The sequence below is a fragment of the Triticum aestivum genome, chromosome 7B (assembly GCF_018294505.1).
Source record: "Triticum aestivum cultivar Chinese Spring chromosome 7B, IWGSC CS RefSeq v2.1, whole genome shotgun sequence".
Taxonomy (NCBI): domain Eukaryota; kingdom Viridiplantae; phylum Streptophyta; class Magnoliopsida; order Poales; family Poaceae; genus Triticum; species Triticum aestivum.
The window spans coordinates 431,888,702-431,960,790 of NC_057813.1; positions in this window are offsets into that span (position 1 = coordinate 431,888,702).

Below are 72,089 nucleotides of genomic sequence, written 5' to 3' on the forward strand. Positions count from 1 at the left end.
GTGCATCGTTCAAAATGCTTCTGTAGCTCAGGATCCATGCAAGTTAACATGAGGCACTGGATTGAATCATAGTCATCATTATGAGCAGCGTAAGTAGTGATACGTCTCCATCGTATCTACTTTTCCAAACACTTCTGCTCTTGTTTTTCACCTAATTTGCATGATTTGAATGGAACTAACCTGGGTTGATGTTATTTTTAGCAGAATTGCTGTGGTGTTATTTTTGTGCAGAAATAAAGTTCTCGGATTAAGCTGAAACTTTACAATGAATTATCCAGAATATATAAAAAATACTAGCAAAGAGAAATACCAAAGGGCCCCCTAGGGCGCCACAAGCCCAGGGGACGCGCCACCCCCAGGGCACGCCTGGAGAGCTTCTGGGCCCCTGGCAGCTCCCGCAACCCTAACTCCAACTCCATAAGTACCTATTCTTCCAGAAAACATCAGAGAGAAGGAATCATCGCGTTTTATGATACGGAGCCACCACCTCATGTTCTTCATCAGGAGGGCTAATCCAGAGTTTGTTCTAGGCTCCAGAAAGGGGGATTTGATGTCGTCATCATCATCAACCATCCTCCATCACCAATTTCATGATGCTCACCATCGAGAGTGAGTAATTCCTCCATAGGATTGCTGGACGGTGATGGGCTGGATGAGATTTATCATGTAATCGAGTTGGTTTTGTTAGGGCTTGATCCCTAGTATCCACTATGTTCTGAGATTGATATTGCTATGACTTCGCCATGCTTAATGCTTGTCACTAGGGCCTGAGTGCCATGATTTCAGATCTGAACCCTTTATGTTTTCACGAACATATTTGCATTCTTGATCCTTTCTTGCAAGTTTTATGCACCTATTACGTGTTATGATCCGCATACCCCAAGGTGACAATAATTGGGATTCTTTCCGGTGATTACCGTAGTTTGAGGAGTTCATGTATTCACTAAGTGCTAATGTTTTGTTCCAGTTCTCTATTATAAGGAGGCCTTAATATCCCTTAGTTTCCTTATGGACCCCGCTGCCAGGGGAGGGTAGGACAAAAGATGTCATGCAAGTTCTTATTATAAGCATGTATGACTATATACGGAATACATGCCTACATTACATTGATGAATTGGATCTAGTTTTGTATCGCTCTAGGTTACAACCGTTACATGATGAATGTTATCCAACATAATTATCCATCACCGATCCAATGCCTATGATCTTCGCATATTGATTCTTGCTAAGTTAATTTTGTTGTTGCTGCTATCGCCATTACTATAAAACTGCTATTGTTGCTATCGTTACCACTACTATCAAACTATCATACTACTGTGCTACTAATCACTCTGCTGCAGACATTTAGTTCTCCATGTGTGGTTGAATTGACAACTCAACTGCTAATACTTACAAATATTCTTTGTCTCCCCTTGTGTTGAATCAATAAATTTGGCTTGAATACTCTACCGTCAAAAACTGTGGCAATCCCCTATACTTGTGGGTTATCAAGACCCTTTTTTAGGCGCCGTTGCCGGGGAGCATAGCTTTATTTGCCGAGTCACTTGGGATTTATATCTATCGATCAGTATGAAGAACCTGAAAGAAGATAGAACCTAGATTGTTCCCACTAATACGAGGGGAGGTAAGGAGCTACCATCTAGCTCTGCATTTGATTCACCTTCTGTTTTGAGTAGGCTTGCGACACCATCGCCTACTATTAATTCTGATATGTCGTAAGTAATTGATGATGCTACTTCTGCTATGAATGATCCTATCGATGATGCTAATAATCTGCTTAATGAAACCATGCCACTAGGTGAATTCTTGATCAACAACTTGCTAAAGCTAAAGAAATTGAGAATGAATAGATGTAATTGTTGAAACTGATGAAATTTATAATACACCCATTAGACATAGCCCTCTTAGAATTGAATGGCCTAATATACCTGAGGATTATGTGGCCGGTTAGGAGATAACTAGGGAGTTTCTTGCTTGCAATGGTAGAGAAGATGTTAAGAAGTTACTGGGTAAGGTGAAAGAAAAGTCTTTGAATGCCAGAATGAAATATGATCCTAAGTTTGCTAATTTTCGGTCTTTATTACTGGTAAGGATTATGAATTCTCTGTCGATCCTGGGTTAATTAGTTTGGTTGAATCTGATACTTCTCATGGTTATGAAACTGAAATTGTCGTGGCACATCTCACTAATAAAATGATATAGCCACCCTATTTTCTCATGAGTAAAGGATCCGCTACTACTATATTCTAAAGTTGTTTCCTTTCTCGTTAAAGGGTGGTGCTAAGATATGGTTTAATACTCTTGCTCCTAGTTGTGTGTGTAGTCCCCAGGACATGATATATTACTTCTCCTGCTCATAAGAAACAAGCCGCCATACAGGAAATATTTAACTTTGTGCTAATTGAAGAAGAGAATTGATGTCTACTACAGAACTTGTTCTTGTAGACTCATGGATGATACCAATTTTCCCTCAAGTGGATGACCTATGGTTTATCGATTCATGGGAGGCGTGGGGTGACACTACTAGGGAAAACCCTAGCAGTAGCGCCGGTTTTAGGTATAGCAGTCACTACAAAAAAATACACTTCCGTGATGGTACATGTTTGTCACAGTAGGTCACATTTTCTGTCATGCATGTACATCCATGATGATTTTATGACAGAATCAAGATAGTCATACCTGTGTTGTCGTAGAAGTGTTCCATGACATTACCAAAATTATCATCATGGAAGTGTCCACTTCCATGAAGATAAATCGCGCGTCATAGAAGTGCTTTTGTCAAGGGTGACTGACACGTGCCATCCACTGTAACGGCTCGTTGTTAAGCTATCGGGTCCGGTTTTGGATCTGATAACCCGTTAACAACCTCGACCAATGGGGATTTTCCACATGTAAAATAATCATTGGCTGGAGGAAATACGTGTCGGCTCACCGTTGGGACAGATGTCATCCACTCATTGGACCGAAGGCGCCTATGATACATCGATACGTAGCACGGGCCAACAGAGGCCCATTCCTGTGAAAAGGTCGGCCCGTTTGACTTGGTCAAAAGGTGGCGGGCCGGCCCAAGGAAAGCATGTTAATGGCATGTTCGCATATAGCCCATTTACAGCCCGCTAACCTAGGGCCCGTTACGACCTATTCGAATTAGGCCTAGTAGCGCCATCTGGGCCGTCCAATATGATTCCAGCCCATTTTAACTTCCAGCCCATGTATAGCCCATGATGTCTTTCAGCCCATATGACGCCCTTTGTAACTCTTGGCCCATTAATGGCCCATGGTGAAACTGGCCAGTAATGAACAGTGTATCACTTTATACCCATTAACTGCCCATTATTCCATTGGGACGTTTCCATCCCGTGTTATCTTTCGGCCTTCTCAGGGCCCATTTATTCTTGGGCTCATTTCTAGAATTTGGTTACTTATGTCCCGTTACTGTAATTTTCTGCTTGTGGGCCAAATTCAACCCGTGGTTACAGCCGACCCGTTTGTGGCCCGTTAATACGTTGGGCCATTTTCATAGCGTCATCAAATATGGCTGATTAATGACGGCCCGTTATGGTGGGCCCATGAACGGACCATTCCAACTCTAGCCCGTTTACGTCCATAATGCGGTCTGTTATTGGCCCATGTATGGCCAATCGATCATACGGTCTGTAGAAGGCCCATTGTGTAGACGGCTCGTAGAAGGCCCATTGTTTCTATGCCTCGTAGAAGGCCCATTGCTTCTATGGCCCGTAGAAGGCCCATTGTTTCTATAGCCCATAGGAGGCCCAGTGTCACTACAGTAAATATGTAGCCCATGGTTATTGTGGCCTAGTTTTAAAAAATAGGTTATTGCGGCCACTAGCAAACCACGGAAAAAGAACTGCACTGACTACAAGCAAACAACTAAACAAGACAACAAGGAAATAAATAAGCAAGAAACTTACGCTAGGCTATCACGGCTATTACACATACTTACATCCACTGCAAGTATAGGGAACAAAGCAGCATATCATATACACTGGTTGTCAAAGTTGGCGATCAATGCAAATAAACGCCGCAGCAAAACAAGTCCAGAATTGAAACCACTTCACAAGATCTCAAGAAACAATATCCTGGGTACCCATAATGCTGGCAAGATGCTTAGCAAGCTTATTAACTTTCTCTTGTTTGGCGCTTAAATCCTCAAGTGCTTGATGTTGCACCAGAAAGTATGCATCTGAATTCTGCAGGGACTTCCTCAGTCCTTCAGCTTCCTGTCACAGCACATCTGATCGATGTATTTCAACTTGAAGTTGAGACTCAAGAAGATGAACTGATTTAAGCAGCGAGTTCGAAGAGCTTGTTCCAACAGTAGTGGCCAGTAACTCGAACACTACATCAAGACAGGACTTTTGGGTTCTCTCATTGTCATCAAGATAGTTTTTATCAGCTTTCTTGGAGACCAACAGGGATGTCTCACTATCTTGAACCTTATCTGCATTAGTTCCTTTACCATTGCATAAAGGGGTACTGTTCTCCAATATATTTTCCGCATTCTAAAATAGAAACAAGCAAACACATCACAAGTTTACCATGTTGTATATGAAACTCATTTTGGTAAATCAGTTCAGTAGTAAAGTGGACAAGATAACAACATGAAACAAACATATATCTATGTACCATGGTCACTTTATGGTCTATATCATTCTAGTTTTTGTTGCCAAATCAAGATAGAGACACAGTTCAAATAATATTTGTTCAAGACAAAGCAAAATAGAAAGAATATAAGTGTGGGAAACTATAGAGCAATAACAACACTTGTAAGGTGCATGACATGAGAACATAATTGTTTATTCAATTGAAACTGAAATCAACATAGAGCAAGTTACAACAGTAAACCAGTTAAAGAAACAGGTTTAAAACATACCTGCTGTGCTATTGGAGTTTCAATTCCATCCTTCAAATTTGAAAATAGTTGGTATGAGTAAATATAGTGATGCAAGAGCAAAGGACTATGAACCCTAGCTACAGAACCTGACATGAGAACCATTTTTCTTCTCATTTAAGCGTTGAGTTGGGATTCGGAGTGGTGGTCCTCGTGCTTTGGGCACTACAATTCCCTTACTAATTGCTCGTGTTTAGGTGCTTTGTGGTGGAGACGGTGTTGTGTCAAGTGGAATTGGGTTACTATCTGCTAGGGTTGGGGTTTGAAGGGTGTAGCTGGTTCTCTGTCCAACTGGGTAGGGGTACAATTGCGAGAGTCTAGGTTATGTGTGGTGGGGCTAGTTCTTGGGCAAGTACAATTGTGGTTCTATCTGCATCAACTGGTAGCACTATCTTTTCTGAAGACCGTGTTGTTACTCCCTTAGATACTGCCATCACCCTCTCCAATTCAAATGGCTGATAAACAAGAAAAATAATTGAATGTACAGACATTGTATGATAGACATGTGCAATGGATAGTGGGGAATAAAAGAGGGCATGAAATAATTCACATTTATGTTGTCTAACCAAACAGGATAGCATGACACAATTTCACATATATGATGGCTAACTAAACATGATAGCATGACACAATTTCACATTATGATGGCTAACTAAACAAGATAGCATGACACAATTTCACATTATGATGGCTATGTAAACAGGATGACACGATATAACTATATAATGTGTTTATTAAATAGGTTGGCATGCCATAATTCACATACATGCCGCCTATGGAAACATGATAGCATGATATAATTCACGGATAGAATGACATAATTCAGAATATGATGACTGTAAACACTAAATAGGATGAGATGATATAACTATATGATGTCTTTATTAAATGGGTTGCCATGCCATAATTCAGATAGATGATGTGTATGTAAACATGATGGCATGATATAATTCAAATATATGATTTATATAGTAAGTAAGTAACCAGATGGCAATCCATATATGATGTAAAAACCGAGTAATGCAAGACAACATGCATGACATGGGTAATATAACCCTGCCAAGTTTGAGCATAGACCTTAGGGGGGAAATAGGACTGGTGATCAGTCTCTGAATCCTCCTCTGAGGAGCTCTCTATAACCAGCAAGATGTCTGCTTTAGCAGATAGCATTGTCTGCTCTGAATACCTTGTTTTCACTCCAGATACTTCCATCACCGCTTCAAATGACTGATGCACAGGAAGGGTAGTTGAATATACAAATGTTGTCGGCAAATGGAACATGTAATACAGAAAATGATAGCATGATATAAATCACATACATGATGATTGGCTAAACAGCATGGCATTGCAGAATTCACATATATAATGCCTTTGCAACAAGATAGCATTGCATAATTCACATATATAATGTCTTGCAACAAGATGGCAATGCATAATTCACATATATGGTAATTAGACACTAAACAGGTGGCATTCACACAAAGCATGTCTAAAATAATCAAATGACAAAGCAGTGCAAGACACCATACGCACGATATGAGCAACATAACCCTACCAAGTTAGAGCATACACCTTGGGGGGAAATAGGACTGGTCATCTGTCTCTGAATCCTGCTCTGAGAAGCTATCCCTAACCAGTGAGATATGCGCTTCGTCAGATAGCATAGTCTGCTCTGAAGACCTTGTTTTCACTCTAGAATTTTCCATCACCGTGTCAAATGGCTAATGCACACGAAGAGTAGTTGAATGTACTAACACTGTTGACAAATGTAATACGTAACGAAAAAAGGATGGCCTAATATAATTCACATATAAGATGACTGGCTAAGCAAGATGGCATTGCAAAATTCACATATATGATGTCTGGCTAAACAAGATGGCGTTGCACAATTCACATAAATGATGAATTAAATAGATGGCATTCACACAAAGCATGTCTAAACTAAGCAGATGACATATTTGATGTATAAAGTAAGCAATGCAAGGCACCATATGCATGATATAACCAACATTAGCATGTCAAGTTAGAGCGAAGACCTCAAGAGGTAAATAGGAGCGGTCCTCTCCTTCTAAATCCCCCTCATAACAAATATCTTCCTCTTGATTACAATCCGAAATGGGTGGAGGGGGGCTGCCTTTGCACCTACCATGGAGCGACGTCTGCATGAAATTTTATTGCCACGCAAGGCTCGTCTATTTTTCTCTACATGTTCAGTTCCATTGTGTACAATAACTGACATGCATAGGAACAAAACATAGTCAGATTATGTAAGGAGTGCATCCAGAAATCCAAAGTGATGGTAGCAACCTGTGGATAGACCCAAAACCAATGATAGCAGGCAGATAATGGCTTCAGTTAAAAAATACAGATAATGGCTTCTTTACTGTTTGTTTCCCACCCAACATGAAACTCAGAGTAGACACCAGAGATTAACCAGATAGTAGATAGATAATATTGATTGCGGCCCTGATATGTACCCCACAACCATTTAAAACTCAAGTTTGACCATTAGTTTGGAGCTGACTCAGAGTCTAATCGATGAACAGGACGATAAAGTAGCATGTAATATTAAGCGATGCATAACGTAAGCAGTCACGAAAGAGTGCGACCTCTCTTGCGGACCCGTGTAGTCCTCGAGGTCATCTGCACGGTTGATGATGGTAATGCAGTTGTCATGGCTGTCGACGGTGGGGAAGAAGATCTGAGGTGGTGAAAGACAGTCTAGAGGTCGGATCCCTGCTGTGCTGGACCCTTCTGTCTTCTGTCGTTGGAGCAGCTGAGCTGGGGCGGACGGCGGCGCAGCAGGAGTGGGACAAACCACACAAGGTTTTCTTTGACAACTATCTGTAAGAGAAGTAATTATGTAATGGCTCGTTTGAATTGGAGGATTCTAACAACACAGGGATAGGAAATACACAGTAATAGGATAGGTATGCACGTGCAAAACAGAGAATTTAAAAACACAAGATTTCTACCAATCTCGGTGTTCGGTTCACAAGAATTGGAAGATCACAGGATGCAAAGAAGCATGGTGAGATTAAGTAAAACCACAAGAAAATGTACGGTTATAATGCTATTATGCTACTATCTCTTAGTCTTTTGCTTCATGAATAGGAATTTGAAAAGGAGGACAAGTGGATATTAAAATACCTACAGTTTTTCTTTCAAGGAGACACTAAAGGAACAAATCCTATAGCTTTCCTTTGCCCCATTCCTTTGAACCCAATGCATGAATAGTAGTACCATAGAAAACTTTCCAATTCCTATGTTTTTCCTTCAGTTTTCCTTTCAAGGACTAGCGATTCTAGTAGGCAGGCTTGAGCAAGGAAAAGCCTACACTCAAAAAATGTTTTTGTGCTACTTCTACTACTTTGGACCCAGGCCACTGCCCTACTAGCTCAACTCCCAGGCCCATCGACAAATGCACAACTCAAACACGCAGAGATAAATAATGATGGCATTCAAGAGAGTCCATCACGGATAGCTAAGTTGCCTCGTACCTCACTGCTTGTCATATAGTAGGAGAAACTAATCGTATTTCACGTTACTGTGTGTGCTCAGTGGACAATATATATAACATGTAGAGTAAAAAATAGATGCAACAAGTGTATAACCTCTTTGGCGAAGCCATGTCAATCTCAGCGTGATTGGGTTGGTCGGTGAGGATGATCCGGCTGACTTGGCTGTTGGAGGAGGGGAAGAAGATCTTAGGCATCTCGAGATGGAGCCCGGGGTACTGCTCTACTGTGATGGAGGGTTTCATCATTGGAGCAGCTCCGGTGAGTTGTACGACGCCAAGGCTGAAGCAGGACAGGAGAGACAACGTTAACCTCCAATAGATGACATAAAATACATAACCACAAAGTGCTAGATGTAAAATACATCAGCCGCTCATCTCTGAACTTAACTATCGAAACTGAATTTAACTGTCGAAACTGAACTTAACTGTTGAAACTGAATTTTGCTGTCAAAACTGAATTCTACTATCGAAACTGAATGCACTAGTAGCAAAAAAGCAGTAGCAGTAAGCGCGTGCGATAGCCGGGGCAGATGGTCGTGTAGCATCGCAAGCAAGAGCAAGAGCGAGAGCAGCAGCGCGAGCAAGAGCAAGAGCAATAGCAAGAGCAGACCAAGCAGGGGACCGAGAGCAAGAGCAGAGCAGCAGCGCGAGCGGGAGCTAAAGCAGCAGCAGCTCCTACTGATGTGGACGTCACCACTGAGGGAGTGATGCCATGGAGGAAGTGGCCGGCAACGCCGCCGTGGATGGAGTCGCGCCGTGTCAGCTCGGGACCGAGCGCCGGCAGCACTGTGAGATCGAATCAAGAAGAAAATGCGGTGATTAGTGTAGAACCTCTTCGGTGGTGCCGATTAGGCCTCAACTTCATCCAAGGAAACGGTGATGATGATGCTCTTCCGGTGGTACAGGTGAAGACGGCGGTGTGGGAATGGAGGTGGCACGAAAGACGAGGGGAACATTGGGGCAGCTCCTTGGAGGTGGAGGACGGAGTGGCTGAACCGGCGGGACGATGAGATCAACGATGGATCCTCATCTGGTACGGTGCATGAGGGGCGTTGAGGTATTGTTGTGGATGACGTTGTCGGAGAAGAGGCTCCGGCTGGGTGGCGGACAGAGGAGGGTGTGGGGCTTCGTGGGTTTTCGCGGCCTCGGTGTACGAATGGGTGGGCGGATGGGATGAGAGTGGGGAACCATGGCTTAGGGATGCACTTGTCCGAAATGTGGGGTAAGTTACAAAAGTACCCCCACGGATTTGAGCTAGACGGTTCTTTCGGTTGAGGGGTGTCACGGGAATTTCGCATGTCGGGATTTCACAGGAGGTGGGAGTTTTCGCGCGCGTTGGAATTTTGGAATAGCAAGCCACGGGTTGAGATGGAGGGAGTTGTCGGAGCACAACGAGACAAAGATATATCTTAAATGTTTTGGGGTAACAACGCGCGGGTTGAAATTTCCGGGCAAGCCTAACGTGTACTGTACCAAATCAATTCGCACTTCCGTCGAGGAAAAAACAAAAAGAAATCAATTCGTAGCACATAAGAGAGTCTAGTCCCGTGTACTGTACCAAATCAATTTGCACTACAAATGTCATGCAAAACTTTGAATTCATGTTATGTTCAATTAAAATATTTTGCTACGTGTATAATGCATGCAACCTACTACTCAAATGAACGTTTTAGTGCATTCCAAATGTATATACTACCGCTTCAATATGAACTAAATTTGAATTTGTTTCTCTATTTGAATAAGATCTACAATAATTATTGTTGTGAAGTCAAACTATTTGAATTCGTTTCTCTATTTTTATAAGATCTACAATCATCATTATTGTCAAATTAAACCATCATTTGTGTATTATCTTCACAGCACACCACATGATTACTCTCGAGCTAGATATGAACTATATGTACTATATGAACTCGAACTCGATTTTTTGAATCCACTTTATGTTGATTTCAAATCACAGTAAATTTCAAGCTCTAGCTAGATCTTCATAATCTAAACCATGTCTCATATGTATAATGTGTTTATCACATAATGTATGGTGCCCCGCCCCCTATGCCTACAAGTATTTAGATCTGAGTTGCAAACACCACACATTACCACAAATTCAAATAAAATGTGAGATTTTTTAATATATAGTATTGTTTAGATTGTTCAATATTTAGTTGTAAGCTGCAAACGCCACACATTATCACAAACTAAAATAAAATGTGAGATTGTTCGATGTATAGTATGGTTTAGATTGTTCGACATTTAGTTGTGAGTTGCAAACACCATGCATTATCACATTATGGTATAACATGTGCAAAACCACAACACGCATATCACCGCTATATTCATGAACGCATATGTTTATAACACTATGATTTCCTATTCAAATATATGAATCCACTTTCATATCAAATTATGATCTTTGTTAGTCTCTTACACCCACACAATCCTCTAACCTTTGTATCTAGCACTAACTTTCTCTCGTGCATGCACACGCCCTCCTCGCCCTCCCCCTCCCTCAGCATTCTATCCATCGTGCACATTCATTTTTTTCTTTAGGTCGTTCTCCCACAGCCTCCACAACTCCTTTCCGACACACACTGATCGATAAACCTCTCCAGCAATGTCGGCCTACAACATACACATGCACCTTCCATCTCCTCCTTTCTATGTCCATGCCTCATGTCTCTCATATGGTCCCACACATGTGTAAACTCTCGCCCCTCTTTTCATCGATCTCACAACCGCATACTCCTCCCCCTATGTAGCTAGTAGCTCGGCCTTTCGCACCACCTCCTAGATCCATTCTCTCTGTCTATCCGTCTCGCTAGGCCTTATTTGCCTCTAACAAATGGATGTACACCGACCGAGCTCCCGCTATACATATAGCTAGCTAGGTCCTTATAACTCGTTTTTACCCATGCGTCGATCGATCTACCTCATTAGTTATGTCTCTCCCTTCCTCCGACAAACAACAATCGATATACCGATCTAGTTAGGTTTGCTTACCAAACACATGGTTCCCCTTCATCATCCATGCATGCATCCCGACATATCTATCACGCACAGGAACACACAGAAACACATCCCCACTCTTATTGATAATATTGCAGTTCTACCCTCAGTTTTTCTAGTAGGCCTCTCCCACCATCTTCGAGAAGAAACTCCATCACCCATCCAACACTCTATCCCTCTCCCTCCCTCTCTCCTCTCTCTCTCTCTCTCTCTCTATCCCATCCTATTTCCCGTCCTTCAGTTATGTATGGATGTCGACCGATCTCCCTCAAGACATAGCTGGGTCTCTCCTTCTCAACACATATACGAGTCATTCTACCTCTCTAGTTAGGCCTCTGCCTCCCCCTCCCCCACACCCCCCCCCACACACACACACTAATACATCGAGCACTCTAGTCATGTCTCCCTGCCACACACAAAGTTGCCATGTGCCCTTTAACATTCCGGTAGGTCAGTCGCCCTATATCTTTGACTTGCACACACACAATTTTGATGCCTCTCTTCATCGATCTCGTACCCACCCACTTGATCCTCTCTTTGACTCTATCGCGATCTATGATCCCTCCCTCTCTTCTCATGGATCACCCCCTCTACAGTGGTGGCTCTAGGAATTTGCAACTGGGTATTCATGTGTATTCATTTTGCCAAAATCATTGCTATTTTTCGAAAATTGTCACTCTTTTGCCAAAATCAACAATGTTTTGTAAAAATCATGGGTATTCACATGAAGACCCAAGAATACCCCCAGCGCCGCCTATCGTGGTACTAAGACTGACAGTAAGAGTAGGGGGTATGTATGAGGAGGCAAGGTCCTAGCTACGGTGAGATTGTACGCAAGTGTTTATGAGTTCAGGCCCCTCTCGGAGGAGGTAAAAGCCCTACATCTTGGTGCCCTGAGGCGGTCGACTGGATTATAGTGTGTGTTACAGGGGGTGTGAACCCTTGTGCCAGAGGAGGGGGTGGATTATATAGAGTATGCCAGGACCCCAGCCATCCCCCGTTACGAGGAGTTCAATGTACATAAAGATAGGGCATTACTGATAACACCAGCTATAAAGTGCTATTAATGCCCTTGAATACTACAGAGTGAACGCCTGACCATTGCTGTCCTTTGCGACTTCTGGTCTTCAGTAGGTCGAGTGGTTTCTTGTATGGTCGAGTGATATCAGGAAGGAAGGGTACCCGAGTGACATGACTGGTCGAGTAGAATGCACTCAACGTCTTCAATTGGTACTCCATGTTGTCTCTGGGGTGCCTTTGCTTCTAGGGTAGTGACCTTGGGTAGGGCGTCTAGGTCAGGCTTATGGCCCTACCCTAGGTCTATATCCTCATCATTAGCCCCCGAATGGATTGAGGTCCGAGTGAAAAGAAGGTTGAAGTTAATCTTGCCTTGACTGTCGTGCTTCACAAATACTCGAGTCGGACTGGAGGCCCATGTTGAAACTACGGCTTTGTTTCAGTCGCCTTGATCAATTCAAAAGTCGTCGAGTGGATTTTCACCGCCGCTCTGTCGAGTGTTACTTTTGACGCGAAATCTTTGGCGCGATTGGTTACGGCGTGTCCTGGATCTCGTGGGATTCGAAATTTTGGGGAAGCGCGTGAGGCGGAGCGCCGCAGTGAGCGGGATGGATAGACAAGGGCACCTCAATCTCTGCACCACCTTTTTCTCCACGTACTCAGCACTCAACTGTTGCGGGATTTGACAGGATCTCTCGGGCCCATGCATCAGCCACTCGGAAGTGGGTCTTTATAAGGCGTCGGGCTGAGGCGTCCGCACTGTGTGCACCCATCCTCCCCCTTTCTCCTCTGCTTCTCTGCTGCCCCTTTCTCCTCCGCTCTCGACGCTGCTGCGCTGCCACCATGGTGAAGGACAGGACGGCAGCGCTGGAATGTGCGAAGAAGGCGATGGAGGCGGCGAAGGGCAAGAAAACGGCTCGGGGGTCCTCGTCAAGGTCCAGGCTGCCGGCGGGTTGGATCCAGGGCGATTGGATCCGATCTTCGCTCCGGCCAGAGGACTTGGAGGAGCTAGCCGACTCCAGTTTGATCGTCGAGGGAGCTACGAGGCTGCCGAAGGGGGAGACGGAGCCTCAGCCGCGGTCGGGTGAGTGTGTTTTGCTCGCCACCCATGTCGACCGGGGTTTCTCCCTTCCCCCACATCCTTTTTCGGGGTTTCTTGAACTTTTTTGGATCTCATATCCATCACTTCTCCCCCAACACCATTACGTACCTCGCCGCATTTGTGTCCATGTGTGAAAATTTCCTGGGTTGTCGACCGCACTGGGTCTTTTCAAGCACATCTTTACAATCCGCTCTGTATCAGTGAAGAAAGCCAATTCGAGTGACGAGAGGACGCACGTGATCCAAATGTGTGGGGGTTTGGGGATCCAGAAGAGGAAACGGAGTGCTTTCCCTTCCATGACACTTCCTGAGTCAGACAGGGGCTGGCAGTTGACTTGGTTCTACTGCCAGGACATTGTGACTCCCGGTCACTCGATCGGTCTTCCCCCCTTCTCTTTAGATTGCACCCAGCAACCTTCTTCGGTGAAAGTGACAGCTGCAGAGAGGGTGGAAACGGACATGTTGGTGGAGAGAGTGGTCCAGTTGATCAATCAGGGTGTAACTGGCAGGGACTTGCTGGAGGTGTTTCTTAGTCAACGCATCCAGCCGCTCCAGGCTTGTGACCATCCGATGTGGATGTATTCTGGAGCCAACGACACCGCTCGGGTTCATCTAGAAGAGGTCACACCCGAGATGGTGGCCTAGTGGCTGAAGGGCATTACAGGAAACAAGGATAACCCCAGAGGAGCCAGGAGAGTCGACCCATTCAGCGCCAACAACCATCCAGACAAGGTTTGATCTTTGCTACCGACTGTACTCATGTATGTCTTGCATCTGTCTCTGAATCCAACTGACATTTGTTTGACTCTTTGTCTTGTAGATTTACACTGAGATGTACTCTATGCCCAACGGTGAACAAGCTCTGGAGCAGGACCAGGAGGGAGAGGACAGTGCGGAAGAAAGTGGCGATTGGCAGTCTCCAGAGGATGACGACGAGGAGGAAAGCAACGAGTCGGACAACGACGAGGTGGTCGACTCACCACCATGCTCAGGGCGTCGATCCAAGCAACTCCATGATCCAGCGGGCGAGCGTGGCAAGACTGCAGCTCCAAGCACTCAAGCATAGAAGCGCGCTCGGACTTCGACTCCGAAGCTGACGGAAAAGGTCGCCAAGCAACCCAAGGTTGCGCCTTCGAAGGCTCGTAAGACCTTGCCCAAGATCAAGATGGATGTTCCTGTGCCTCTGGGTGAGTTCTCTATCTTCCTGTGTTTCCTTCTTCCGACTGATACTTCTATTTTTACCGAGTGGATTATGAACTTTTTCAGCCATGCAACTTCTGCGACTGACATGGACGTTGACAAAGCCCCAGGGGACGAGGAGGCCAATGATGCGACCACTTCCAAAGCTAGTAGGCCCTTTCCAACTTGAATTTATTCTGCCGATTGGGTTGTTAGTCGATTGAACTCTTGAGATTGTTTTTGTCGCATCTCCGCGGGATGTTATTACCCTTCCGGGTGACGAAGAAGAAGAAGTGCCTCCAAGAGAGAGAGAGAAGAAGCAGGGGCAGGGCCTCATGCGGGAAGGCGACCGAGGGTCAGGTGCTTCAGTCGACATCGGTGCTTGAGACAGTGGTCGAGCGATCCGGAGATCTGGCTCAGACCAGTGTCACCTTCGCCAATCCATTGTTGACTGACCGTCCATCGGGGTCGACTGCTCAGTCACATCCGATCTCGTGGCTGCTCCGACTATGTTGCCGTCATCGCTCTTCGCTGCATATCAGACTCCAGACGATCCGCTGAGTGCTGCCAGGGAGGCTCTTCTCCAGGTGAACCTCGTGATGGAGCAGATGAAGGTGGTGCATGAGGCGAGTCAGGTCGCCTACAACGCCACTACTACTCTGCAAGCGAACGCCAAGGTTAGTTGGTTTCCAACTGATCTCTTGAGTAGTGATAGTTGCAACTGTCGCTTCACTGCCCATACGATGTCCTTGGATGAGTGTTTTGGAACCTATTATGTGCATCTATGAATCTGCATTTCGCATCCAACCACCCACTGGGGTGTTTCCGTAGTCAAACTAAATAGCTCTTCCACTTGAGTCGACTAGGTTGAGTCGAGTACTTTTCTAAACCAGTAGGGGCACGCATAGTGCACCCACTGGGTGTAGTCCTCGAGACCGCGGTCGACTACTGGTAGCCAGCTAGGGTCTGAGAGTCGCTTTTTTTTACTCATGTTGGGCAGACCATGCCGAGTGTAAGAACCGAACTAGTGAGGGCACGCCAAGTGCACCCACTGGGTGTAGTCCCCGAGACTACTGTTGAATTTTTTATTCAGCGGTAGACTTAGAGCAATTTTCACTGAGATTGACTTTTGTTCCTGTCGACTGACATATCCCTTTTGCTGACTGCAGAAGTCTTGTGATCTTGGGGCCCAACTTTCTGAGCTGGATAAGAAGCAGATCAGCATCAACCTTGGTCTGGAATTGGCCAAGAAGAACCTCAAGAAGGCCCGGGACGAAACAACTATCATGGGAGGTAACCACTCATCAACCTTCCACCTTATGATTCTCCCTTTCTTTTTTTCCAGTCTGTTTGAACTGAGTGATTCCACTCGAACAGATGTGCGTAGTGAAAACCATCAACTTCAGGCTCATCTGAAGAATGTTATATCTTTAGAGAAAATGAAGCAGGCTCTGGAGCAGAAGGATCTGTAACTTGTTGCGGCCCAGAAGGAGGCGTGAGAGAAAACAGCACTTGCGGACAAGAACTTGGCTTCAGTCAGCAAGTTGGAAGAGGAGATTGCACAACTGAAGAAAGACAAGGAAAGCTTGACTGATGAAGTGGGGAGCCTTAAAGCCAAGAAGGGCGAACTGGAGTCTTATCTGGGGCAGCTTGCTGCGAAGTTTGTCCTAAAACTTGAAGGTATTTCCTCTTGTTTGATTGATTTGTGATGTCGACTAACATGCCTTGTTAAACTATCGCTTCACTATTTTTCCGACTGTGCAGAACTATGCCAAGACTTTGAAGCAGAAACTGGGCGGGTCGAAACAGGTCTCGATCCCGTAAAATGTCCCGTCAAAGATGACGTTGCAATAAATGTGTTGCGGTTGGAGTCTCGCCTGGACAGCGCCGTGGACTACCTCGCTCGACTGAAGGCTGCGATAATGTGGGTTGATGCTGAACTCTGGCCTCAGGCAGAACTCTCGCAGGATCTCGAGTCTCTGATGGCTCGACTGAATCAAATCCCCGGTCGAGTGCAGGAATGGAAGAAGTCATCTGCTCTCTGTGGTGTTGATGTTGCTCTATCGTTGGTCCGAGTGCACTACAAGGACGTCAAAGAAGACAAGCTGGCGGCCCTCAAGGTTGCCAACACAAAAAAGCTTACTTTCCATTCTTTCATGGACACCTTCTTTGACGCCGCCACTCGCATCGCAAACAGCATCGACCTTGACAGTTTCTGTGATCCAGCAAGTCCTTCTTCGGTCGAGTGAACGAAATATTATGTCCCACCTTTTATTTGCCTCGGGATGCAGAGTGGTTATGTAATCGTTAAACTCTTTCGTGCTTGATGCCTAAGCACTTCTGCCCGTCGCGATTCTGAACTTTTGCAGGAATTATCTGAACTTTGTTTTCCTTGAATATCATGGCTCTTGCTTTTGTTGCTTCTGAATGCCTTTCGATTATGAATGAATTTATCCTTTTCACTCGACGATGAGTGGCTCTGACGATGTGTTTAGTCGACACCTCGTCGTCCTTGCGGATCGAGATGGAGCACACATTGTACTTGTGACGCAGCTCAGATGTGGTGTTTAGTCGACACCTCGTCGTCCTTGCAGATCGGGATGGAGCGCACATTGTACTTGTGACGCAGTCAAACATGGTGTTCAGTCGACACCTCGTCATCCTTGCGGATCGGGATGGAGTACACATTGTACTCGTGACGCAGCTCGAGGGATCTTTTGTGACTTATGCGAGTTCGGGGTCGCGGCTAAGTCCCCGAGTGGGAGGATCGCTCTCCACTTAGAAAGTTTTGAACTTAGGCAATTACGGGGTCGCAGCTAAGCCTCCAAGTGGGAGAATTTCTCTCCACTCGGAATGTTTTTAACTTAGGCAATTACAGGGTCGCAGCTAAGCCCTCGACTGGGAGTGTCGCTCTCCACTCGGAATGTTTTTAACTTAGGCGAATCAGGTTCGTGGCTAAGCTTCCGAGTGGGAGGATGGCTCTCGACTTGGAATGTTTTTAACTTAGGCGAATCAGGTTCACGGCTAAGCTTCCGAGTGGGAGGATTGCTCTCTACTCGGAAAGTTTTTAACTTAGGCAAATCAGATTCACGGCTAAGCCACCCATTGGGGGATTTGGACACGAATGATTATGGGGAACCGATCATTAAGATACTGTAAAAATATTGTCTTTGGAAAGCAAACTGAAATACTCTTATTACAACGCGTCGGGTCGAGTGATTCTAAGTATAGAAAGGACGGAGCAGCTCTGCGTTCCATGCGCGTGGCTCGTCCATGTTCTTGGCTACATTGTAGATGTGGTACGCTCCATTGTGAAGCACCTTGGTGATGATGAAGGGACCTTCCCAGGCCGGAGCGAGCTTGTGAGGCCGTTTCAGATCCACTCAGAGCACAAGGTCTCCTTCTTGGAATGCTCAACCTCTGACGTTGCGAGCATGGAATTGGCGCACATCTTGCTAATAAATGGTCGACCGAATCAAAGCCATCTCGCGTTCTTCTTCCCGGAGATCAACTATGTCTTCGCGTGGCTGATCTGCTTCGGCTTCTGAGAAGAGTTCCACTCGGGGGGCATTGTGCAGCAAATCACTCGGAAGCACAGCCTCGGCGCCGTATACCAGGAAGAAAGGGGTTCGGTCAGTCGACCGATTCGGTGTTGTTCTCAGCCCCCATAAGACAGATGGTAACTCAGTCACCCAAGCTCCAGCAGCATGCTTGAGATCATGCATTAGTCGGGGTTTTAACCATGGAAGGATCAAACCATTCGCCCTCTCTACTTGTCCATTCGAATGCGGGTGTGCGACGGACGCATAGTTGACCCGAGTGCCTTGGGACGCACAGAACTCCTTGAACTCGTCAGAATCAAAGTTTGAGCCATTATCTGTGATAATGCTGTGAGAAACTCCATATCTGAATATCAACTTCTTGATGAAACTGACGGTTGTGCCTGCGCCAAGGTTCTTGATGGGCTTAGCTTTGATCCACTTGGTGAACTTGTCGACTGCTACAAGCAAATGGGTGAAACCACTCGTGCCGGTCTTGAAGGGGCCAACCATATCCAATCCCCAGACTGCAAACCGCCAGATGAGTGGAATAGTCTTCAAGGCAGACGCAGGTTTGTGGGACTTGTTGGAGTAGAACTGGCAGCCTGCGCACTTGTTGACTATATCATTTGCCATCTCGTTTGCTCGAGGCAAGTAGAATCCCGCTCGGTATGCTTTGTCCACGATGGTCCGAGAGGGCGCATGATGACCACAGGTCCCCGAGTGGATATCATTTAGGATCATTCGACCTTCTTCTGGGGTGATGCAGTGCTGAGCCACTCCTGTGACACTTTCTCTGTAAAGCTGTCCTTTTATCACTGTGAAGGCTTTGGATTGACGGACTATCTGGCGAGCTTCATCCTCATCCTCCGGGAGTTCCTTCCTGAGAATGCATGCAATGTATGGGACCGTCTAGTCGGGTGTGATCACCAAGACCTCCATGATCAAATCGACCACAGCTGGAATCTCAATCTCAGTCGGGTTGGTTAAAATTATCGGTTGCGGGGGCTCTTCCTTGAAGGGATCCTCTTGTACTGACGGGGTGTGGAGATGCTCCAAGAACACATTGCTAGGGACAGGCTTCCGAGTGGAACCTATCTTCGCCAGATCGTCAGCAGCTTGATTCTTGATTCATGGTATGTGGTGGAGCTCTAACCCCTCAAACTTCTTCTCTAGTTTTCTCACTTCATTGCAATAACCGGTCATTGCGGGACTCCTGGCGTTCCTTTCTTTCATTACATTATTTACCACTAAGTCTGAATTGCCATAAACCATTAAGCGTCGGACGCCGAGTGAAATAGCCATATGCAACCCATACAATAGTGCCTCATACTCAGCTTCATTGTTTGAAGAATCAAAGTGAATCTGGAGGACATAACTGAGCTTGTCTCCTCGTGGGGATACTAAGACCACTCCTGCACCAGAGCCATTTAACATCTTGGACCCGTCAAAGAACATGGTCCAATGTTCTGACTGAACTTGAGTCGGCTGCTATTGTTCTGTCCACTATGTAAGGAAATCTGCAATTGCTTCAGACTTGATGGCCTTCTTTGCCTCAAACTTGATATCTAAAGGAAGAAGTTCAATCACCCATTTCGCCACTCAGCCGATTGCATCTCTGTTATTCAGAATTTCTAACAAAGGAGCGTCGTTGATGATTGAAATTGAATGATCAAAGAAATAATGCGCAACCTTCTTCAGGGTTAGGTAAATCCCATAAACAAGCTTATGATAATGAGGGTATCTCTGCTTGGACGGGGTCAAGACCTCTGAAATGTAATAGACTGGGCGCAGAACATTGAAGGCTTTCCCTTCCTCTTCCCGCTCAACCGTGAGCATTGTGCTAACAACTTGTCATGTGGCTGCGATGTAAAGCAACAAAGGCTCTTTACTGACTGGAGCAGCAAGCACCGGCTAGGTGGAAAGCAGGGCTTTGAGCTCTTCAAATGCTGCTTTGGCTTCGTCATTCCACTCGAACTTGTCAGACTTCTTCATCAGTCGGTAAAGAGGCAGTGCCTTTTCACCGAGGCGTGAGATGAATCAACTCAATGCAGCCAAACAACCAGTAAGCTTCTGAACATCATGCACACACACTGGGTGCTTCTTTCGGAGGATAGTGCCAATATTCTCTGGATTCGTGTTGATTCCTCGTTCAGAAACGAGAAAACCGAGTAACTTTCCGCCGGGTACTCTGAATGTGCATTTTGATGGATTGAGCTTGATATCATACCTTCTTAGATTGGCAAAGGTTTCAGCGAGGTCAGTCAGCAGGTCGGAACTTTTGCGTGACTTAACCACTATGTCATCCATGTATGCTTCCACATTCCAACTGATTTGAGTGAGCAGGCACTTCTGAATCATGCGCATGAATGTGGCACCAGCATTCTTGAGGCCAAAGGGCATAGTAACATAGCAAAAACACCCGAACGGGGTGATGAAAGTTGTCTTGATCTCATCGGGTCCAAACAGTCGGATCTGATGGTACCCGGAATAAGCGTCCAGGAAGGACAGTCGCTCACATCCCGTAGTTGAGTTGACTATCTGGTCAATGCGGGGTAGAGGAAAATGATCTTTCGGGCAGGCCCGATTGATGTGCTTGAAGTCAATACACATTCAAAGTGATTTGTCTTTCTTGGGCACCATAAAGACATTAGCGAGCCACTCGGAGTGGTATATCTCGCGGAAGAACTCAACGGCCAGAAGCCGAGCCACCTCCTCACCAATTTCCTTTCTTTTCTTTGTGGTGGACCGACGAAGATGCTCCTTAAGAGGTTTTGCCTTTGGGTCGACTCGCAAACGATGCTCAGCCAGTCCCATGGGTACACCTGGCATGTCAGATGGCTTCCATGCGAAGATGTCCTTGTTCTCACGGAGGAACTGGATGATCGTGTCTTCCTATTTACTGTCGAGTGACGTCAAAATATGGGTCGGAATAGCATTGGGATCGGTCGGGTGAATGTGAACTAGCTTGGTCTCTCCAGTAGATTGAAATGCGGACTCCGAGGCAGGTATCTTGGCACACAGCAAATCACTCAGATATGCAGTCTTCTGATACTCTTGAAACTCCACAGCTGCCATCGGCTCATCTGCTATCTTTGCACCGTCTTGAAGACAATCCTCCGCTCTTTTCCGGTTACCGGAGACCGTTATCACGCGTTTGGGGCCAGGCATCTTCATCTTGAGGTACACATAACAAGGTCGAGCCATGAAGCTAGCAAAGGCAGGTCTACCCAAAATGGCATGATAAGCACTCTGAAAATCCACAACCTCAAATGTCAACTTTTCTTTGCGGTAATTCTTCTCATCGCTGAAAACTACGTCAAGAGCAATCTGGCCGAGTGAATCGGCTTTCTTTCCTGGGATGACTCCGTAGAACCTCATATTGCTCTCGCTGAGTTTGGACATCGGAATGCCCATTCCTTTGAGGGCCTCAGCGTACAGGATATTGAGGCCACTGCCACCATCCATCAGAACTTTGGTCAGTCGAGTGCCCCCAATGACTGGGTCGACCACCAGCGCCTGCCGCCCAGGGGTAGCAACTCATGGCGGGTGATCTGACTGGTCGAATGTAATAGGGGTTTTTGACCACTTCAAATACTTCGGTGTTGCCGGAGCAACCATGTTCACCTCTCTGTTAATGACTTTCAGTCGACTTGTGCTCTCAACATCAGCAAAAATCACCAGAGTGGCATTAACATTGGGGTATCCACCATCCTCCTCTTCCTTGCCTTCCTCCTTATAAGAATCTTTATCCTTCTCGCTAGGCTGGCTTTTCTTCTGGAAGCTCTGAATCAGGAGTCGACACTGTCGAGTGGTATGCTTGGGGAGGATCAGATTCCCCTCTTCATCTTTCTTAGTATGAATGTGACACGGCAGGTCCATCACATCATTTCCATCTTGATCTTTTACCTTCTTGGGATTCTAGGGCCCTTTGGGCCTCCCTTTGAACTTTCCTTGATTCAACACTGCTGCCTCGGCAAGACCTGCTGCCTCAGCCTTTCGCTTTTGCTTCTGACTGGAATTCCCTCCTCCCGTGTCCTGGGCGACTGTTTTGTGCCTACCGCTCCAGAGTCGGTCTTCCTCTTTGCCATTAGCGTACTTGGTGGAAATCTCCATCATCCGAGTCAGGGTCATATCTCATGTCCGACTGAACTTCATATTGAGCTCTCTATAGCGAACGCCTTCCCTGAAGGCACAGACTGCTTGGTGATCTGACACATTCTCCAGTGTGTGGTGCAGAGTGATCCATCTCTGGATATAGTCTCTCAAGGTTTCATTCAGTTTTTGCACGTAATGCTGCAACTCCAGTAGACCAGCAGGTCTCTTGCAGGTGCCCTCAAATGTTCTGGTAAACACTTGGGCTAACTCGTCCCAACTCAATATGCTCCCAGGGGCCAACTGATTCATCCAAGCTGTGGCAGAACCTTCAAGCATCAGAGGGAGGTGCTTCATGGCCACCTCATCGTTGCCGCAACCGATGTGCACAGCCACTCGGTAGTCCTCAAGCCAAGTGTCGGGCTTCGACTCTCCCATGAACTTACTGATGCCAGTTGCCAATCTGAAGTTATGGGGGATCTCAACGGCCATGTTGGCTCTTCCGAAACACTGAGGACTAGACACGTGGACCCTGCTTCCGCTGGGCCTATCTCTATCTAGCCCTTCTATGTATGCTTTGTTCCAGTCAACCAAGCCCTGAACAAGGACTGGTCTTGCATCAAACCTAGGCTCTCTTGGGTCGACTGGAACTCTGCGGTCATTACCATAAGGAAGCCTATCATCATACCGCCGGGGCGCGTACGACCCACCCCTCGGGAGGGGTGAAGGCACTCTATAGTAGTTGTCATGAGCATACTCACGGTCATCATCTCCATGAGCTCTTCCTAGGTGTCGATCTTGGCGGTGCTCACGATCTCCCCGCCGCAAAGGTGACCTAGGACTGTGTGCCGACTGAATGGTGTCCGCCCTTACTGATCGACTGTGAATTCTGTTCCACGACTGGGACACGGTTGAGTTCTTCTCTCCTGCTGCTCGGAGCAGCACCATGATCTATTCCAAGCCCCTTCCAGCCTCCGAGCGAGATGGCTGAATGGACTCTGTGATATGCGCAGCAGTCGCAAGATTCTGAATCGGTGTATGGAATACCTGAGTTTCCGGTGGAAACAATTTTCATGAACGCCGACTGGATCCAGGGATCAGTCGACGGGCATGCTCGTCGAGAGAATGTTGGAGATTCTCCAAACGAGTGCGCTCAGCCAGCGCGTCCAGGTGCACTTCCTCCAAAGCCCGAGCCTCGGCGGTTTACCCTATGATGGGGGTATGGAGAGCCTCCTCATTGCGGCGGTGCAGCCCCTCCCTCTTCTGCGGGATGAGAGGTTGAGGTTGATACTCTTTGTGGCCGAATGACGGGCCATCACCGTCCCTGTTCTTGCCGCTACAACAAAAACTAGGCGGGCCGCAATGGGAGTTGACCATGAGGACCTCCGCCGCGGTGTCACAACTCCTGCCCTCGGAAAGTGTGTCTGCTAAGTCAGTCGATGGGTCGACTGGACCGCAGTGATATACGTCGGGCTTGATCACCATGACTTGGGGGTGAACGCCTGCCGAGCCACCACGTTCTTCACCCATCGCTGGAGCCGTGATCGACCATACCGCTTGCGGCGGCGTCCAGCAGAGCGAGAAAATGACGCGGGGGCGACTAGTACGGGGTCGATGGCTGCCGAAGGAGGACGCCGCGGGCACTCGTACGGAAGTGCGACGAACCATGGATCGGCAGAGCCTCGATGTCGAGGGGGGCCTCCTAGAGCCAGGCCGAGTCGTCGGTGACGAAAGTGAGCGCGTCGAGTAGGAACTCACGGCCCATGATCAAACTGCCGCCGGAGACCATGTTGATGAAGACTGAAGAAAATGCAACCTCGCCGGAAGTCGCTAAGACGCTTTGCCCCAAGGTGGGCGCCAACTGTCGTGGTACTAAGACTAACAGTAAGAATAGGGGGTACGTATGAGGAGGCAAGGTCCTAGCTATGGTGAGATTGTACACAAGTGTTTACGAGTTCAGGCCCCTCTCGGAGGAGGTAAAAGACCTACGTCTCGGTGCCCTGAGGCGGTCGACTGGATTATAGTGTGTGTTACAGGGGGTGCGAACCCTTGTGCCAGAGGAGGGGGTTAGCTTATATAGAGTACACCAGGACCCTAGCCATCCCCCATTATGAGGAGTTCAATCTACATAAAGATAGGGCGTTACTGATAACGCCAGCTATAAAGTGCTATTAATGCCCTTGAAGACTACGGAGTGAACTTCTGACTGTTGTTGTCTTGTGCAACTCATGGTCTTCAGTAGGTCGAGTGTTTCTTGTATGGTCGAGTGATATCAGGAAGGAGGCGTACCCGAGTGACATGACTGGTCGAGTAGAATGCACTCAACGTCTTCAATTGGTACTCCATGTTGTCTCTGGGGTGCCTTTGCTTCTAGGGTGGTGACCTTGGGTAGGGCGTCTAGGTCAGGCTTATGACCCTACCCTAGGTCTATATCCTCATCACTGCCCCTACCCCTCTATATATGATATTGATAGGCCTCTATTTCACACACATTGCATGCAAAATTTTGTTTGAGATGTCATCAACACATATTCCCACAAATACATTCACGAAGTCACACCCCCCCCCCAACAAAAAACACTCACGAACACACACGCCATCTGTCTAGGTTTGTATCTCTCTCACACACACACACGTAGGTGGTGGACATGCACGAAGATAAGAGGTGCATGCACGGCGCACGTACTCCCGTCTCTTTCCCAACCACACCCGCGCGGGTACATGGTGGAGCTCATTTTTGTACGAAAAGGCAGCCCATGTGGTAATTTTACACATGTAGTGGTTGTCCACTTGATGGAGGATCGTCTACCACGGGTGAAGAAACAAATTGCGACTTGACGCGTTATGTTAAAAAAGGCAAACCATGTGGGGCCTACCTTAGTGGCAAGGCTCTATACATTGGAGTACTTTTGATGTGTCCCGTCAACTCGCAGAACGAGGAGAAGCTTGCTTAGTACATCGTCTCCCCCGTCCACGGGCGCGGTGGCTCGCAGGATGAGGTGAAGCTTGCTTACTAGTACGCCTTACGCCCGCTCCCTCGCCCACGCACGCAGTCGCTCGCGGGACGAGGAGAAAATTTTACTACTCCCTCCGTTTACTCCTCGTCCCTACCTTGGTTAGAGAGATTATCATATTATTTGGAATATATGTCCTTTAGTAGATTTCAATATGAACTACTAGTACATACTCCAAACACTGATGTATATAGACATATTTTAGAGTGTAGATTCACTCATTTTGCTCCGTATGTAGTCCATATTGAAACAGACATAATAGTACGCACTCTCCCTCGCACATGTGGTGGACGTGCAGCAATTCATTCGGTCTCATATAGCCAGAACGATATATACTGCAGTACCATTATTGCTCGACTTCCCAAAGAGGCGAAGAGCATCTCGCAAGGTTAATATTTTGGAGATGCCAAGCGCAAGGTTTATATGAGAACGAGTAGTAGGTGACGCGTCATTTATAAATAAAGTTTTTTTATTCAGTGGCACGTATGTAATATAAATAGGTTCACATGGAGAGAAAGGAAACCGCTCCACTATACACATAGGCAGGACGAGGCTACATGGTTGCTTGCTGGGGTTGCTCTCTTCATACTCTCTCACACAAAATGACTGTGGACACATCTCTAACATCCCGGCGGATAACGTCCGCTGGGGGAAGGGGTGGATGCTTAGTGTAGATGCGGTCGCCGTCGCCGACAGTTGAAAACCCACTGTCGGCACGTCCCGATCAGGGGTCCCCGTCGTTCTCTCTCACAAAGCCGGTGAGGTTGCCTTCGTCCCTTCCTCATTGTCGCGACGTGGGGAGTTTCCGCCTCCCGCCACCCTCTTCTAGGTTGAGCTATGTCCTGACATCCCTCAGGTGCAACTCCCTTTATAGCTGGCTTGCACCACTACTCCAGCTGCCCACATCACTCCATGTGGATATTTCTCTACTTCTTTTCCCCGCACATACATCTACTGGCTTCTACGTACTGTATTTGTGATGAGTTTATGTCTCATCAACTAGTCCTAGTAATCTTATTCTAATCACGCTTCTTCAATTTCTTTGCCACAGGGATGCTCATCTCCATTTTGGTGAAACTGCAGAAAAATGATCTGATGGTCAAAGGGTTGCAAACTTCATTTCTTCAGAAGCTCCAACGTTGCCAGCAAATTAAAGCTAGGTTATGGTTTACGGCTCAAGGGCTAGGGACTGCATGGATTTTTTTTTCTTTAGTTGTCTCTGTTCCAAAATAAGTGTCAACTTTAGTAGTAGTACAACTTTGTACTAAAGTTTGCATAAAGTTGAGACACTTAATTTGGAATGGAGGGAGTACATATTGGCTATGATCTGTCAATCATTGAGATGCAATAGCATGCATTGTATTTGATGCAATGTCGCAACGGGCAACCTTGGATGCAAGATACATGAAACAGAAGCTGGAAGCTTCAGAGCATTGTACAAATTTATCTCGCTGATAAATTACAGTATGTACTATACTAGTACTATGTAAAGAGTTAGGTGTCACCCGGTGTCCAGAAAATATGGTGATAGTGTGAGGTGGGCCATGTAATCACTGAGCCTGCGTGTTTTCACTGCTCTCGCACTCCTCCGCTGTAAGAATGGAGAAAATTGTAATCTAGTAGTACCTCCTTTCGCCGAAATCATGGGACATCCAGCAGTCCTACCACCTCAGTAATAATGACCAATGAGCCATCAAATCACATAGACCCAGCAGTAAGTTGGACGGACGAAGGAACCATCACTCTTGAATCTGCTTCTCCCTTCAACACAGGCGCCAGTGAGAGGTCGCGTCCGCTCTACCCGGGCATGAATGCGACACCGATTCTTTGGAGCGGCGCTAACCGTTTCGGGCGGGAAGCGCGCGCGGGCCATGGAGGGGCTTTGGGTGGGCCAGGCTGGTCATGAGCGGACGTGGCAGCTGTCCGCCTATCCCGACCAGGCGCCCGAAAACGAGAGGGTGCACCGACTCTCGCGGCTAAATCATACACTACACACCATCTCTCTGTAGGAGTAGGTCGATGCGTCACTCTCTCTAACACACACATGATGTTAAACACACACACACACACACACACAAACACACACACACACACATACACGCACACGCACACACATGTTCATAGAATAGGAATATCGTGCGAGTGCGAAGCCACAGGAAGTGAGATACAAATGGAGTACGTACAAGAAGAGAAGAGGTGACGAATATTCCATCAAACCTGGACTGAGGAGTAGTACTCCCTCTGTCTAGGTGTTAATTCATCTTACGAAAATCAGATATTCCCAAAATGTTTAGGCGTCGTCCATTAACTTCGCATCTCAATCCCCTCCTGGCCTCGTTGCTAGTGAGCGTTGTTACTTAGGGAGTGTTTGGATCCTTAGCAAGAATAGCTTATAGCCAAGCCGGGCAAGGTTAAGCGTTTGGAACTATTAAAATATGTTTTCTTTTGTGGGCCAGCTAGCTTGGGTGGGCTATAAAAACCTTGCTAGCTCAAGAGAGCCAGATCGGCTCGCTTCCGACGGCAAACTTCATGTACTACCTCCGTTCTGGTTTATTGGCCCCATTGTATTTCGTGTCAAATTTTGACCATAGATTGAACTAACAAAGTGTTCATGCATGTCACAAAAAGTTATATCATTGAAAACTATGTTCAAATACAAATCCATGATATAATTTTTGTTGACATGCATTAACATTTTGTTAGTTAAATTTTTGGTCAAATATTGGCACAAACTACAAAGGGGGCCTATAAACCAAGACTAAGGTAGTAGTAACATAGACTAGTAACATATGCATGTTACTAGTCTAAGTTACTCACCACTATGACCAGCCTAAGCAATGTAACCAAACGCTCCTTACTCTGCCTTGTTATATCCCCCGGAAACCCAATGCATGGAGCGCAACTACATGTTGATCAGTCAAGAAATCAAAGTTGGCTTGCATGCGAGTTAATACGTGGCCCTGCATGGTAGCTAAAATGGCATCTCTTAGTTGTTGGGATTAATTGTTGCGTTTAGAGACAGAAATCAGGGCTTTGATTGGAGGAAGGACTGGTCAAGTTTATCCTTCTCCTCTAATCTTCTTGCACCTTGGTCCTGGTGCACCTTCTAACGTGACTTATTACATCTAGATGGAGGGAGTACTACAAGATACGATGGCACACAGACTGAGGTCGAATACAAGTGCCCAAAATTGTGTGCATGTTATAATAAGGATTCACTTAAAATAGTATGCGAGCGAACAGAGGGATCAATTGGACAGTGTTCACGAGCACCAGCGAGATGTGTGGGGTAAGATACACCGCTGGCACTTTTAATTTTTCTTATTAATTTGTTTGTTTCACCCTCTGACTGGTGGGACCCAACGTACTACGTGGAGAGAGGTAAGGTGACTAAGGCTGCATTATTTTTGTACTACCAACACTGCTTTAAATCCCAAAATACCTTAGACTAGTCACAATGGATAGTAACTTACACTAGTAACATGCATATGTTACTAGTCTATGTTATTACCTCTATAGTGGGGAGTAACATTGTGTGGTATCATGCAACACTTCATTTATTAGATTGTAGACTCATTTTGTCTTGGTATGTGTGATGTTATAGTAACTAGATATGTTACCACATGCCTCTCTTTCCTCATTAATTACTTGCCACATCATCTATTTTGCGTAAAGATGTGTGATGTTACCACCTATGTTACTCCCACTGTGGATAGACTAAAGCCACATGACACGATTATGATTTAAATCCCAATGACTCCCATGCATAAAAAACATGGCATGCTTGTCACACGAATGCAGGAATGTATAAAAGGTTATTTTCGTTGTTCAACATAACGGGAGGGTGGTGTAGCTGGTTAGCCTGTTCACTCATCAAACTTGAGGTCTCGGGTTCGATAACTACACTTGAGCACACTTTTGTTTGTGGTCGACTTCTTTCTTCCACCCAATGACAGGTAGGCCCTGCATGACAGAGAGAGAAAGTGATCTGGGGCGGTGCCAGGAGGATTCTTTGACTGGTCAAAATGGATGGATACGGCGCTATACGATCTCATAGTGACTGTATAATCACCTCATCACTTATACGCTGCAGCCTCGGCGCTTGTTTTCTAGGGTTTGCAATATTTACACTCTCTCTCCAGTATATATATACACGTTGGAGCCTCAACACTTGTAGTTGATGTCTTTGCACTCTCTCATCCTCTCCAGATCTAAACAAGACTTCATTGGCCTCTCTCTCTCTCTCCCCCCTCATCGCTGGTCAAAGAGCCGGAAGGATCCGTCCGCCGGGAAGGGAAGGAGGCTTAACAATGTCACTGTCGGCGAGGGAGGGAATCCACTACCGGCGCAACTGTTCTCTTTCACCCAGCGGCGGCGCGGGAGGGCCTCTGACCCCTTCTTCTTCGCTGCCGTACATAGTGTGGGCCGAACGGCCTCCGGTCGCCCATCGAACCACACCACAAGAACCTTAAGGTATATTTTACTTATTCCACATGCATTGCTCTAGCTGCATGTGGGCTTTTTCTGCTTCTGCACTCGAATCTAGGTGTTGGATCAAACAGGAAAGTAGTGGGGAAAGTTGTATAGCATGAATCTAGGACGTGGTTCAAAGAGGAAAGGAATGGGGGAAAGTTGTGGGGAAAGTTGTATAGCATGAATCTAGGACGTGGTTCAAAAAGGAAAGGAAGGGGGAAAGTTGTATAGCATGCATCTAAGATGTGGTTCAAAGAGGAAAGGAATGGGGGAAAGTAGTGGGGAAAGTTGTATAGCATGAATCTAGGACGTGGTTCAAAGAGGAAAGGAAGGGGGAAAGTACTAGTACAGACTAGCTATCTAGCACCTACGTTGGTCGAAAAGGGAAAACAATGACAAACGCAGTACACACATCTATAACAAACTGATCTTTTGTTTTGGGGGACAAGGCTGTAGAGTTTGAGCAGGACTAGATTTGCTGCGCTCACATAGGGAAAGGTGTCTAAAGATAACAAAACTGGGACCAACACAAATATGCTCCTTGGTCATTTGTTCTTTGTTGCAACAGACTGTGCATCACCCCTTCATACATCGGTAGATGCACATGGTGCTGGTGCGTCCAATGTCACGTGCAACTCTATAGCTGTTGTTAATCTAAGGCCCTGTTTGGTTAAAAACTCCCTAATCCCTACCTGCTTGGTTCTAGGGACTAAACATGGACTAGAGGTTATTAAATGACATGCTAAAATACCATGTTACCCCTAGTAATGAACTAATAGAGACAAGGTGTGATGCGGGGCACGGGCAACTGTTGAAAAAAGACTCTCCCTCAGGGTCTTCTTTCTTTAGTCCCAAATGCCCACTTTTAGTCCCTAAAAGTCCCTCATGTTTGGTTTAGATGGGACTGACACGGAGTTTTTTTAGTCCCTACACCAAAATGTCCCTGTAAACAAACACCCTCTAATAATGCCGCTGGAAAATTCATGCAATGCCATATTTAAAAGCAAATTACATGTTTAACGAATTTTATTGTTAATATAATCTCTCTGTTAATATTAATCAATGCCACCGTTTGAGAAATGCTACTTTCTTGCTTTCTTTCCCATTTAGATAAGTTAGATGCTTCTTTTTTTGGCTTCTGTGTCATCCACCGTTATTGGCCACTAGTTGTTTCCTTTGCACCTCTGTATAAACAGGGTTATCTACTTCACCTTGTTGATATTGTGACCTTTTGTTGCACTGCACAAAACACTTTTGTTTTAAGAGTGTTTTGTGCAGTTCAACCAAAATGTCACACCGACAATGTTGCTTGATTGCTTGATCTTAGTGGAACTTCACAAGAGAAGATATTACTTCCTATCTGTGTTGGCAAATTTGGTTCAGATCTTCTTATTGTGAGTTGTTTGAATTCTTCGTCATGAGAGGTCAGTACTAGCCTTCTTTCACATGATTGTGCAGTGTGCTTTCATATGTTGTTCTACTTGTACGGTAATGTTGCTTGATTTTAGTGAACTGCACAAATGGAGACAAGATTTCCAATATGTATGTGCACCATAATATCCCATTGAGGTAAGATAAGGATATTTCACAAATGTTGGCCTGTATTTTGCCACTTTCATCAGAAAATTAATGTCATTGTTTAGTGCTATACTTGTGCTCCCTAATTGACATGCCAAATCTTACATTGAAGGAGAAGCTTATCTGTTATTGAACCAAGTGATGAAGGGTAAGAACAAGCGGAAGAAAAACAAAAATCAACTCCCGGTGCTGTAATGAAGCACTGGAACTGTGATGACACAAGTAATGATATAGTTTTGCATCTTAATTTATTGCTATGGCTAGAATGAGCAATTGTTTTTCCACTGATTTGATGCCACTCCTAATGTAATTTGTAATTATCTCTACTTGTGCAAACAGGGATCTTATTTGAAGATACCATATATTTTAGTGGAACTGCGCAAGAAGATGTTGGAAACATTAAACTAATCGAGGAGTATATAGTAAGCATGGCAACCATAGTAGATAGCAACAGATGGTTCCGAAGAAGTGCTTGATCTATATGCTCTACACAATAAGCCTCCTGACAAAGGATGGTACTCGCCCATGGATTTCATCCATATGATTGAGCTTTATCATCTCTATTGGTGTTGTGCTACTATTTAGATACTGTCATGAGAAAGTGGTATTGTCCTTGACAAGTGCTTCTTCTGTGTTGTTTTGAATATTTCCTTTCCTTTTTTTTCAAGCAAATAGGGATGCTAGCATTTAGTTGTCCTCTTGTCTTTGCACAACAGGATCATCCTCCTCTGAAGATGAATATGGAGTACGTGAAGTGACTAGTTTCGATTATGCCAGGATAGAAGCCCTGTCTATCTTCTCATCAGAAGGAGAAGTTGAAGGATGGTTACATTACTCCCCACAAGACCAAACTAACTTCAGCTTAGAAGGACTGATAGATCTCCATTTTTTGTTGTGATGCGCAATTACAATGTTATTCTAGGATTCTTTCCGGTGAGTTCCATTTTTTTAAAGTGTGCTCTACATGGACCATGTAGGTGCCTATTTAAACTATCAATTCATAGTACAGTTTGCTTTATACTAATCACTTTTTTTGTATTTGTGCAAACAGAGGTGCTCAGCTTGATTTCAATGGAAACTGCACAAAATGTTCATGAATACATCGAATCATTCATTTCCACCACAAGAAAGGAGGTGTCGATAAGTTCAAGGCGTTGCAACATATAATGGCGAAATCATACAAGCTACGCGTGAATTTGGTTGATTTTGGTGGAACTGCACAAAAAGAATAGCTGGTTTATTTAGCACGAGGTGCCATGTCAATGTCCGAACTGATGGAAACTATGCCCATTCCACAATCATAGGCATTTGATATTTTGGAATGGGAAAACCTTGTCAAAGTTTGCTTATTGATGTACGCTAAACAACAAGCATTTGACATTTTGGAATGGGACAACCTTGTCAAATTATGCTCATTGATGTTAGCAAGAAGACATGCATTTGATATTTTCGAATGGGACGCCCTTTGCTATCAGCAGCGTTGATTGATTTTTCTTTATTCTTTAGTTGTGAAGTAAATATTGGCTCTGACATGTGAATCGCTGAGATGCATAATCATCGATTGTTTTGAATGTTCTCTATGAATTGCCAGGCTTGTGTGTTTGATTGCAATGTACAGGAATGCTAAAAAGCTGCTCAAACTCTTTGTACTCCCTCTATTCCTTTTTACTTCGCACATTGTGAAAGTTCATACTTTTCTCTATAAGATTGGTCAAAGTAGAGATACTTTGACTACAGACAAAACTTGTATGCAGACTAAAATGACCAAAGGGAGTACATGTGAAACTACTGCAAACGAGGTGATCACCCTAGGAATAATGCTAGTACATACTGTTTTGCATGTTCATCCAATGCCAGTGATACAAGAATTCGAACTAATCGAACTAAATCCATTCATACATGGTCGGATTTCATATAAATATGCCGAATTTCATTACATTTCATACAGTCTTCAACTAAAAAGGGGTGCGTTGGAGGTATAATTAATTAACCGAAGCTACCCACCTATGTCCGGCTGAGCCGAATAGAAGCTTCTTCTCCAGCAGACTGAGCTTCAGTTACTTAACTCCAGGTGTAGTTGCGTAACGGACATGTGGCCCAGATGCATGTTGGGCCCACGTGTCAGTCAGTCAACTGCACCAACAGTTAAGTAGAAGCAGCGTCCTTATCCAACGTAGCTCTCCGACTCCATGTTGCTGCCAAGAAGCTAATAGGCCGTCAATGGTCAATCCGCCTAGCTTGGCTTCAACCGGAGGGTAGCAGCGGTGGCCTTACTTGGACCCGAGCAGCAGTGACCTACCGTGTTCTATTGTTCCTTGTTTTCTGTGTGGCGCGACCTCGTTGGTAGCAGGGTGGGGCCTCGACGGAGCCGACGATGTCCTCTGTCTCATTGCCGGCGGGGCGGCGCCTCGGCGGAGTAGGGGAAATCCTCCCCCTCGTTGCCGGCAGGGTGGGGCCTCGACTGAGCCGACGATGTCCTCTGCCTCGTTGTTGGCGGGGCGGGGCCTCGGCGGAGTAGGGCCTCTGCCTCTGTGCCAGCGGGGCGGGGCCTCAGCGGAGCCCGCGGTGTCCTCTGCCTCATTGTTGGTGCCGCGGGGCCTCGGCGGAGTAGGGCCTCGTCGATGCCAGCGGAGCGGGGACTCGTCGGAGCCAGCATTATCCTCTTCCTCGTCCTCGGTCTCGCCAAACAGCGCCTCGCCCACTTCATCGCCCTCTTTTTAGGTGGCCGTAGCCTCCGCTACTCGCGTGTGGTACCGCCAGCGCTTGAGGCAGCCCTCGTGGGTGGAGCGGTACGAGTCGAGCAGCACCTCCTGCTCCACGACGATCTTCTCCTCCGCTTGCAGGTGCTCCTGGAGGAGATGGTTGTTGTAGGCGGCGTCAGCCTGCGCCTCCCGGAACTGCTCCTAACGCTTCTGCCTCACCGTGTCCATGTATTGGGCACGAGCCTCGCCGATGGTCATGGTCCAATGCACCAGCGAGGATGGTGCGGAGGAGGGGGTTGGTGCCGGATCATCGACTACCATGTTCTCCATTGGGACGTCGTCGTCCTCTGGCTGCCTGCTCGCAGCAATGGCTGCGATCTCCTTGTGGTTCGTCGTCCGCCCGTCCCGAAGAGCGCTGGAGCACGAGGAAGCCATGGTGGGCAGTAGTGGTGTGGACAGGAGAAAGGGAACGGAGGCAGATGACTACTGCTATGGCCGGTGCAATAGTTTATATAGCAATGGTGGGCGGCAGAGGGACGGACGTGTGGCGTCGGAGTAGCCACCTCAGTAATCGCATATCATTAATGTGGGCGGCAGATGGATGAGCGGTTGGCACTTGTGTCGTTTGAAGGCGGAGCAATCGCCTGCACTGGGAAGCGGGGCGGGCGACGCTGATCGTTTCGGGCGGAAAGCGCACGCGGGCGAGGAAGGCGGTCTGGGTGGGCTAGGGCAGTCAGACTCATGCTTGGCAGCGGGTCAGTCCAGCAGCCGGACATGCTGGCTCGCCAGCGAGCTCACCGAGCTAAGCGACGACAATCAGACGATGGATGTAGCTTCCGACCAGGAGTCGGTGCCACTGTCCAAGCCAGTTCGTGTCGTGTTCACCATAGAGCAGGTGCGGCCGCACTTCGACGCCCTAATGGCGGAAGAGCTACCAGCACAGGAGGACATGTGCTGCAACCTCTGTCTCCTCAACGAGCACCGGTGAACAAGTGAACGACAATGCCGCCACGGACATGTGGCCCTATGATCCTGGCTTCCCGAATGAGCAGTGGGCGCTGTATCAGACCATCCGTAGGGCCCACGAGGCCCTCTCCGTCATCCTTTGAGTTGTTGTGCTCGCCGTGGTGCCGCTGTCTCGTGTTGTCAACATGGTCAACGGACATGAGGAATGAGGAGATGACTTTACTTGGAGAGGATGACAGTGGGGACCCACCAGGGCCATAGCCACATGTACGCAAGTGCCTCCTTATTATATACAACTGTAATTTTTTTGCTTCCTCCTGGTTTCCTGACATGACGGTCCCACACCATTGTCAACCTATGTAGTCAATAAACGAGAGAATTGCACAAGGAGCGGCCGACAGCTGGGACCAAGCAGCTCGTGCAATACTTTTCTTTGAGGAATACCCAGGCAAGGTCAACTTGTTATTCTGTGTCCCGCTGGGCTGCAAATCTATCCTAGGAGGGATGCATTAGGCTTAACAAGAAAATGGGCTTTAAGAAATAACAAATGGGATGTAATTATAAAAACTGGGCAGTAACTATAAAAAATGCACCAAAAACGTAATTACTTTATAAAATATTATTTTTGGATTTTGAAAATTTTAATTTCATTAATTGTTGCATGCGCAATGTTTCGTTGGATTTTTACGTAATACATATTTATTTGAAATTGTATTTAATCTGACTAGAAATTTCGGGATAAAGATATTTTGGATCCCATCAAATTGTGGGAAATTTTATTGAATTCTGTTTTGAACGGTTGGTTGAAATTATTAATTGTTCTCCTAGCTAGAAAATGGGTTGTACTTTTAACAAACAGTAAATGCGTTGTAGTAAATTCCATTAGAATTCAAAAGTGGGCTGTACATTCTTACAAATCTCAAATGGGTTATAAGTTCTCTGCCACACACTTGTGGGCCTACTAAGTTGACGTGTCCCCTCAAAAAAATAAGTTGACGCGTATGCAAGGCTTTGTCAACTTATAGTCAACACACGGTTCTAGAAGCAGTGGCCATTGGATGTCCATCCAACGGATGTCGTGCTTCTTCTTCAATCTCGGATATTCTAGCTTCACCCGCTCAAAAAATGACTCCTCCCCCTGACATCTGGGGCGCATCGTTTCAGAAGCTGACCTGTGAGCCTACTTAGTTGACGCGTACCAAGGGCTTTGTCAACTTAGTCAATATAAATGATTCTAGCTACAGTGACCATACGATGTCCATCCAACGGCCATCGTCCTTCTTCAACCTCTAATCTTCTTGCTCCAGCCTCCCAAAGCAGCGCTGGTCGTGCTGCCTGCTCGTGCCTCCCGTGGCCGGCTGTGCTGCTGCGGAGGCCTCACCGCCCCCTACTACTCCCACCGCTGGCCAGGCCATCCCTCCACTTACCCACACCCCCTATTATTCTGTGGCGACGGCAACCTCACACCACAGCCGAACCAGTGAACCCTCGTACTCCTCTTCGTGTGGGCATCCACTGTCGCGTCTTCCCCGGCTCCGCGTTGTCCCCTTCCTAGGCCTCGCCTTCGTCCACCGCCTTGGTGCTCTCGGCGTGGCATGGTCAATTTTGTCAACGAACGACTTCCATCGGAAGAGTACTGGACGTGGAGAGGCTAACAGCTGGGTCCACAGCCGCAGCAAGGAAGTGCCTCCTTATTACGCGGAAAATAATGATTCCTCCACCTGACAGCAGGGACCCACCGGACAGGCCACCGTATTTTGCAAAAAAACGTTTCCCCATGACTGCTGGGACCTACCAGCTACATCTTCGCATGCAAGGAAGTGCGTCCATATTACGGGCAAAAAAATGATTCGCCCCCTGACTGCTGGGACCCACCAGCTACTTCTTTGCATGCAAGGAAGTGCCTGACAGTCGGGACCCACCTGGTCGAAGCGTATGTAGCATTGTCATTCTGGTCGTGAACATGTATGTACATATGATCGGTCTGTCTGCAGGCTGCAGCGATGAACCGTGGCCTGTAAGGAAGGGCACATGTCGTAGTAGAGGCGTGCACGTGTCATAGTAGAGGTGCGCACGTAGCATGTACATGTACGTACAGCGGCCAGGGTGCAAGAAAGAAAATACGGCCACGTAAGTACATACGGGCGGGGTCTCGAGCGCGTACTCGCGCATATATATATGGACGGCCAGGGCTGATGTACATGGAGAGGCAACGGACGGCAGCAACGGCATCCTGTTTATCGGACAGCAAACCAGCTGAATCGGAACGGAGAAACAGCGTCCTGTTCATTGGGAGCCAGCTGGTTGGGTTGGAACGGAATGCGTCTTCATGTTCACCGGGAGCCAACCGGCTTGGACAGAACAACCGACAAAAACGAGGCATGGCGTACCGCAGAACGGAGGAAACGGCCTTGTGTTCGACCGGCCATGGTCGAAATGGGATCCTGTTCATCTGGAGGGGTCTGGCGTACCACAAAACGGAGGAAATGGACTTCTGTTGGACCTCCTCCGGTCGAAATGGGGTCCTGTTGGTCGGGAGGGGTTTGGCGTACCGCAAAACGGAGGAAATGGACTTGTGTTGGAGCGCTACGGTCGAAACGGGGGTCCTGTTCATCGGGAGGGGTGTGGCGTACCGCAAAACAGGACTCCATGGGATACTGTTCATCTCCACCATAGACCTCCTCCAGCCTCCATGGGCTACTTTTCATCCACCGTCAACCTCCTCCGTCCTCCACCTGCGACTGTTCATCCACGGGCTCCTGTTCATCTAGCCTCCACCGCACGCCCCTCCACCGGCTACTGTTCAAACAGCCCTCTCCATGGGGTCCTGTTCAACCACCCGTCCACAGGCTACTGTTCATCCAGCCCTCCACCAACTACTGTTCAACCAGCCCTCCACGGGGTGCTGTTCATCTAGCCCTCAACGGGGTCCTGTTCATCCACCCCCAACTGGCTCGATCGGGGTCCTGTTCATCCAGCGGCAACACCACGGGGTCCTGTTCATCCAACCCCCCACCGAGAACAGTTCATCCAACCCCCCCCCCCAACAAGGCCCAATGTTCATCTAGAGGCAGCATTGATCGGCTTCAGTTAGCAGCAGTAGCGAAGGAATCGCTCGATCGGGTTCAATTAACAGCCATTGATCGATCACTCGGGTTCAGTAGCATGTAGCCTGTAGTGCAATCGCTCGGGTTCAGTTAGGCGATGCCTCGCTCGGGTTCAGTTAGAGCCCAACGCCTCGCACCCACGCGCGTACATGTACGAGAGAAACGCGCATCGCTCGGCCCCTGACCACCCACCGTAACCGGGAACTCCCCGATATTTTCCTTGCCCTCGCTTCTACCACGGTTTTTTCCGTCATGGACGGCCCAAAGAATGTCATGCAGTTGCGTCTCCAGCCCGCCCAGGACGAAAAGCCCATTTTCTGTCATGATTTTTTGTCATAGAAGTAGGAGCCAACCACATCTATGATGATACTGGGTTTTGTCATAATTATCATTATAGAAGTGTCATAAGTATGACAGAAAAAAATTCCGGTCAGCCCAAAATGTCGAGGATGTGTCTTTTTTTGTAGTGAGTAGCACGGGGCACCACGCTACTACTACGACGCTACAGCTAAAGTGTAGCAGTGGCGTGGGTTTGCCCGCGCTACTGCTATACCTACTTAGTAGTAGCGCTTTTGGTAGAAAGCGCTATTGGTAGTTACTAGCAGCGCGCCTCTCTACCCGTGCTACTACTATTATTACGTATTCTATTTCTTTTTTGTTTTATGTCATATTCATACACTATTATACAAGTTTACGTACAGTGGCAATTTAGAGATTGTTTTTACATCATGATGAGTTATTATATCATTGTGTGAAAGAACCGCGGATTAGTTTCAAGTGGATGGATCCAAAGTGACCATACCGCGGATTAGTTTCAAGTGGATGGATCCAAAGTGACCAATGGTCACTTTGGATCCATCCACTTAAAACTAATCGGTGGTTCTTTCACCTAATGATGTAATAACTCATCATCATAATATCATTAACAACTTATCATCATAATACAATCATTGTCATATAACAACTCCTCATCATCATCCTTTTCGTCTATGAGATATCATATAAAAATTTGGTCATTAGTTATAATAACAACTCCTCCTTGTCATCATCATCATCATAGTACTCATAATAACAACTCCTCCTCATCATCATCATCATTAACTCTAACACATTGTAGCATATATATAATAAAAACTTCTCATCATCATCATAGTCATATATAATCAACACTAACTAATTGTTCTTAATACCTAGGACCTACTCCTCTCTCCTAGGTAAAATACCATAAAACAGATAAATCGGTCCATCTCCATAATGGAGAATGGACATAAATTTATCTCCAACTTGTGGCTTGTGCACATTCATTTTGTCTCCAATTAGTTGTGTGTGCACATTCATCACTTTGCTCCATTCTTTGATTTCGAGCCTTCCATCATTTGAAGAAATTGAGTATGCACTATGGTAAGCCTTCGAAGGAGTTGGTCATAAGCTAACCATATGCATATCACCGTCGATAAACATCAAGTCGGGCACAACCTCCTTCGAGAGCCTCTGTTGAAAAACGTAATAGTAACATATATAGTTAGCAATGTAGTTTACTTAAGAATAATGTTTGCAATGAAGTTACCATCATTAACAAAATCTTACCAAGTTTTTGGCAATGAAGTTACCATCAAGCAATTTATGGACTAGTGGCACGTATCTAGTATAATTTGGGCTGATAGAGTGATTGGTTTTAAAGGCCTCAACATCTTCTATGAATGAGACGAGATAACTTTTCTCCTTACACTTAAGCTTGGAGTCATAGCTGTAGTATGTGTTGTCTACAACCTTCCAAGTATTTCTTGAAGATAAGAAATAAGCTAACAATTATAAATAAATAAGTTTAGTATCTACGAACACCAACTATTTTTAAATTAACAATATAAATTACTTAACTTAACAAATTAGTTTGACAAACTCAGATCTAGGAAAAACTGGAGGCATATCCACATCCACCCAGATGTCGATATTATCATCATCATAATCTTCGGGGCGAATATCAAATCTTATTTGCATTTTCTCCTCAAATCCATATGCCTTGCAGAGAGCTTCCCAATTAGAGCAACCAAAATGGGAGTGATTGACCGCATTGTACAGCTTAACCATAAACTCATAACCATGTTTAGTTCTTAAGTGAGCCTCCTCGTCTCCACATTCTCAAAGCCATCTAAACCAAAACCAAGCTTCTCCAATACATATGGTCTAGCATGGGATGTACTAATCGAATTGAAAAAAATCCAAAAATTACACATTGAACAAAAGAAGCACAAGTGATGATATTAATTACGATGAAATGCTTGTCGTTCTGTACCAGACAAACATCAAAGGTCTCTTCTAGCTTCACAGTGAAAAACCTATCATTTTGCAGGTGAGGAAATGTGATGCCCCCAATTCAATCGTACACTAATCATGCACGCAAATGTGTACGATCAAGATCAGGGACTCACGGGAAGATATCACAACACAACTCTAAAAATAAAATAAGTCATTAAAGCATCATATTACAAGCCAAGGGCCTCGAGGGCTTGAATACAAGTGCTCAAACATAAACGAGTCAGCGGAAGCAACAATATTTGAGTACAGACATAAGTTAAACAAGTTGCCATAAGATGGCTAGCATAAACTGGGATACAGATCGAAGGAGATCCTCCTAAACTACTCCTGGTCGTCGGCGGCGGCCTGCACGTAGTAGTAGGTACCTCCAGTGTAGTAGGAGTCATCATCGATGGTGGTGTCTGGCTCCTGGGCTCCAACGTCTGGTTGCGGCATCCGAGAAGAAGAGGAAAAGGGGGGAAAAGAGGGAGCAAATCAACCGTGAGTACTCATCCAAAGTACTTGCAAGTAAGGATCTACACTACTTATGCATGGGTATATGTGTAAAGAGGCAAAATCGATGGACTGAACTGCAGAATGCCAGAATAAGAGGGGGTAGCTAGTCCTATCGAAGACTGTGCTTTTGGTTGCCTCCATCTTGCAGCAGTAGAAGAGAGTAGATTGAAGTTCTCCAAGTAGCATCGCATAGCATAATCCTACCCGGCGATCCTCCCCTCATCGCCCTGTGGGAAAGCGGTCACCGGGTTGTCTCTCAAACCTTTATGGGTGTGTTTTATTAAGAATCTGGTTCTAGTTGTCATAAGGTTAAGGTACAACTCCGGGTCGTCCTTTTACCGAGGGACACGGATATTCGAATAGATAAACTTCCCTGCAGGGGTGCACCACATTTTCCAACACGCCCGATCCCTCTGGCCGGACACACTTTCCTGGGTCATGCCCGGCCTCAGAAGATCAACACGTTGCCGCCCTACCTAGGCACAACAGAGAGGTCAACATGCCGGTCTAAATCCTATGCATGCAGGGGTCTGGGCACATCGCCCATTGCACACCTTCATGTTGCGAACACGGCCGTTGAGCAGACCTAGCAACCTCCATTACAAAGGAAGTTACGTTACGCGGTCCAACCCGGCGCGCGCCGCTCAGTCGCTGACGTCAAGAAGGCTTCGGCTAATACCACGACGTCGAGTGCCCATAATTGTTCCCGCGTAGTTGGTTAGTGCGTATAGGCCAGTGGAAAGACTAAGATCAAATACCAAGATCTCGTTAAGCATGTTATTTTGAAGTAACCGCGGACACCGACCAGGGCCAGGCCCATCTCTCACCTAGGTGGTCTCAACCTGCCCTGTAGCTCCGTCAGGAACCCAGGCCCACCTCTACCAGGATGGATCCACCTATCCTTCCAGCCCCCACATCGGAATCACTTGCGAGTAATCTACGAGCCGACCCGACTTTAGTCACCATCTATATAGTATGTATGTATGTATGTATGTATGTAAGTATATACCCGTGATCACCTCCCGACTGATCACGGCCCAATAGTATAGCAAGGCAGACGGACAAGAATGTAGGGCCACAGATGATAAACTAGCATCCTATACTAAGCATTTAGGATTGCAGGTAAGGTATCAACAACTGTAGCAACAATGACAGGCTAGGAAAGAGAATAGGATTAACCGAACAGTAACATGCTACACTACTCTAATGCAAGCAGTAGAGGGAAGAATAGGCGATATCTGGTGATCAAGGGGGGGGGGGGGCTTGCCTGGTTGCTCTGACAAGGAGGGGTCGTCAACTCCGTAGTCGTACTGGGTAACAACGACGTCGATCTCGTAGTCTACCGAAGAGAAGAGGGGGAAGAAACAATAAATATAATGCAAACATAAGCATGATGAAGCAAGATATGACAATGAGCGGCGCTAGGTGTGCCCTAACGCGGTAGTAGGTGATACCGGCGAAAGGGGAAACATCCGAGAAAGTATCCCCGGTGTTTCGTGTTTTCGGACAGGTGAACCGGAGGGGGAAAGTTGCGTGTTCTCTATGCTAGGGATGTGTGGCGGACGAACGGGCTGCATAATCGGTTTTGTCTCGTTGTTCTGAGAAACTTTCATGTACAAAGTATTTTCATCCGAGCTACGGTTTATTTTATATTAATTTTCAAAGTTTTAAAAAATTTTGGAGTTATTATTAATTCAAAAATTAACTAGCTAAATGCTACGGGTACATATCACTGTACCCAGCATTGTGTGCATGTGCAGGACTTGTGGGGCCAGAGAGCCCAGCTAACCCAGTCAACATTGACTCGTCCATTGATGAATAGTGCTAGTGGGGTCCATTTGTCATTGACCCAGGTATTTTAATTGGTTCTATTTATTTTAATCCAACAATGGGTCCTACATGTCATAGCCTCTGATAGTCTTAACATTGTTTTAACATTTTAACTTTAACTGGGGGGCCCATTTTTCATTGGTACAAAACATTATTCCGAATGCAGTTTATTAACTAAACTAAACAGGGGCTGGGCTTAACCAACAAGGGGCTGGCCCCTGGGTTAGTGGCCATGGCCGGCCACCAGGGCGGGCGTGCCCAGGCGCACGGCAGCACAAGAGGAAGCCCGGCGGATGTAGCCGCCGAGGCGACAGAGAGCAGGCGGGCGCGGGCAGCGACGAAGACTCAGGGCGAGGCTGCACACAGGACCGAGGCAAGGCGCGGGTCAGGGGGTGAGAGAGTGGGCCACCGACTGCGAGCGAGGCGATGGTAGCAGAGGGTGGGGCCGATGGCAGCACACAGGGCAGCGCGCCGGCGTGGCCGTGGGGCGGCATAGCAGCAGCAGTGCACAGCGGAGCGGTTCGGCGCGGGGACGGCTGATGTGGTGCACGCACACTGGAGCCAAGAGGGGCGGTGACCACGGCGGGACAGCGCGGGCGTGTGGCCACGCACGGTCGACGTGTGTGGGCGAGGAAAGTAGCGAGGGGGGGAGCTCACCCTCGATGCAGGGGTACGGGCGGCGAGGGTCAGTGGAGCATGTTGGGGAGGAGGGTGAGGAGGCGATCCGAGGCGGCGAGGTTGAGGCGCGGGACGTCGGGGATCGGCTCGGGAGCCGATCCAGATCGGGATGAGGGCGGTCCAGCGGTGGGGGCTTGATATGGTGACGCTAGAGGAGCTGCGTGGAGGAGGCGGCGGTCCTCGGGCGCAATGTGGTGCTCGCTGGGGTGGGGCTCCGACGCGACGAGGGATCGGGCGGAGGGGCGTGCGCCGCTGGAGGACAAGAAGGAGTGGGGGGTTCATGCGGGAGAGAGTGGGGGTCGGGGCTAGGGTTATTGGAGGTGGGGGGCATATAGGCCACGCGCGGGGTGGGCCTGCTGGCTATCGGCTAGATGGGCCAAATGGCCCCAGGGGAGGGTGGTTCGACCTTTCTTTTACTTTATCATTTCTTGCTCCGTTTTATTCTCTTTTCTTTATTCTGTTTTATCTCTTTTTTTCTTGTTTAGTTTTTCTAAAATATATACTTGGCACCTTATTTAGTATTTCAAATTAGTCCACTATCACAAAAAGTCTAGTCCCCAAATAATTTAGTTTGATATTTTATTAATTAGTAAAGGCATTTAAATAATTAGGTTTGCTACTACTTAAATCATTTTAGTGTAGTTAAGCATTTCATAAAAGTTTGGTTTCACCACCATAATCACCTATGCAACATCTGGCATGACCCGAACATTTTAGTTTCATTGTTTGAAAACTTTTATTGTTTGCTTGATTTTGAATTTGAATTCGAACCAGTTTTGAACTAACGTGAGATTAACAACAGTAACCGGGGTGACTTGGCATCATTAACGTGGGATTACTATAGCATGATTATTCGGGTGTTACAAATCTCCTCCACTACAAGAAATCTCATCCCGAGATTTAAGCGGGGGAGTAAGGTGGGGGGGAAGGTGCTGGTAGCGAAAAACCTAACGAGTCTTCTCGGTCTTGGCTGCCCTTTCGAAGAGGTTGATCCCTTTCGTTGATGTCTTCATTTCTATGCTTCAAATCACCATGATCAAGTCGTCATCCTTTCTCCGGGATCTCCATCGTCCTACAAAAGTGACCAAGGGGAAAAACTCCGGAAGAACGCATCTCCACAAACCTGGGCATCTGACAGTGAACTTAATGGGAAATACACAAGGTACCCCAAGAATTGTATTTCAGTGAATTCATTGAGTGCAATATACGATGGTACCAAAGTTTCAAACGGGTAAGCAATCATTCGATGACTAGACAGAAGCTGGAATGGGGGTTTGAACCAGGAGAATAACATGGTGTTTGATATGAGGATGAATAATGGTATAGATTTTAGCTCGTGAATCACATACGAAGCCAGGTGCACAGGGTACATTAGAATCCGGGTTGTAAAGAAGAGTCAGGTTTCGATCCAGTGGACCTATGGGTTATGGGCCCACCATGTGGGTTGAAAATAGGGAGGGTGGTGACATCTTGCACAGCCGCGACAAGGAGGCATGTGAGTGAATAGCTTGTCAGCTATGCCGGCAATAATGTCGGTACCAAGGACGGGGAATGAAGAGAACAATTTTCCTGCTCGTTGAACGAGGCGAACCAATTGGAAAATTTCTCATCCATTGGTGGTTACCGAAATGTCATCAATAATAGTAACAGGGCCTTACAGACAAAGTGGTACAACAAGGTGCCTACCTAAGCAGGGAATTATCTCTGCTCAGTTAAGTTAGATTCAGGAAAGGTTAAACAAAAGAATGGAAAGGAAAACGCGATTATCAGATTAAACAGAACAATGGAAAGGAAAATTGTGATTACACACAATTATTAGGAGTATATCCTTCTCATGGACAAGCAGAACATGGCATACAGGGTAGGAGAGCAAGTACCCAACCATTCAGATAAGAGGCAAGGATTAATCAAGATGTTACCCATACAACGGTGTTTGGATAACTGACCAAGAAACATTTAGTATCGCGCCTCCAATGTTCTTATTGATGAGTGGGGTATCATAGTCATGCTTCGAGGTAGCAATGATACGGTGTTCCAATCAAGGGCCAGACTTTGGATACCCAAATGATCCATCAGGAGCAACTTATAAATTAAGTCTTACAATTTCCTCCAGGAAGAATGGTTATCCTTGCAAAGGAAATTATAATGATAGGTCCTCCAGCCAGGGGTGCTAGGCATGACATCATATTACCGGGTCATCAAAGGACCAACATCATAACTCCTGGAAAGTTGTCCCAACCATCAATCTGATCGAGATTCAGATCCGATTGGTGTCATGATACCTCAGACTCAGGATGTCCGAGAAGAAAAGGTGCACACAAATCGACGAAATGACATTGCAAGATTCTCGGAAATGAACTATGGGAGCGGGTTCCTGAAACAATAGTTCATCATTAAACCAATGAGGGGGTTGAGGAGGTGGCTGATGGGCTCAGCGACAATTCATCGAGAATTCCAAATGGATGGATTTCCACAATAATGTGAACAAGAAGATGACACTTGTCAATTCAAATGATATAATGTTGTATGCTCGAGGAAAACATACACCATCAATCATTAGTTGAAAGGTGTGCCCGAAATATGACCTTAGGCAGCAAGATCAATGTTAGAGTGATGATTCAATAACCAACAGTCTAAGAACGAACTGTGGATCGTTAACTTCAAAGCAATAGGGTTGCTAGAAGTCCAGAACTCAAGCAACATCGTTAGCATATTGGTATCCTAGTTAAAAACAACACGGGGACCAAGGAAGAATGGTGATGGTGAGAAGTATCATCATACCGAGAATTTCTAAGAGGTGGAGCAATCCCCACAACATTCTCGACAGAAAAGACAGTAATACTTCAAGGCAGAACACAACACTAGCTGGAGAGCAAGTTGTATTCATAATGTGGACAAGTTCACGATGAAAGGAAGTCAAGGGTGTTGTCGATGATAATAAAAATCATCGAGGGCAAGGAGGGTATTTCTCATCATGAACACAGTTGACATCTCGGAAGAAGTCAAAGTGTTGAAGGTGATCCGACACATTTGTCGGGAGGTTTCGAGAGGATGCAATCAAACAACAAGGCAACAAGCAAGGGAATGACGAAGTGGCAAGTTATAGGATCAATATATAAGATGCAAGCTCGGAACCAAAGTTGCCTTTCAAGACAAGCAACATCATGTTGAAAGCTCGACGTAAGTCGTGCTCACACACTGAAGAATTCGTGCACCAGAGAAGGACGAGGTAGCACAGTCAAAGATAGCAAGACCAGGATGCAGCCAATAGTCTAGGAATGACCAGATTGAGTTCAGAATTTCCTAGTAAAAATACTAGGGGTATTTGATTTGTAGTGCGGAATAATTTCACTAGTCGGTGTCCTCGGTTGACAACAACCCAGAACCCGTAGAGTGATTACGACAAGGAAAGACATTACTTCAACAAAGTTAGTAAGATGTGGTGCAATGGCAAGACATCTCCGAGATACCAGGGGGTAATACTCGAAGGTAGAACATGATAGAAGTAGAACCGGGTCATTGACCTATGACAGTAGATACTTCAACCTTGCCAAAAATAGACGAGGCACTGGAATGAATTCCCATAAGATATATTAGATCAGGACAGCATGGTCGGAACCATAACTGTAAGGAATCAATTTCAAGAATACCGAAAGAATCATACAGCTGGATAATCATTTTGCAAGAAGCTTCCGAGACGGTCTACATCATTTTCATGGGCATGAACACAAAGTTCAAGGTCGACTCCCACTTCTTTAATGCATATCATTTCATTCACCTCTCGCTTTGATATAACTGTAGTGTTGGAATTTTATCTGGTAGAACACCGGAAGAGTATGACTTGTGAAAACTTTCGGGTTCTCACGGATTAGGGGAAGGCATAGGTTCAACCCATGGGCATCTTAGTAACATATACCACAAGTTTCAAAAGTAAATACACAAGCTCGAAAGCAGAGCATGGTTGGCCAAGCAGAGGATACAATTTACCAAAGGCATTATGTATCAGGGGAAGAACTCACAAGGTGATTGAATATGAAGGACACTGTCGGATAAAAATCCAACAATGGATCGGGCGATCCACAACGGAGCTGATGTGAGTATCGGTACTCACTCAGAGGAAGAAAGAATGCAGAGGCATCAGATTCAAGAATCACCTGATTAGTCTGATGCTTAAATAGAAAGAAATTATGGTTTCCAAACGAAGGATCAGAAGCAGACACTCTGATCAAGGATGGATAAGTTGAAAACACTTAGTTGGACAATCAATAAAGGTTTGAATTGCCGAGAACCAACTCATGTCCGGAATGACGTCTGAGTCAGAAAGATAATTTTAAAAAGGATAACCTAATGACTGCGTGCGTACGCACATATTGAATCAATAGGCTCAAAATGACTAAGACAAGGGATGTTATCAAGGACTACTAGTCATATGGAATTAACCATAATGCAAGCGGGCAAGAATTTCAAGAATAATAGGCTGCAGAGGATTTTTGAAAGATCGAAAAGTATTCCGAAGAATTTTGTGAGACACGTGAACAATTGAGAAGAACGGATCATCGATAAATGTGAGGAAAAAACCGTAAGGGTTTTCATGCGAAATAAAACTGCAAGACAGTAAACTCAAAGGATTCTTGGGGCAATGGAGAATAGTTCGAGGCATCTTGTAACAACAAGAGCGACGAGAAATGATCATGAGAATGACAAATGCATGCAGATATCCATAGGGATATATCGGTGGCAGTGAATTGCAAAGGCGATGAGACAAGGGTCTCGGGAAAATATCGAGGGATATCCTCAGAATCTTCTGACGAAGCAAGTGATCTTCCGGAATGAGGGCTCTTCGGGAGAAATAGTTATGAGAACCTAGAGTTAGAGTTAGCAAAATCATTTAACCCGAATAGAAGAGAGATCAGAGTCCCAGAGCATAGATGAGGAGTAAAAGATCCTAATACCACCCAATGGCGACGTGGGCCCGTAAGCCGCATAGCCAAGTTAGTAAAAACTTTTTCAATGACTAGACTCAACTTCGACCAAGGAGTTGGAAGGGGTATTCCTACAGGCAGTCGGCTCTGATACCAACTTGTGATGGCCTCGATTCAATCATACACTAATCATGCATGCAAATGTGTATGATGAAGATCAAGGACTCACGGGAAGATATCACAACACAACTCTAAAAATAAAATAAGCCATACAAGCATTATATTACAAGCCAGGGGCCTCGAGGGCTCGACTACAAGTGCTGAAACATAAATGAGTTAGCGGAAGCAACAATATCTAAGTACGGACATAAGTTAAACAAGTTGCCATAAGATGGCTAGCACAAACTGGGATACAAATCAAAGGAGGCGCAGGCCTCCTGTCTGGGATCCTCCTAAACTACTCCTAGTCGTCGTCAGCAGCCTACACGTAGTAGTAGGCACCTCCAGTGTAGTAGGAGTCGTCGTCGACGGTGGCGTCTGGCTCCTGGGCTCCAACGTCTGGTTGCGACATCCGAGAAGAAGAGGAAAAGGGGGGGAAGAGGGAGCAAAGAAACCGTGAGTACTCATCCAAACTACTTGCAAGCAAGGATCTACACTACTTATGCATGGGTATATGTGTAAAGAGGCAATATCGGTGGACTGAACTGCAGAATGCCAGAATAAGAGGGGGATAGCTAGTCCTATCGAAGACTGCGCTTCTGGCAGCCTCCATCTTGCAGAAGTAGAAGAGAGTAGATTGAAGTTCTCCAAGTAGCATCGCATAGCATAATCCTACCCGGCGATCCTCTTCTTGTCTCCCTATGTGAAAGCGATCACCGAGTTTTCTCTGGAACTTTTCTGCGTGTGTTTTATTAAGTATCCGGTTCTAGTTGTCATAAGGTCAAGGTACAAATCCGGGTGGTCCTTTTTCCGAGGGACACGACTATTCGAATAGATAAACTTCCTTGCATGGGTGCACCACATTTCCCAACACTCTCGATCCCTCTGACCGGACACACTTTCCTGGGTCATGCCCGGCCTCAGAAGATCAACACATCGCCGCCCGAGCTAGGCACAACAGAGAGGTCAGCACGCCGGTCTAAATCCTATGCGCACAGGGGTCTGGGACCATCGCCCATTGCACACCTGCACATTGCGAATGCGGCCGGTGAGCAGACCTAGCAACCTCCATTGCAAAGGGAGTTGCGTTACGTGGTCCAACCCGGTGCGCGCTGCTTAGTCGTTGTCGGATTCGGGTTCCGGCAAAACCCTTGAGGTTCGAACACTGGGGTGCGCACAAAGATTTCCCCCTACCGAATCTCGCCCCTCAGCCTCGCCGCGATCTCTAAGCTTAGCTCAATGAAATCACAACACAAGAGACACGAGATTTATACTGGTTCAGGCCACCATTGTGGTGTAATACCCTACTCTAGTGTGGTGGTGGTGCATTGCCTCTTGGGCTGATGATGAACAGTACAGAGGAAGAACTAGCCTCGGGTGGTGAGGTGTTCTTGAGCTTGTGTGGTGTTCTAGCTGGAACTGGTCGATGCGTTTCCGTCCCCCCTCTATGGTGGTGGCTAGTCCTATTTATAGAGGCCCTGGTCCTCTCCCCAAATATTGAGCGGGAAGGGCTCCAACAACGGCCAATTTGAAAGGGGACAGCTAGTACAAGTTATCCTGACTAAACGTGGTCTTCACTTGTCAAAGGCGATAGTTGTGACACCGTATTGGGCTCCACGATGACCTTCGTCCTGCCGTCCTGCTGGTCTTGGTCTTGTTGCACCGATATGGAAACCTTTGCCTGATGCCTCGGTACTTCGCGCATGCGCTTTCCCCCTTAGCACCAAAGGGGAAATGAGGACATTATGCGCGCTGGCGCCCGCCTAGCCTTGGTCATCATGGCTTGCATCATGGGAACCTCACGAGGTACCCCTTGCCTTGTTCTCTCTGCCCCTTGCGAGCCTGCCTGGTGAGGCTGCTCAGAGGAGGCATTGTGTCGTCCGCCTTGCGAGGCTTGACCCCTCGCGAGGGTCTTGAGCGCCGGCTGATGAAGACGGGCCGTACTGGGCCAGTGGTGGAGCCACGCAGCGGGCTGCAGGCACGCAAGTCTGGGGACCCCCATTCCCAGAATGCCGACAGTAGCCCCCGGGCCCAAGGCGCGCTTGGACTTGGCTTAGCAGCAAAGCCAAAGGGCAGGTGCGGAGCGCTGCGGGCCCCAACAGCCTGCGGCCTTGGTCGACGTGTGGCGACTGATTGGGCGTGGGCGTCTGCGCTTCCCCATGCTGCCTCGGCAACTGCCCGACTAACAAAAGGCTGGCGCGGGCAAAGCTTGCCTTCATTGCTACCCTTCGTCTTTCTCCAGATCCCCTTTCTCGCTCCTTGCTTCCAAAATCTCCAGATCCGCTTCGACCCTCTCCCTTTCAGCGACTATGGCGCCCTGCAAAGTCAAGGCTGATGCGTCGCCAGCTTGGTACGAGCCGGCCTTGGACGCGCCCGCTGTCCCTGAGAAGAACCTCACTGCCACGCGCCTGCTGACGGCGGGGGAGAGCAATGAAAGGGGGAAGACCGAACTCCGGGCTGGCTCCGCCATGCCGGAGGCTCAGGGGAGCACCTTCTATCCCTTCTTCATGAGCACCATCGCTGCGGGCCTAGTTCCCCCCTTCTCCGACTTCTTCTACGGCGTCCTCCTCCATTACAGGTTGCAAGCCCTTCATCTCCATCCCAACTCCATTCTTCTCTTGTCGATTTTCACCTACTACTGCAAGGCGTATGTCGGGATGATGCCGTCCGTGGCTCTGCTGCACCACTTCTTCTTCCTCTGAATCCACGGCGACCACACCTCAGGGTGCGCCAATTTCGTCATGTACGGCAAGGCCAACGTGATTTTAAAGGCCGGGAAGAGAGTTGACGGCTTCCGGAGCAAATGGGTCATGATGGACGCCAAGTGTGTCCACCCCCGGTTGGCGCTGCCAACGAAGATGCCCCAGTCTGACGAAGGGTGGTCTCGCACAAAGCTCTCTAACGACCGGGCGATGTTGGTGCTGGAGAGGATGAACGCCGACCTGAAGCCGGGCAACGCGAAGGCGGCGAAGCTGACAGGGGCCGCGCTCCTAAGGGAATTCTTGATGCAGCGGGTGGCTCCACTTCAGGCGTGCTCGTGCCCCTTATGGATGCTTGGGGGTGCCGACGACAAGCTTCGCCTGAATCTGGTGGCTTTGGCTGATGAGCAGCCAGCCACAGCTCTCCGCCTCTTGGTCGGGGACGACCAGGGGTATCCGCAGAGTGCTACCGCCCCTTTGTTCCTTCGCGAGGACAGGGTGCACGTGGTGGATGCTATGCCCACCTTTGATGGGCGCGGCCTGGTGCCGCTGGCGCCCCTTGCGGCCCGAGGAGTGACGGTGCCGGTGGACGTGTCTTCGGGTGACTCGCAGAGGAGGAGGAGAGGAGGAAGACGAGGAGCACGACTCGGCGGCGACCCCCGAGGGGATGGGGGAGACCTCCCCCTTGTGCAAGGCTGACATCCTCCGCACCTTGCCTGACAACGACGAGGCCAACGCCATCCAAGAGAGGGAGGATCCGCCCGCGATCCCGACGAAGGGCAGGTCGGTGCTGATCTCCCGAGAGGCTGCCTCTGTCCGGATGCTGCCTGGAGCCGCTTCCAACCCTTCTGTTGCACCTTCTTCTGCTCCTGGAGCCCTTGTGCCCATGCCCCGGGCCGCGAGGCTCTCAGGCTTCAAGCTCAACAAGAGGAAGGTGGAATACACCATTGTAGACCAGTAAGTGTCCGTGCTCCATCTTGTTCTTGATTATGTTGTTGGTCCTTGACGTTTGCCATCGATTGGCTAGGCCGATGCCTATGGAGAATAAGGGGAAGGGGGACACGGTGACACCGTCTGGGGCCGATCCATCTGCCGCGGTCGCACCTTCTTCCGTGGAAAGGGGAGGTGATGGCGCTCACACCTCCCATGCCCGGTCATCCTCGCGAGGCCCGGATGGGCATCCTCGTGTAGAGCCAGCCCCCATGGCCCTGCTGGCTCTGGAGGTGCCGCTGCCTGACGCTGCTGCTGAGGTACCCAAGGCTCAGGAGCCCCCAGTCTCCCAAGCCATGGCTACACTAGCGCCTCCTTCTGCTGCTGCGCCGTTGGTTCCAGGTCCTTCTGCCTCCCTTGATATCTTGGAACTTGCCCTTTCCGAGTTGGTCTAGCTGCGAGAAGACCTCCAGGGTACCGACTCCCACCTAGTAGCCGGGCGCCTGGAGCTGGTTTTCGGCTGGCTTCACTCTGACGCCTCTGTCCAGGCGGCGCTAAGGCGGGTCGCGGCAGCCTCTAAGAATGAGAAGCGGGCCGCCACCCAAGCCGTGGTCGCTTGTGAGGTGGCGTTGAAGGATGTCGCGGCTGCCCAGGACCACTGCAGGGCATTGGAGGCTGAGCTGAAGGCTTTGTGTGACAAGCGCGTCGAAGAAGCTCGCAACCGCCAGGCAGAGGAGGAGACGATGAAGGCTCGGGAGGACATCGTCAGGGGCCGCAACGCCGAGCTAGCACGGTCAGCGGAGGCGCAGGCCACTGAGCATGGCCGGCTGGAGAAGCTGGAGCAGGAGGTGAGGGAGGAGAAGGCCGAGCTCGATGCCAAGGCGAAGGTCCTGGCCAAGGACCGCACGGCCTTCGCACTCCTCGAGGAGAGGTCTCGCGCGGCGCTGAAGGCACTCTATGAGAAGGGCCTGGAGAAGCCGTTGACCACCGACGAGGACGGCCCCGCCCAGCTGCTTCCTTACTTGGTCGAGGTGCTTGAGGAAGTCGTGAGAGGCATCGACCCCATGGTAGAGGAAGAAGCTCGCATCCTTTCTTCTGCTGCACTGACGCGCGTCTTCAGCCACCTCCACCTCCGTGAACCTGACTCCAATCTTGACAAGCTGCTGGAGCATGTGGACGGCGAATGCTACACCGCTGCTGCCAAAGCCGTGAAGGGCCAGGTGGAGGCCTTGTTGGAGAAGTTCCGTGCCTTCGATCCTGCGCCCATGGCAGGCGGTGCTGCTGACCTTGCAGCCCCGGGTGGTGGTACAGGTGAAGGCGATGCTATCGCTGGAGTGGAGTCCCTGGCAAGCAACGGTGGTGTCCAAGGATGACTAACTTATGGCTTCTTTCCTGCTTAATTCCTGCAATGTGCACCATGCCTCGTGGAGGCGTTTAAACTTGCGCCTGGTATTGTGAAGACAATTATGGTTTGTAATATTTGCTTCGAGATTTTGCAGTTTTCTTCCTATTTGCTTTATATTCTATGTCGGCAGAGCCCGGCCCCGCGCATACCTCAGCCGCTATTGGCCCCGACCGGATCACCAGGACGGGACCAAGGAGTGAGGGGCTACGTGACCAGTTAGGCTCCTGAGTCATGATGCTCAGGAGTCCTCCTTGATGCGCAAACAGCTTATAGGAAGGGAACGTAGGTGTAGATCTAGTGTCCTACGTCGGCAGAGCCTGGCCCCGCGCATACCTCAACCGCCATTGGCCCCGACCAGATCACCAGGACGGGACCAAGGAGTGAGGGGCTATGTGACCAGTTAGGCTCCTGAGTTGCGATGCTCAGGAGTCCCCCTTGACGCGCAAACGATCTTCATACCTTGGCTCCGCTTAGGGAGGGCGCGTGACGACCAGGTCCGGAGGACCTGGCTGGGTGGCGTACGTTCGGGCGTGACCCGGGCGCAGCCCCCGTGTCCAGCCCCCTCGCGCAACGCTCCCGAGGGGAGGTGTTGCGATGAGGCCAGACACTGAGCTCTGGGGCTCCCTGAGGTTGATACAGCCGTGAGGCCGCCCCCAGTTGTTTATCACCAACCTGGAGCATAGTGCTTCCATATGTGTACGGGCATAGCCGCTCCTCGGCAGTGTCGATGGCCAGCACGGAGCATTGTGCTTCCACTGGTGCGTGGGAGGGGAGCTCCCTGCTGCCGAGAGCCCCCGGGGCGTGTACATCCCCGCCCTGACACATGGCTTGCATGACAGGGATAGAGGAGGTGTATCTGGGCACTCGTGAGCCAGCACGGGACTCATGAGGCCCTACCTCAAGGCAGGTTGCGCCTGGTCTTGGGTCTTTGACAGATGTGTGTTCCTGCGAGACGGTTAGGTGCGAGTGCTCTGCGTCCTCAGGTCCCGGCCCTCGAGCGAGCTCAGCCGCCACTAGTATGCCAGGTCGCGATGCCGTGGTCAAGGCCATGGGGTGAGGACTGGAGAGCCAGTAAGAGCTCCTGAGTCACGATGCTCAGGAGCCCCCCTTTTAACGCGCAAGCGAATTGGTAGGTGGCAATCGAGCAGATGATAATCATAGGCAGGTTAGGCATGAAAGGTAATCGGCTTAGGTAAATGCAGAATGGATACATGCCACTGGGTCAGACCCAAGCGCCTTGGGGATGATGCAGCCCGAGGGGCGCCCCCAGCAAAGCAAGCCAAAGACATAAAAAGAGATACATGCCGCAGGGACGGACCCACGTGGCATGGGAATGATGCAGACCTGAGGGCGCTCCCAGCTGTAATGAACTTGGGAGATGTCACCTGGTTCCGTTGTAGAGGCGGTGTTGGGGCAGCTGGAGATGCACGGTGAAGGGCCGACCCTCACGAGCCACCGGGGCCCTGAACCTCAAGAGGCTCTGGGGGGTTCCTTGAGGACCGTCTCCATTTCTGCTAGGATCGTGTGGTGCCTGGCCTCCTGAGCCGCCAGGATGCTCCGTGGGTGACGCTGGTAGGCGGCAGCCGTGTTCGGTAGGCCGAAAGGCATGCGAACGTAGCTGTGCAGCGGACCCTTGCAGTGTCCCACGCGCGAAGGCCAGAGGCGCTCCTGCGATGCGGATCGGTTGAGTCATGGGATGTCGATGCAGACGCGCAGCTCACCATCCTCGCCCGGATGAGGAGCCACGCTAGGCGAGCTGTGGTCTCCATGTATGGCCCTTGCTTCCTGAACCTCCTGAGTGGCCTTGGCAATGAAGTTCTGAACGTTGGGCTTCCCACGCCCTATGCCTTAATGAGGGAAACATGCCGCGAAGCATGCCTCCAAGTGGTGCCCGAGCGCCTCCCTTGTGATGTTGGTGAGGTCTGAGGCCCTCCAGAAGAGAGCCCTCGAGACTTGCCCGAGGAGGGCACCGGGTGCGCCTTCCTATGCGATGGAAGGAGGCGCCCCAAGCACGGGCACTGATCCTGACGCGGCTCCACCCGAGGCCCCGACCTCCTGAGGCCCTGCATGGAGCGGTTGCTTCTTCTTCTTGGGGATGGCCTTAGGAGGGTTCTTGCCCCTGTTATCCGGGTCCTCGATTATTGCGGCTTGGAAAGCACGCTCAAGGGAGCGTACCGCATCTCTCTCTTCGCAGGGGACCGTGATGATCCCGCTGCTCCCTGGCATCTTGAGGACGTTGTAGCCGTGGTGGGTCACCGCCATGAACTTGGCCAGGGATGGATACCCGAGGATGGCTTTATATGGCAGGTGGATGTGGGCGACATCGAAGTCGATGAGCTCGGTGTGGTAGTTGTCGCGCTGTCCGGAGGGACAGGGAGGCGGACTTTCCCTATCGGGGTGGTGGAACCATCGGTAACTCCTGAGAAGGGCTTGGTAGGCTGGAGCTGATCATATGGCACTTGAAGGTTGTCGAACGTCTCAAAGGATAGGATGCTAAGCCCTTCCTACGTCGTTGATGAGGGTCTTGGTGACTTGCACGTTACTGATGACTGGTGAACAGAGCATCGGGAGAACACCAGCAGTAGCCGTGCACTTGAGTTGATCTACCAAGCTGAAGGTGATGGCGCACTTGGACCACCTGAGCGAGCGCGTGGCCCCGAGCCTGGGGAGGGCCGCGCTCATCCCGCGAGCGAACTGCTTGAAGATGCGCTGAGAGGCTGGGGCTTGAGCTCCGCCCAAGATGCAAGCGATAGCATGCGACTCCTGGAAGCCCCCAGCCCCCTCGTCCAGATGGTGGTCGTCATTCCTTCTTGGTGGCGACGTCAGCGGAGGAAGGCCCGCGTTACCCTTGGGGCGATCCTCGCAAGGCTGATCCCTCCAGGCGCCCTCGCGAGGCTGGTCCTGCCAACGATCCTCACGAGGTCGGTCACGCCACTCCAGGCGAGGGCCACTACCGCCCCATCGTCCTCCGCCACGTCCTCCTCCTTGGTCGTAGCCCCGGTCATTGCGCTCGGGGTGTCGACCGAAGCGTCCTTCTCGAACGGCTCTGAGCTCCTAGCAATCATTGGTGTTGTGGGTGTGGAGGTTGTGGTAGGCGCAGAACGGTCGGTTGCCCTTGGACAACTCCGGCTGGTCCCTGACGCACTTCATGTCTGGCTCCACAGCGAGCACGGCGATCCCCTTGCGCTTCATGTCCTTGGCCTTGGTATTCTTTTCTTCCGGGTTGGCAGCTAGGAGCTCGAGGTGGGAGAGGCGTCCCTCCTCAGCTCTTGCGCACTTGATCGCCGGGTTGAACAGCTCTAGGGAAGTGCACAACTCTTCGTGGATGGCGAGCTCCTCCTTCATCTTGACGTCACAGATGCCATCAGAGAATGCTGAGATGATGGCCTCGTCCGTCACCTTGGGGATCTTGAGGTGGACAGTGTTGAAGCACTGGATGTATTTCTGCAGGGTTTCCCTGGGCTGCTGCCTGATGCGGCGCAGGTCACCCGCAGCCAGGGGGCGGTCACTAGTGCCCTGGAAGTTGGCCGTGAAGCGACTGCACATCTTGTCCCAGGAGGAGATCGAGCCGGGAGGCAGGTTCAGGAGCCATGAGCGGGCACCGTCCTTGAGTGCCACGAGAAACTAATTCTCCATCACTTTCTCGTCGCCTTGGGCCACCTCGATGCTCAGCTCGTAGAGCTGCAAGAACTCAGCAGGTTCGGGGGTGCCATCATAGCGAGGAGGCAGGTTTGGCTTGAACTTGCCTAGCCAAGCGACGCTACGCAGCTCTGGGGTGAAGGCGCCGCAACCTGTCGTGGTCACCGTGGCCCCTTGCTGCCGCGAAGCATGCTCTTGATGGTACCCATGCACCGACGCCATAGGCAGTATGCGGTCTTGTCGTGCCGGCGCAGGGAGCACGGGTGCGCCTTCTTGAGGCCGAGGGATTTCTTGACAGCTTCCTTCTTCCCGCGCGGGTGCCGGACGCGACGGGTCACGCCCTGGGACCGCGCGCCTTGGCCCCAGGGCGCAATCCTGGGGCTGAGGTGGTGGAGGCGCTCCATGAGCCACATCGCTCGTTCCTGGCGGAGGGCGAGGCAGCGAGAGGGACGTCACGGGAGAGCCCCATGTGGCCTGACGAGCTCGGTGATGCGAGCGAGCCATTCCTCGTAGAGGTCGTCGATGGGGCGGTAACGCAGGAGCTCGCGCGCCATGAGCAGCACGGCCTGCACGTCCGTGGGAGCGCGACAAGTGTGGGACGACGAATCGGCTGGGGTCAGTGACGGAGTGGCGGCGCGGTCGTCCCATCGCACCGAGGGGTGCAGCGAGGATGCTTGCTGCTTGTTCCCCGCCGGGCCGATGGCGGCGTTGGCGGCAGGCGACGGGGAACGACGGGGAGGCCCGCCGACAAGAGCCGTTTGGGCAACGCGTGCGACGACAGCGGCCCGGCGCTCAGCGCGGGCTTGACGGGCGTCAGACATGGCTGCGACGAAGCGATGGGACACGGATCAGCGAAAGGAAGGCTTCGGCGCACCCCTACCTGGCACGCCAAATGTCGGATTTTGGGTTCCGGCAAAACCCTTGAGGTTCGAACACTAGGGTGCGCATGAACATTTCCCCCTACCGAATCTCACCCCTCAACCTCGGCGCGATCTCTAAGCTTAGCTCAATCAAATCACAACACAAGAGACACGAGATTTATACTGGTTCAGGCCACCATTGTGGTGGTGGATTGCCTCTTGGGCTGATGATGAACAGTACAGAGGGTGAATTATCCTCGGGAGGTGAGGTGTTCTTGAGCTGGTGTGGTGTTCTAGCTGGAAGTGGTCGATTCGTTTCCGTCCCCCTCTATGGTGGTGGCTAGTCCTATTTATAGAGGCCCTGGTTCTCTCCCCAAATATTGAGCGGGAAGGGATCCAACAACGGCCAATTTGAAAGGGGATAGCCAGTACAAGTTATCCTGACTAAATGTGGTCTTCGCCTGTCAAAGGCGATAGTGGTGATGCCATCTTGGGCTCCACGATGACCTCCGTCTTGCCATCCTGCTAGTCTTGGTCTTGTTGCACCGATATGGAAACCTTTGTCTGATGCCTCGGTACTCCGTGCCTGCGCTTGCCCCCTTAGCACCAAAGGGGAAACAAGGACATTGTGCGTGTTGGCGCCTGCCTGGCCTTGGTCGTCATGGCTTGCGTTACGGGGACCTCGCGAGGTACCCCTTGCCTTGATCTCTCCGCCCCTCGTGAGCCTGCCTGGTGAGGTCGCTCAGAGGAGGCCTTGCGTCGTACCACTCGCGAGGCTTGGCCCCTCGCGAGGGTCTTGAGCGCCGACGGATGAAGACGGGCCGTACTGGGCTACTGGTGGAGCCACGCAGCGGGCCGCAGGCAGGCAAGTCTGGGGACCCCCGTTCCCAGAACACTGATAGTCGCTGACATCAAGAAGGCTTCGGCTAATACCACGACATCGAGTGCCCATAACTCTTCCCTCGTAGTTGGTTAGTGTGTATAGGTCAGTGGCCAGACTCGGATCAAATACCAAGATCTCGTTAAGCGTGTTATTGTGAAGTAACCACGGACACCGACCAGGGCCAGGCCCACCTCTCACCTAGGTGGTCTCAACCTGCCCTGTTGCTCCGCCACAAAGTAACAGTCGGGGGCTGTCGGGAACCCAGGCCCACCTCTACCAGGATGGAGCCACCTGTCCTTCCAGCCCCCACATCGGAATCACTTGTGGGTACTCTATGAGCCGACCCAACTTTAGTCACCATCTGTATAGTATGTATGTATGTATGTAAGTATATACCCGTGATCACCTCCCGAGTGATCACGGCCCGATAGTATAGCAAGGCAGACGGACAAGAATGTAGGGCCACAGATGATAAACTAGCATCCTATACTAAACATTTAGGATTGCAGGTAAGGTATCAACAACTGTAGCAACAATGACAGGCTATGCAACAGAATAGGATTAACCGAACAGTAACATGCTACACTACTCTAATGCAAGCAGTAGAGGAAAGAATAGGTAATATCTGGTGATCAAGGGGGGCTTGCATGGTTGCTCTCGCAAGGAGGGGTCGTCAACTCCGTAGTCGTACTGGGTAGCAGCGGCATCGGTCTCATAGTCTACCGAGAGAAGAGGGGGAAGAAACAATAAATATAATGCAAACATGAGCATGACGAAGCAAGACATGACAATGAGGGGTGCTAGGTGTGCCCTAACGTGGTAGTAGGTGATACCAACGAAAGGGGGAAACATCCGAGAAAGTATCCCCGGTGTTTTGCGTTTTCGGACAGGTGAACCGGAGGGGGAAAGTTGTGTGTTCGCTATTCTAGGGATGTGTGCCGACGAACGGGTTGTGTATTCGGATTCGTCTCGTCGTTCTGAGCAACTTTCATGTACAAAGTATTTTCATCTGAGCTACCGTTTATTCTATATTCATTTTCAAAGTTTTCAACAATTTCTGGAGTTATTATTAATTCAAAAATTAACTAGCTAAATGCTACGGGTACACATCAGTGTACCCAGCATTGTGTGCATGTGCAGGACATGTGGGGCCAGAGGGCCCAGTTGACCCAGTCAACATTGACTGGTCCACTAATGAACTGTGCTAGTGGGGTCCATTTATCATTGACCCAGGTATTTTAATTGGTTCTATTTATTTTAATCCAATAATGGGTCCTACATGTCATAGCCTCTGATAGTCTTAACATTGTTTTAACATTTTAACTTTAACTGGGGGCTCATTTGTCATTGGTATAAAACATTATTCCTAATGCAGTTTATTAACTAAACTAAACAAGGGTTGGGCTTAACCAACAAGGGGCTGGCCCTTGGGTTAGTGGCCACGGCCGGCCACCAGGTCGGGCGTGCCCAGGCGCACGGCAGCACAAGAGGAAGCCCGGCGGATGCTGCCGGCAAGGCGACAGAGAGCAGGAGGGCGCGGGCAGCGATGGCGAGCCCGGGTGAGGCCGCACACGGGACGGAGGCAAGGCGCGGGTCAGGGGTGAGAGAGTGGGTCGCCGACTGCGAGCGAGGCGGCGGTAGAAGAGGGCGGGGCCGATGGCAGCACACGGGGTGGCGCGCCGGCATGGTCGCGGGGCGGCATAGCAGTAGCAGTGCATAGCGGAGCGGTTTGGTGCGGGGACGGCTGGTGCAGTGTGCGCGCGCTGGAGCCAACAGGGGCGGTTACCATGGCGGGACAGTGCAGGCACGTGGCCACGCACGGGCAACGTGTGTGGGCGAGGAAAGTAGCGAGGGGGGAGCTTACCCCCGATGCAGGGGTACGGGCGGCAAGTGTCGGTGGAGCACGTCGGGGAGGAGGGTGAGGAGGCGATCCGAGGCGGCGAGGTTGAGGCGCGGGACGTCGGGGATCGGCTCGGGTGCTGATCCAGATCAGGACGAGGGGGGTCCAGCGGTGGGGGCTTGATGTGGTGATGCTAGAGGAGCTACGTGGAGGAGGCGGCGGTCCTCGGGCGCGACGCGGCGCTCGCCGGGGTGGGGCTCCAGTGCGACCCGGGATCGGGCAGAGGGGCATGCGCCGCTAGAGGATGAGAAGGAGTGGGGGTGTCGGTGTCAAAACCGGCAGATCTCGGATAGGGGGTCACGAACTGTGTGTCTAAGGCTAATGGTAACATGAGGCGGGGGACACGATGTTTACCTAGGTTCGAGCCCTCTCTATGGAGGTAATACCCTACTTCCTGCTTGATTGATCTTGATGATATGAGTATTACAAGAGTTGATCTACCACGAGATCATAGAGGCTAACCCTAGAAGCTAGCCTATGATTATGATTGTTCTTGTCCTCCGGACTAAACCCTCCAGTTTATATAGACACCGGAGGAGGCTAGGGTTACACAGAGTCGGTTACAGAGAAGGAAATCTACATATCCGAATCACCAAGCTTGCCTTCCATGCAAAGGAGAGTCCCACCCGGACACGGGACGAAGTCTTCTATCTTGTATCTTCATAGTCCAACAGTCCGGCTAAAGCATATAGTCCGACTGTCCGAGGACCCCTTAATCCAGGACTCCCTCAGGGGGGTTTGTGCGGGAGAGAGTTAGGCGGGGGGTCGGGGGCTAGGGTTACTGCAGGTGGGGGGCCATATAGGCCACGCGCGAGGTGGGCCGGCTGGCTGGCGGCTAGATGGGCCAAATGGCCCGAGGGGATGGGGGGTTCGACCTTTCTTTTATTTTTTTCATTTCTTGCTCTATTTTATTCTCTTTTCTTTATTCTGTTTTATCTTTTTTTGTTGTTTTAGTTTTTGTAAAATATATACTTGGCACCTTATTTAGTATTTCAAATTTATCCACTGTCACAAAAAGTCTAGTCCCCAAATAATTTAGTTTGATATTTTATTAATTAGTAAAGGCATTTAAATAATTAGGTTTGCTACTACTTAAATCATTTTAGTGTAGTTATGCATTTCATAAAAGTTTGGTTTCACCACCATAATCACCTATGCAACATCTCGCATGACCCGAACATTTTAGTTTCATTGTTTGAAAACTTTTATTGTTTGCTTGATTTTGAATTTGAATCTGAACCGGTTTCGAACTAACGCGAGATTAGCAACAGTAACCAGGGTTATGTGGCATCGTTAACATGGGATTACTGTAGCATGATTATCCGGGCGTTACAGGAAACCTGTCGCACAAACCCCGGTCATTGTAGCAGTACCCGCACTCTGGGATCCCATCATCATCAGACATCTCCTATGTTCAAAATTCAAAGATTATAACTCGATGGAAAAACCCAAAATGGTGTTAAATGCTCTTTCCGGCATTTCTAACGCACTCGATATTTCCTATATTGTAGCACAAGCCGTGCCAAAATTCATGGAAAAATCTGGCATGACCTTTGCTAAAAAAGGACATATCGAGCGCCTGAAATTTGCTGGAATGGAAATTAATCAACGTTTCGGCAAAACATAAGCCACTGTGAGGTGTTCGCTGCAAACATAGGCCACTTGGGCAAGCACTAGTACTACAGAACATTGTCACAACTACTCATGTAGCTACAACTCTACTACGACTATCAAAACATCTACATCATCATCGACATAGGGATTTGGCTGGTCTCACTTCGAGGTCGGAGGGGGTCGGTGACGGGACGGCGGCGGGGATGATGCAGGGGATCCTTGATTTTTACAAAAACAAAATATAAATAAAAAATTTATTATCCTCATCTTAGGACTTAGTGAAACCCTATAAGCTATCAACTAAACTTTATTATGCTGATTCAAAAGACCTACATTTACTAAAAAAAATGTAAAACCTAGATCTAACCCTAAAAATTTGTCACTATAGTTCTAGCCCTAACATGTATCCATCCATCCATCTATATATATATCCATCAATATAACCATCCATCCATTTCAAATTCTACCAACAAAAAATTTGCATTACTAAAATTTCTAATCAGAAGACCTAAAATTTCCTATTCTATTCAAAACACTTAAAATAGTCTAAAAATTTGTTCTATTAAAAAACCTACATTCTACAATGTCTACATTCTAAAATCTACCTTTAAATTACCTACATTCTACAAGAACAAAGAAAAGGGGGGGAGGGGTAGGAAGGAGGGAGGAAGGAGGGGTAGGAAGGAGGGAGGGAGGAGGGGGAAGGAGGAGGAGGAGGCAGGAAGGAGGGGGAAGGGAGGTAGGAGGAGCTACCTCGATGGCCGTGACGGGGGGGAGGGGCGACGGAGGCGTGATGGAGGAGGGATGGAGGAGGGAGCTAGGGAGGGAGGCGGCAACGGTGGCGGGATGGAGCAGGGAGGGGATGTAGGAGGGCGCTAGGGAGGAAGGCGACGGCGGCAGCAGCTGGCGGCAATGCAGCGGCGGCGGATGACAGGGTGCAGGGGAAAGTGAGTGCAGTGGAGAGGGGAGAGTGAGGGGCGGCCGGGTGGAGAAGATAGGATGGCTTTAGCAGTAGCGCGCTTTAGGGTAAAGCGCTACTACTAAACACCATAGAAGTAGCGCCCTTTCTTTTGGCCGTGCTACTGTTATGCCTATAGCAGTAGCGCCTTCTACGAAAACATGCTACTGCTAAGGCTAAGCATGTAAAAATAAACATAAAAAATACATTGGTCATCAATGATCTTTTTGTGTACAATCTGAATTGTCAATATGAGTCCTCACCGGTTTAGGTATCAGAGAAGACTCATACTGCGGCCACAAATCCTACACATAGAGCTCAATGAAGACCAAGTGTTTGTGATAGTTTGAGAAGTAACATATTTAAGGTGGTAAACACCCTGTTCGCGGAGCTAGGTGGGACTAAACTTAGTTGCAAGGATTGGACTAAACTTAGCAGTAGCAAGCTTTGACGAAAAGCGCTACTGCTAAGCTCAATAGCAATAGTGCGTTTACTAAATAGGCACTACTGCTATAACTAGTTTGGCAGCAAGGTCGTGGCAATTATAGTAGTAGCGCTATTTACTACTGATGCGCTACTACTATGCGTATATCAATAGCGCGTTTTGTTGACACGCGCTACTGCTAAGTAGCAGTAGCGCCTTATTTCAAACCGCGTTGCTGGTAAGATTTTGTGTATAAGGTTTTCCCTAGTAGTGTGAAGATGGGCTCTCTCAAACAACCCTGCAACCAAATAACAAAGAGTCTCTTGTGTCCCCAACACACCAAATACAATGGTAAATTGTAGGATGATACTTCTCCAACGTATCTATAATTTTTTATTATTCCGTGCTATTATATTATAATTCTTGGATGTTTTACAATCAGTTCATATCTTTTTTGGTACTAACCTATTGACATAGTGCCATGCCAATTGTTGTTTTCTGCTTGTTTTTTACATCACAGGAAATCAATACCAAACGGAGTCCAAATGCAGCGAAACTTTTTATGGATTTTTTCTGGACCAAAAGACACAAGATGGGCCGAAGAAGTATCGGAGGGGTGCCCTGAGGGGGCACAACCCACCAGGGCGCGCCTGGGGGCCCAGGCACGCCCAGGTGGGTTATGCCCACCTCGGTGGCCTCCTGCACCGCCTCTTTGCTCTATAAATACCCCAATATTCCAAAAGCCCTAGGGGAGTCGACGAAAATCAATTCCAGCCGCCGCAAGTTCCAGAACCACCAGATCCAATCTAAACACCATCATGGAGGGGTTCATCATCCTCATTGGTGCCTCTTTGATGATGCATGAGTAGTTCATTGTAGACCTACAGGTCCGTAGTTAGTAGCTAGATGGCTTTCTCTCTCTCGCTTGATTCTCAATACAATGGTCTCTTGGAGATCCATATGATATAAGTCTTTTGCGTGTGTTTGTTGGGATCCGATGAACTTTGAGTTTATCATCAGATCTATGTTTTTATCCATGAAAGTAATTTGAGTCTTCATTAATCTCTTATATGCATGATTGCTTATAGCCTCATATTTATTCTCTGATATTTGTTTTTTTTGCCAACTTGATCTATTTATCTTGCAATGGGAAGAGGTGCTTTGTGATGGGTTTGATCTTACAGTGCTTGATCCTAGTGACAGAAGGGGAAACAACACGTATGTATCGTTGCTATTAAGGATAACAAGATAGGATCTATTTATACATAAATAGATCTTGTCTACATCATGTCATCGTTCTTATTGCATTACTCTGTTTTTCCTTGAACTTAATACACTAGATGCATGCTGGATAGCGGTCGATGTGTGCAGTAATAGTAGTAGATGGAGGCAGGAGTTCGTCCACTAATCTTGGACGTGATGCCTATATAATGATCATTGCCTGGATATCGTCATGAGTATTTGAAGTTCTATCAATTGCCCAACAGTAATTTGTTTATCCACCATTTGCTATTTTTCTCGAGAGAAGCCACTAGTGAAACCTACGGCCCCCGGATCTCTTCTTTAATATATTTTCCTTTGCGATCTATTTTTATTTGCTTTTACTTTCAGATCTATTAAACCAAAAATATAAAGATACCTTGCTGCAATTTTTAGTTATTTATTTTATCTCGCATTCCTGAGAGATCTATTTATCCAATCTACCACAATTTTATCTATCTTTTTACCCGTGAGGGATTGACAACCCCTCTCTTATGTCGGGTTGCAAGTATTTGTTCTTTGTGTGCAGGAGTTGTTTAAGTGGTGTTGCGTGGTTCTCCTACTAGTTCAATAACCTTTGTCTCATCACTGAGGGAAATACCTACCGTTGATGTGCTTCATCATCCCTTCCTCTTTGGGGAAATACCGATGTAGTTCAAGCAAACATCAGTGCACTAGTTCGGCGAAGAGATGGTGATACAAGTGTATTAATGATAGTATATATTGATTTTTGTAATAGGAACAATAAAAAACAAGGTAGCAAGTGACAAAAGTGAGCACAAACGGTATTGCAATGCTTGAAAACGAGGCCTAGGGTTCATACTTTCGCTAGTGCAATCTCTCAACAATGCTAATATAATTGGATCATACAACCATCCCTCAATGTGCGATGAAGAATCACTGAGTTCATATCTAGCGGAGAACATAAGATGAAATTGTTTGTAGGGTACGAAACCACCTCAAAGTTATCCTTTTCGATCGATCTATTGAGCTATCCCTATAAGTGTCACAAACATCCCAAGACTTTGTACTAAAATAACACCATATGATACACATCAACCAACTCTAATGTCACCTAGATACTCCAATGTCACCACGAGTATCCGCGAGTTAATTATGCGATATGCATCAAACAAATTCAGATTCATAATACTCAATCCAACATAAAAAACTTCAAAGAGTGCCACAATAATTCTACCGGAGAAACAAGGACAAAAACATGCATCAACCCCTATGCATAGATTACCCCAATGTCACCTCGGGAATCCGTGAGTTGAGTACCAAGACATACATCAAGTGCTCTTGAATCCAACAAAGTATTCAATCCGATAAAAGTGAAATCTCAAAGGTAAAACTCAATTCATCACAACAAGATAGAGAGGGGAAAACACCTTATGATCCAACTATATTAACAAAGCTCATAATACATCAAGATCATGCCAAATCAAGAACAGAGAGAGAGGAGAGAGAGAGAGAGAGAGAGAGAGATCAAACACATAGCTACTAGTACAAACCCTTAGCCCCGAGGGTGGACTACTCCCTCCTCATCATGGTGGCCGCCGGGATGATGAAGATGGCCTCCGGTGATGATTTCCCCCTCCAGCATGGTGCAGAACAGGGTCTAGATTGGTTTTTCATGGCTATAGAGGCTTGCGGCGGCGGATCTTCTGATCTAGGGTTATTTTTGGGGGTTTCTGTATTTATAGGATTTTTTTGGCGTCAGTCTCATGTCCAAATGGGCCACAAGGTGCCCACTACTCACCAACCCACGAGCAAGGCCCCTAGCGCACCCTGGTGGGTAGTGGCCACCTCCTTCACCTTCTGGTCCTTCCACAAAGCTTCTAGTGCCTCTTTATTTCCAAAAAAATCGTCAAAAAATTTTGTTGCATTTGGAGAACTTTTATTTCTGCACAAAAAACAACACCATGGTAGTTCTGCTGAAAATAGCGTCAGTCCGGGTTAGTTCCATTCAAATCATACCAAAACCATATAGAATGTTGTAAACATGGCATGAATACTTCATACATTATAGATACCTTGGAGACATATCAAGAATCTCCCTCAAGCTTGGGGAGGCTTATCCAGTTACTTAATGCTTTGCCTGATCATCCTCTCAAGAAAAATGAAATACTTGATATCTTCTATAATGGACTAATCGATGCTTCTAGGGATTACCTAGATAGTTGTGCTGGTTGTGTTTTCAGGGAAAGAACTGTTGAGCGGGCTAAAGAACTATTGAATAATATATTGCAGAATGATAATAATTTGACACTTCCTGAACCACCACCTAAACCTACACCGAAGAAGAGATGTATTATATCCCTCGGTCTTGAAGATATGCAAGAGGCAAAGAAATCTACGAGAAAAGGGTATTAAAGCTGAAGATGTTAAGAATTTACCACCTACTGAAGAAATACTTGGACTCGATACCCCGATACAGGTAGTAGAGGTAAATTCTCTTGTGAGATTTCATGAAGGTGATATTCCTTATAATAAATCTGCTAGTCAATGCCTGGATGAATTTGATAACTACATTGTTAAGCAAGAACACTTTAATAAGTATGTTATGAAGCAACTGAAATGCAATGCTTTGATGATTGATCGTTTGAGTTAATTGATATCTAGAATTGCTAATGATGTTAAGGGTCTAGGTAAACATTAATCCACGGTCCAAACCTAGTTAGAACAAGTTGCTAAGTCTCAAAATGATTTGATTAATGAGATGAATAATAATATGAATGATCATGTGGTTAGAGTAATGAGTAGAGGAGGTAGAATGACCAAGGTGCCACTTTATCTTGAAGGTCATCTTAAAATTATTGAAAAAGATTCTCAAAGAATTAACCTAGCTCTCTAAGAAGAAAAATAAGAAGAAAAATGATAGAACCATGCATTCTTCTAGTAACCCGAGGTAGATAAACCTCCCGAGAATAGTGAAGATGTTTTTATTTCTGATACTGGGACACAATCTGGTAATGAACATGCACCTAGTGATAATGATAATGACAATTATGATGTTCATGTAGATGCTCAACCAGACAATGATAAAGAACCTGGTAATGATGTTGAAATAGAACATGCTGCTGATCTTGATAACCCACCCCCTAAAAATAAAAGATATGATAAGAGAGATTCCATTGCTAGAAAACATGGTGAAGAAAGAGAACCATGGATTCATAAACACATGCCTTTCCTGTGACACCCCCGATTCAACCGTACACTAATCATACATGCAAATGTGTACGATCAAGATCAGGGACTCACGGGAAGATATCACAACACAACTCTAGACACAAATAAAAGTAATACACGCTTTATATTACAAGCCAGGGCCTCGAGGGCTCGAATACAAAAGCTCGATACACAAGAGTCAGCGGAAGCAACAATATATGAGTACAGACATAAGGTGACAAGAATGCCTTAAGAAGGCTAGCACAAAAGCAACACAATCGAAGAGGCAAGGCCTCCTGCCTGGGACCTCCTAACTACTCCTGGTCATCGGCGGTCTCCACGAAGTTATATCCATCAGTATTGGCATCTGGCTCCAAGGGTCCACCATCTGGTTGCATCAACTGGAAAGAATAAAGAAGGGGAAATGGGGTAGCAAAGCAACTGTGAGTACTCATCCAAAGTACTCGCAAGCATCAGATCTATATTAAGTATGCATTGGTATCGAATGGAAGGGTTGTATCTGTGGACTGAACTACAGAATGCCAGAATAGAAGGGAAGGCCTAGCCTAATGAAGACTAGCATCTTCAAGCAGCTCCGAGCATCTTACAACATGTAGAAGAGTAAATAATATCATTTTAATATTTAACAAACATGTTGTAGAATCAACGCCTAGAGATCCTTCGCCGACTCCCTGCGGAAAAGCAATCTCGAAGCCACATATCCATCACATATCTCAAGTATCCATTTCTAGTTATATCAGATCGGGATACAAGTCTGAACGTCTGTTACCGTGGACACGACTATTAATAGATAATCTTCCCTGCAGGGGTGCACCACATTTTCCAACACGCTTGATTACTCTGGCCGGACACACTTTTCTGGGTCAATGCCCGGCCTCGGAAGATCAACACGTCACAACCCTACCTAGGCTTAGCAGAGAGGTCCCCGTCGGTCTACATCCTAAGCACTTGGGGGTCTAGGCCCATCGCCCGTAGCACTCCGGGTCATTGCGCGCAGGGCGATCCAGGCCGCCTCCACTGGGGCGCCGACCAGGCCGTGTCGCAATGCTGAAGTGGACGTCTGACAAAGCTTCCGCTGATACTATGACGCCAAGGCACATAACTATTCTCATGTAGTGGTTAGTGCGTAAAGGCCAGAGGCCAACCCAGAACAAATACCCAAACCTGTTAGTGCATTGGGGGCTCGCGGAGACGAGCAGAGACTCGCGATAATGTGACCCCGTCGCCTCGTCTCGTGGACTTACGGTAAGGGCCCAGAATGCCCGATCGTGCCTCGTAGAAAACTCGTGGGTGCTCTACGGGCCCGTCTGACTTTGACATCAACTCACGGGTACCCCTCAGGGCCGACCCGACTTCAACAATGGTCTCAAGTAAAGTACGGGTAACCATGTGTCCAAAACATCAAGGGGAAAACCCCCAAGAAATCACCCTCGGGGGATTCCACTCAATGTAATCATCAAGGTGAACGTGGGAGGAACCACCCTCGAGGTCCACTCTTGAGAGGTTGCACGATAGAGTCGTATCAGGAGTGGTGAAGGAGGAATCTCGATGACCATGACCTAATAGCTGCACTAAGTTATCATCAGGAGTGTGTTACGCGGTATCACCCTTGTCACTCGATAGTATCTCTGCAAAGTCGAACAACAAAGGGGGTGATGTGATGTGAGGTGTCGGGTCTGGTCGTCGATCACGTTGATCGAGTCATCAATGATGAAGCAGGGGCAACAAGGACAAGGTGGGGGTCACTGATGGATCACCAACCAACCTATACTAAGTAGTTTAGGATAAGCAGATAGGTAACAATAGCAGGTACAAAAGCAGGCTATGCATCAGAATAGGAGCAATCAATTATAGTAGCAAAATTTAATGCAAGGCCTCCTGCCTGGGACCTCCTAACTACTCCTACTCATCGGCGGTCTCCGGGAAGTTATATCCGTCGGCAGTGGCATCTGGCTCCAGGGGTCCACCATCTAGTTGCATCAACTGAAAATAAGAAAGAAGAGGAAAAGGGGGTAGCAAAGCAACCGTGAGTACTCATCCAAAGTACTTGCAAGCATCAGATCTATACTAAGTATGCATTGGTATCAAATGGAAGGGTTGTATCTGTGGACTGAACTGCAGAATGCCAGAATAGAAGGGAAGGCCTAGCCTAACGAATACTAGCATCTTCAAGAAGCTCCGAGCATCTTGCAGCATGTAGAAGAGTAAAGAATAGCATTTTAATATTTAACAAACATGTTGTAGAATCAACGCCCAGAGATCCTTCCCCGACTCCCTGCGGAAAAGCAATCTCGGAGCCACATATCTCAAGTATCCATTTCTAGTTATATAAGATCAGGATACAAGTCTGAATGTCTGTTACTGTGGACACGGCTATTAATAGATAATATTCCCTGTAGGGGTGCACCACGTTTTCCAACACGCTTGATTACTCCTGCCGGACACACTTTTCTGGGTCAATGCCCGGCCTTGGAAGATCAACACATCGCGGCCCTACCTAGGCTCAGCAGAGAGGTCCCTGCTGGTCTACATCCTGAGCACTCCGGGGTCTGGGCCCATCACCCTTAGTGTCGTGGAATTATCACGTCAGACGTCCTAGCGTAAGGACTTAGGTGTGGAACCATTGCAACGTAGTTAGCTTGAAGGGGTTAAACGGGACAAGGGACACTGAGAGTTTATACTAGTTCAGCCCCTCGCGGTGGAGGTAACAGCCTAATCCAGTGTAGGGTGGTTATTGCTTGGGCTTCGATTACCAGGAAGCGAATACGCTTGACCTAGTTCTCGATATCTTTCTTTGCTGCCCTAACTCGCCGCCGGGTCGTCCCTTTATATACACAGGTTAACGCTCGGCGGCTTACCGAGTCCCGGCTGTCTCATAGACAATGTGTCCAGCTCAGTGACTAACTACACCTGCCTTACAATACAAGTTTATCCTCATGGCGGTTCATCCTTCTGGGCCCTAAGTCGCCTCTGGGTCTTGGGCCGTCAGCGGGCTTCTTATGACCCGCCCCCTTCATGGGTTATCGCTAGTCGTATGGCCTGGCCCCTCCTGGGCGGTTCATACCTGGTAGTTCTATCCCCAACATTGGGCCCCAGGTTGATTTGAACTTGTTCATATCAATCTTCAACACCTGAGACGTGAACCTGCACTACCTCTTGTAACCCGCCATGACGTCAGCTCTTGGAATTCTCTTAAACCACCATGACGTCACTTTACCTTAACTGCGCACTGGGCTCGAAGCATCTTAGCTGATCCTTATCTTAATAAACATCCCAAAAATCGAGGCGTTCCTATAGCCATGCGACGATTTCGGTCTCCTAGATTCATGTGCATGTCTTATGCTCGCCCCCCTTATAAATAGGTACGAGGGTCTCTTTCATTTCCCCCCTGCTTCCTTCTTCGTCTTCCTCCTCCTCTCAGCCGCACGGTTGCTCGTCCTCCGCCGTCGCGACCTCCAGCTGCTGCACCAACTCAGGCCGCCGCATCACCCTAACCAGACTAGAGAGCTCCAGTGCGCCACCGCCGATCCTTATCGCCTGTAAGCACGCCTCCCACTTCTTCCTCAGATCTGTTTTTAGGGTTTGTACTTGTTCGTCGGTGTTCTTATAGTTCTTTCTTATCCTCTTCAGTTCTTGTAGTTTCCAATCTGAATAGGTCGTAGATCTTGTGCGGAAGTGGTTTTGTCACCATTTTTTCCATTGAAGTAGCATGTCCTTTG